Here is a 72,089-nt window from a genome sequence, read left to right on the forward strand (position 1 = left end):
AGTTCAAATGAGACCTGGAAATGGACTTGGATTTTGAAATCTTAGAATTGGGAATGGAATAGGATCTCAAAATGGATTTAAGATCCGATGTAGAATTGGGTTCTGGATCCTAAGATGGATTTGTATATGAAGTCTGAGATCCAATATGGAGTTGGATTCTGGATCCTAAGATGGATTTGAATCTGAAGTCTGAGATCCAATGTGGAGTTGGACTCTGGATCCTAAGATGGATTTGGATCTAAAGTCTGAGATCCAATGTAGAATTGGATTCTGGATCCTAAGAATGGATTTGGATCTGAAGTCTGAGATCCAATGTAGAATTAGGTTCTGGATCCTAGAATGAAAAATTGGATATGAAGTCTAAGATCCAAAGTGAAATTGGTTTTGGATCCTATAAGTAAATTGGATCTGAAGTCTGAGATCAAAAAGTGGAATTGGATATGAAGTCTGAGATCCAATATGAGTGTTGAATCTTGGATCCTAAAATGAATTTGGAGTTAAATTCAGAAGATGAATCAAGAATTTCTAAGTCTCACTTGAATTTGGGAAAAGGAATTTTAAAAATTGAATCTTGAATATACAAATGGATTTCAAAGTCAAATTAGACCTTGAATCAAGAATCTCCAAGTTAAATTGAACTTGGAGATTGGATTGGAGTTTTGAATGAATTTTGGAATGTCAAAGTTAAATTTGTTTTTTTGAAATCTGATTTGAATCTGAATATGAAATCTCAAAGTTAAATTGAACTTTGAGGTTTGAAAATAGAATTTTGAAAAATGAAAGGATGAATCAGATTTGATAAAGATTGAAGATAGATTGAGGAAGATATTTACATTTACTTGGAGTTTTTTTGAATTTTTGAAAGTATGATGCAGTTCTATCCTAAGTGATGAATGGATTTAAAGATTTTGAAATTGGATTTTGAAAAGCTATTCCATTCTTTAAATGAATTAAAACAAGATTGAAGATATAATATATCCTTGACTATGGTCATTGAATGTATTATATAATAATCTATATTTGAATTCAAGAGAAGAATAAAATATATTTGGTGCTTTTATAGAATTTAAAATGAAATTGACTGTCAATATACCTTGACTATGGCCATTGGTATATATTTTGAGTCAATTTTAAGTTAAATTCTAATAAAAGAAGAAAATATTTAAGGAAATATGATGAATTTTGAAAATGGATCCAGTGTGGATCCAATGTTATTTCGTAACAGATAAAAATCCCAAGTCTTGTTTACATCCTGACTATGGTCATTGATGTAAATCATCAACTTAGGATTAATTACCTTTTACGAAACGGTGCACGTGCCATTCCTGTTCTCATTCATGAATTTTTGAAAATGAAGGAAAAAATATGAAAACAGATAATTTATGATATTTAAATGTACATTTATTCTATCTAAAAGTTGGGAAATGTAAAGTTTTTCGTTGATATCTGCCTATTACAATTTTGAATTCTTTATAGAATTCTAAACTAATGACATCTCTGCCTGATTTCTGCCAAATTTTAAGTTGACATAAGTAAAATATAAAACCTAAAAGAATATGAAGAATATGTTATACTGTGATAAGCTAAATCATATGAACATGTCAAAATAGAGTAAAGCTACTGTAATAAGTGAGATGCTAATCATGATATTCAAATGTACGGGAGACATGCTGTTTGGTATTTACACTATGCATAGGCCATTGTAGATATAGCAGGTGGAATGTGTATTTTGTGAATATACAGGTGCTATTTGTAATGCACAGGGATGGTGACATATGTTGCACAGCAGATGATACCAAGGTAAACATAAAAAGATGTGAATGTGAGATGGGGTAGATATGTGAAACTATGGTAGTGCCAGCAAAATGAATGCAGTAAGGAAAGCTACAGGGTGAGTGTGAAATGTGAATGGTGTAGGGTAAGATGACAGAGGAGAATTTGATGATGTTTTATCACACTTATTGACTAGAGCCTGTTGATTACTGTTCAAAATCAGAGATTCCATTGAAGTCACCTCATCCTTGAGGACAAGCTGAAGCAAAGTAACATGCAATTATATTTCAGATTCAGCGATCCAGGGAAACACGTTTTTGGTTGAGGAATGAATTGCACTTGTCCGGATGGTAAAGGACAACCCAGCACTATTGTATCATATTTAGCAAGCACAACTGGTGAATTATCACTCAAAGTTAGAACTTCCCTTAAGGCTACCTCGTCCATTGCTACATTGATCCATCCCAGCAGGTAAGTGGATATTTGACAAATGAACCCCAAATGATTTTAGAAAACATCATTATAACCATATATTGTTTTCAGTTTTGAGCTAAAAAAAAAATAGGAAATATCAGCATAGTGAGAGGAGGACAAGATAATTTTGATAACATCACTACAGAATTACCTTTCACCAAGTCCTGTATTAACTGCCTCAGTGATACAACCTTTCTGAGATGAGTTTTTACACAGGTCTGCCACCGACCCAGAAAATTCCTCACTCGCACCAAATGTGATTCCCTCATTGGGTGAAGGATCGATTTAGATGGGCCAGACTGGTTTTGCTGACCTCATTTTCCTACCTTTATCAACCTCTGAATAACCCTGCAAATCTCAGAAAATAAACCCGGGTCAAATGGATTAAGACTGATGATTATTTAGAATGATGCTATGACCATTAATGATGTCATTAAAACATGCACTACAGGCTTCACGATTTTATCCATGATTCTGATGATATTATCGAGGTGATCTTGGCTGGGATTGCTCAGCTTTCAAAAACATGCACAAACTGTATTGATCTCTTATTGATCGGCTCATGCCCATGTGGCTGAGTTGGTTTCTTTTCCTTTTTTTTTTTTTTACTAGCTATTCTCATGCAATCATTCAACCAACCTTTTTATGATAACCAAATCCAGCCGACTCATCTGAGCATGTTTGTTGGAGCTCTATGACTTCTTGTTACAACTTCAATAATGACTTAAGAGAGGCATTGGAATTGTTTTAACTAAATCAGAGAAAAACATTATTTCTAATAATTGCAGGCTATGTACAGAATGAGCATTGTGAGAGTTGCTGAAATGTGTAGATAGCAGGTAATGGAGGGTACTGGATGCACAAATTTAATCAGGGGATGATTGAAACTAAAATCAATGAAGCCTTCATGTCAGATAAACCGGGTGAGACATAATTGTGCTGAAGCAGTTAAAATGTTGAAATAAAAGATCCGAAAGAAGCATATCACAAACATTAAAACTTACCACTAACAAAAGTGAGTCTAAAGGAGGAATCAACAATATCATTTCCTTTGTTTGGAGGTTCCAAATGGTAATATCCTTCAAAGAACATGAGCCGTGGAAGACAGTAACAGGTTATCACATTAACAAAACTCCTGTTATGACTCTTTTTAACTCTTCCTCTGTTGAACATATGCTTCACGACACCTGCTGATTGTATGGGGCCATTCTAACAATACATTATCCTTAGAAGTTATTTTATATAATCAAATGTATGTTGGACAATCAATAAGTTCATTAGAACATTGCAACAAACCAACGATAAGGAAAGAAAAAAAAAGAGAGAGAAGAAGAAAAAAAATGATGCAATAAGGAAGATTTTGCAGTAACTCCTGTATATATATCAAAACTCACAGACCCACATGCTGAGACACCCCAGCGAGTCATCCTTATTGCCTCTTAAATGTTATTCTGTACCAATGAGGTTGCCATTTTTTTTTTTACTTCCAGAAGCCCCATTTAATTGGATTGATCATGGCTATTAAAAGCGCAAAACCAATTGTAGAAAAGATTTCAATAGAACCGGAGGGACTCCATCACGAACTATGAACTTTGTCTCTGATCAGCAGTGGATATTAGGGACTCAGATCTGATGGCGTTATCATGCAGGAACTCACTGATCTTCCTTCTTTGTCAAAGATTTGTTGTAGAGGGATCAACGAGATGGCACCTCTCTCTCAAGTATTAGAGATACTTGAATGTCAGCCAGCGTTGATTTGTAAGCACAAATTTTCTGACTTTGTGACTGACTCAGACTCATTCCTATCAGCTGAATTTACCATCCCGGAAGATAAAAAATGATAATGCCATAATCAGCCACCAATGACTTTGTGAAGCATAACAACTCATACGCAGGGATTTATAAAACCGTATACAGGAGATTACATAGAGAATCATACCTGGTTTACATAACACAGGATAACACCATCGAAGCATCTATAGGAAATCTACTGAAGGTAAGCAAACGCTGTAGCATGAGTGCATGAAAATACAGGGAGTGACGCAAAACAGGAAATATTGATTCAAATTAGGGATAAAGAAGATTATAGCCATCGAATCCAAAAAAAAAAAAGAAGAAAAAGGAAAATGTCACAAAATAGATATGAAAATGACGACTATCCAAAGAACATTTTCCAGAAATTTAGCTATATGCTAACCTGAAATGGTAACGACTGCAAGTAATGAAGCTACAGTGATGAATTCATAGCAAAAGAAAGAGGATAATCATTGAGCTTTATTAAACAGGAATTTAAATATAAACAGACTATCAAAATAGGAAACTATAAATCGACATATGGTAAAGAAACAAGATACCGACAATATCAACAAAAATTTAAGATTAGAGAAAATAACGTTGAATCAATGAAACATAAGGGAAATTTTCTATTATTAAAAAAAAGAACAAGGCCAATGTCGGAGTTGGATTACTCCATTGATGTAGCAACAATAGGAGGGTCGATCATGCTATCTGCAGATCGACCCTTTCGTTCGTGCCTCAAGGTATATAAAGAAGATAATAACGAAAAAGAATGGAATTTAAAATGAGATAATATCGTAAAATAGAGGAAGAAGGAAAATAAAGGAAGAGTTTTAACAGAGAATCAAGGGAGGAACAATAATGAACTAGTTATTTACCTGTAACTTCACAGGGGTTCTGAAGGCTAAACCAGAGGAGAGAGGGATCGAGCAAAAGGGACTCCGGGTGGAGAGGCAGAGTACGGCAAAGTGGGTTGATGGTGGGCTGGAGTCGATCCCTTCAGCCGATTAGAGGAAAAACCAGGTTCGCTTGGCTCCGTGCAGGCTTCAGAAGATGATAACAGATTTTCCTTTTGCTTGCAGGGTCTTCTCTTTATTGCAGGATTTCCTTCCTTCAATCGAGGGTGGAAGCTGATGCCAACGGAGGATAGAGGGTGCCGGGGGTGACGATGCATGAAGGAGAAAGGGGTAATGGTGGGGTGAAGACGGGTGGCTCTAGAGCTTTCCCTTTGCGTCTTTTTAAAGAGGGAGGAGATGGCTCTAGAAGACGATAGAGGCCGTTGGGGATCGGATGGCTGAAGAGGAGGGCTTCGAAAGATGGAGGGCGATGGAGGTTGGTTGTGAAGGCTGAGCCTAAAGAAGGAGAAGGCGGTTGGACGATGAGGGGGGCCATTTTCGCCCTCTTCATCCCTTACGAAGGTTTGTAAAACCCTAAAAGAAAGAAAAAAAATTGCGAAGGAGCCCCTTTGATTTTCGAGTTTTTTACAAAGAGGGGGCTCTCGATGTTTTTAGCGAAATTATTTTCAAAAGGCTTGAAATCCTTTGTTTTTTTTTTCTCGTGGTTTTTCCAATCTTTTTTTTTGGTTTTTGTGTCATTTTCCAATTTTTAAGTAAAAATCCTAAGATTTATGAGAAAACAAAGATTAAAATCGATTTTTTTTTGTGTTTTTGCAAAAATATTTACAAAAGAGAAACTTTATGAGAATTAAAAGCTATTTTGAGAAAAAAAAATTCTTTAAAAATGGGTTTGGATCCGGATTTTAAGGATATATGGATTTAAAGTACAGGATTCGGATCCGAAATAAATTTTGAATACCTCAATATGGAATTTAATTCAGAAAATCTGAAGTTTAGCTTTGAAATTGCTTTGATTTTCTCAGAAAATGGGGTTAGGGGCAAAAGGATCATTTTTACAAAACTTTAAAAAAATTGGGGTGTTCACACCCTGCCCCCATCTCTGTCTCACTATTTCATTTCGGTCGACAGGGGTGATGCCCCTGCCATCGTTGGGGTTACTTCGGTAGGGGCTCTGCTCCTGCCCTTCTTTTTCCCTTGGTAGACAGAGGTTCGCCCACCCTGCCGTTGTGTTTAAGCAACAACAACAGGGGGATTTTTCCCCCTATCATTGTGTTTGCTCGGTCGACAGGGAGTGAAGCCCTCCTGCCGCTGGTATTTTTCGGCAAAGGGGCGGAGCCCCCTACCCTTGTTTAAGCAACAGCAGCAGGGGGATCTGCCCCCCCTGTCGTTGTGTTTGCTCAACTGACAGGGGACCTCGAACCCCTGTCACTGATACTTTTCGACAGGAGGCTCCGCCCTCCTGCCCTTGTTTAAGCAACAGCGGCAGGGGGATCCACCCTCCTGTTGTTGTGTTTGCTCGGCCGGTAGGAGGCCCCACCTGTGTCTTTGTCTTTGGCCGACAACGTGTTTTCTTATGCTTCTACTTGTGTCTTTGTCTTTGGTCGGCAAAAGTAATGTGCATTGCAGGTGCGTAACAGAGTAAAATGCGCGATGCTTAATGCTAAGCATCACATGCAACTTAAAATGCTATGCGAAAAGAAACAAGCAAAATGCAAATCAAGTAAAAACCTGTGGTGAGTAAGTGATGCAGGCACATCACAGATTATTTACTTTCTTTGATGCAACACTTTTCTGTTCACACACTCACTTAGTTGTGGATATCTAGGACTACTTTGCTGGAGTTCGGAGATCATGTTGAGCATGATTTGAATATATGAAAATAGAAGTGCTCTTATTTTTTAAGTTCAGATTCCATGCTAGTCATGGTAGTAGTTAGCGAGATATTGGAGTGTGTTTGTTGCAGGTACATGTTTGACATTGTTATAGTATTAATGAGCGATTGTATTGTCATGTTTGATGTGACTGTATTCATGCTTGCATGAAGTTATTTTCAATTTGATTATGCCTTTCATGTGAAATTGTATCATGAAAACATGCTTCAAATGAATGTATCATGTTGATGAATGTGATTTCATCATTCTAAATATCCTTGTGATGAGTGTAAATATGATGTGATGGTTTTGCATATGAAAATATTAAGTTATCAATACATGCATCATAGTTTTTATGATTGAATAATATCATATATATATATATATCAAATCATTACATCCAATGTGAATACATGATAAATTAAATATTTTCTTTATCATAGCATTCTTATGATTCTTTTTTAACTGGTTAGGATAGTATCTGTAACATCATATGACAAAATGGCTGCAAACCATGAATGGATGTACCATATGATAGTTGACAATGAGGTATCACTTGAATATATGGATGGTATTGACAGTTTTATTGAATTTACAATGTCAAGTGTCAGTACAGTGGATCTCACAGGTCGGATCGGGTGCCCATGCACGATATGTAAGAACAATCGATTTGTAGAACCTCATGACATCAGACATCACCTATACAGAAAGGGTTTTATGAGTGATTATCAGAATTGGATGCTTCATGGTGAAGAATTTTGGAATAATTTTGATGCATGGGCGGATATGGTGCACGATAATCCATATGTGGATTTGATATTTGATGTCGCAGGACCAGAATTGGGTTCTGGGTTCCAGTGATGTACCAACTGAGGTAGAGGAAGAAGCAGCAAACGATGCAACTAGTAGATTTTATGATTTACTTAGAGATACTGGTGAGCCACTTTGGAATGGTTACAAGAGTCACACTATATTGTCTGCAGTTCTTCAACTAATGAATTTAAAGTCCGTGTATAATTTGAGCCAATCATGTTTTGATCGTTTATGCTATATTGTGAAGAGTATGTTGCCCAAAGATGAGAAATTGCCATAACATTTCTATCATGCAAAGGTTATGGTCAATGCTTTAGGTATGGGGTATCAAAAGATAGATGCTTGTCTAAATCACTGTATGTTATATTTCAAAGATCAAGAAAACAACAGATCATGTTCGTCATGTGGGCATCCTCGGTTCAAGCCAAAGACAAGAGGCAATGGTAGCACGAGGTCAAAAGAAGTGTCATACAAGTCACTCTTCTACTTTTCTCTCACCCCTAGATTGCAACGATTGTATATGTCTTTGAGGACAACTAAACACATGAGATGACATGCAAATAAAGTTCGACATGATGAAGACAAGATCACACATCCTGTTGATACAGAAGCTTGAAAGCACTTTGATCGTACTCATTAGACCTTCGCAATGAAGGTGATAAATGTTAGGCTAGGTTTATGTATAGATGAATTTAATATATTTGGGGGTAGATCAACTCCATACTCGTGTTGGCCAGTATTTTTCACCCCATACAACCTTCCTTCAAGCTTGTGTATGAAGCGTTAAAATCTTTTTTTGTCTCTATTGATCCCTGATCCGACCTCATCGGGCCAAAATCTTGATGTATATTTAAGGTCATTGATTGATGAACTAAAAATACTGTGGGATGACGGTGTTCTCACGTACGATGCCCACAAAAAACAAAACTTCAATATAAAGATTATTGTTCTATGGACAATCAATGACTTCCCTGCATATGGTATGTTATCTGGTTGGAGCACACATGGGAGGTTGGCATGTCTGTACTGCATAGAGGATACAAAATCTTTTAGATTGGCGCATAGAAGGAAGCCATGGTGGTTTGATTATCACCATTGATTTCTACCCAGTGACCATCCGTTTTGACGACAAAAGAATGTGTTCTGGGCAAGCATAACTAAAATAGAAGGTTCACCTACATGGTTGTCTGGAATAGAGATTTTAAGATAATTGCGATACTTTTCATATGGACTGACAGATGCCCGTAGTTCGACGCCCTTTCTTGGATTTGGGAAGGATCACAATTGTACAAAGAAATCTATATTTTGGGAACTACCATATTGACCAACCTTATTGATATGGCATAATTTGGATGTGATGCATGTGGAGAAAAATATGTTTGATAATGTGTTCAATACAGTAATGAATGTCAAAAGAAAATGAAGGATAATTCGAAGGCCCATATGGATTTAAAAGTAATATGTAAAAGAACAAAATTAGAACTCAAAGAATACAATGAAAAAGTACTGAAACCAAATGCAAGGTACGTGCTTGGATTAAATCAAGTAAAACAGGTATGTCAATGGTTGAGACAATTGAGATTTCCAGATAGATACATCTCTAACATTGCTCGGGCTGTGAAGATAGACGAGGGACAATTATATGGGTTGAAGAGCCATGATTGTTATATCATTATGCAACGATAGATTCTTTTAGCATTCCATGATATGTTAGACAAACATATATGAGAGGTATTATATGAGATGCGTAGATTTTTTAGAACATTATGCACATCAAAAGTTGTAGTAACTGAGGTAAAGAATTTCAAGGATTCTGTCGTCACTACTATTTGTCAGCTAGAGAAGATATTTTCACCAGCATTTTTCGATGTTATGGAACATGTGATCATACATTTGCTATATGAACTTAGGGTTGGTAGTCCTATGCAATATTGGTGGATGTACCCATTTGAAAGACATATATTTTTTTTTTATATTTTTCTCTTCAATGCTATTGAAAATTTATTATATTACGAGATGTATATTGTTGACAGATGCATGTTTGACCTCAAAAAAAAGGTTCGGAATAAAGCAAGAGTGGAGGATTCTATTTGTGAGGTGTACACTTTAGAAGAGATTTCAAATTTCTCATCTATGTACTTTGAACCTCACATTTCAACACGTTACACTTGCCCACCTCGTAATGATGATGAAAAATAATTTACTGTAACTAACAAACTGTCGATATTTCAACCACTTGGGCATGCCTTTGGTAGTTGTCGGTCAAGACTCTTGAAAGATCGAGAGAAAGATGCAATACAAATCTATATCTTTTTTAATTGCTCAGCAATTGACCACTACATCGAGTAAGTATACTTAATATGTAACACTAAGTTCTATACGTATATACATAGTTCGGTAATATAAATATTTGTTAAGTGCAGACGATTTAATCTAGAGTTGCGAAGAGAACTTCCACATCTCAATGATTCAGAAGTACAGAAAGAACGTGAAAATAAGTTTATGGCATGATTGAAAGAGTTGGTAAGGATGATGACATACATTCTTTCCGTATAAACAACAATAAGTTACTTCATTGGTCGTGATCACAATCATTGTTTATGCTTGTAGGTCCGCCATGGTGATGTTAATGACCGAGAAATATGTGATTTACAAAATGGTTCGACCAAAGTTGTGCAATATTACAATGGGTACATCGTAAATGGTTATTGATTCTATACAAAAGACTACGGTGTAAACAAGTCAACAATGAATAGTGGCATGCGTGTCAAGGGTAGCAACTACGATGAAAAAGAACATAACTACTACGGTGTTATAGAAGAAATAATGGAGTTGACTTACTTAGGCATAAATAATATGGTAACTTTATTCAAGTGTCATTGGTTTGATCCCACATCAATAATAGTCAACAAAGCCTCAAGCATTGTAGAGAGGCATTGTAGAGGTGAATCATAAATCAAGGTTTGGAACATATGAACCATTCATATTAGCCTCATAAGCTCAACAGGTTTACTATACTTTATATACGAATACAAGGAAGTTAGATAAAAATGAATGATGGGCAGTTTGCAAGGTGAAGTCTAAACTATACCCCGAGTATGATCAGTTATAGGAAGACAAGATTTCTGAAGAGAGTGATTACTATCAATCAAATGATATATAACTTTTCTTATGGTCACGATATCGCACATGATATGCATGTCATATCTCCATTGCCCGATGACACACATATGAAAGAATGTGATCCAAATGATATGCCAAGTGGATGGACTCCCAATGAAGAAAAAGAAGAAGATGACAAAGATGAGGAGGAGGAAGAAGATGAATATGAAAGTCAAACAAGTAATGAGGAAGCATACTCGAGCTAGGGAAATACATCTTGTAATACATACCTTATGTTTGAATGTATTGCAATGTTTAATGCGAATGATTTGAATGTATTGCAATGATTTGAATCAATTGCAATGTTTGAATGTATTGCATGAAGTTATTTTTGATTTGATTATGTATCCATGAAGATATAGAGTTGTGTAACTGATCCAATTGTATTGCAAGTTAAGAATAAGTCACCCATGATTAGCAAGTGATGTCATATCTTATGTTTGAATGTATTGTAATGTTTGATGTGAATGATTTAAATGTGTTGCAATGATTTGAATGTATTGCATGAAGTTATTTTCGATTTGATTATGTATCCATGAAGATATAGAGTTGTGTAACTGATTTAATTGTATTGCAAGCTAAAGATAAGTTATCCATGATTAGCAAGTGATGTCATATCTTATGTTTGAATGTATTGCAATGTTTGATTTGAATGTATTATAATGTATTGCAATGATTTGAATGTATTGCAATGTTTGAATGCATTGCATGAAGTTATTTTCGATTTGATTATGTATCCATGAAGATATAGAGTTGTGTAACTGATCCAATTGTATTGCAAGTTAAGGATTAGTTATCCATGATTAGCAAGTGATGTCATATCTTATGTTTGAATGTATTACAATGTTTGATGTAAATGATTTGAATGTATTGCAATGATTTGAATGTATTGCAATGTTTGAATGTATTGCATGAAGTTATTTTTTATTTGATTATGTATTCATGAATATATAGAGTTGTGTAACTGATCCAAATAAAATTTTTATTTGTTAGAATATGGTTCGTGGAGGTCACAGTGGTCGAGCACCCAGTGGTAGCCAGTCTCAGCCTTCATCTTCACAGACTACTTCGATAGGTATATCATTTAACTAATTATATACTTGATTAATTTAAATGTGTATTGTATGAATTTTTAACTAATTTTTCTATAAATGATGTTTTGCCTGCACATGACTCACCTACACCAGCTATTCATACACATCACGAGACAACGCTGGATGCAGGGTCTTCTCAGTCTGACACATGACGACTCATTCAAATAGTGTATATCGATAATCGATCGTAAGTATTTCATTTTCACTTATCTAATACTTATCTTATAAATAGTGTATATCGATAGTTAATGTGTACCAATTCATGTGCAATGCGAGGTTCGAGCTACAAGAAGTAATACGAGAAATTAGGCGGTCACTAGTTCAACATCTTTCAGGACCGATCGCTCAATAAAAAGAGTACCCGAAGGAGATGTTGGACAGATTGTGGTCTTCATTCATTGTATACAATAATTTATTATAGCTAATGTGTTTCATATTTAATTTTTTGTTACAGTCATGTCTAATAACTTTTTAAAATTATTTGTAGGCTTCGAATCACTTTACGATTGCGATGGAGGAGCAGGACGCGAAACGAGTATGCAAAAGGTGACTGCTAGACGATTTACAAACATGTTGCACAATATGAAGATTGCATCAATAAAAGCATCTGGTGGGATAGATGATCCACTACAGTAGAAGGGCAATGACCCTCCTACTACCAGGTCAAATTTTTGGGATGCAATGTGTGACAAGTAGGCGGCGCATGAATTTCGAAACCGCTCAGCAAAGGCTACACAAAACTGAGCGAAGATGCTTGATGCCTATCTACACATAGGTGGATCTAGGACTTTTGGGATCCACTTGAAGAAAATGGTAACTCATCAATATATATAGTCAAATTTATAAGTATTGTTACATACTTTTTAAATGATTTTTTAAGTTTACAAGGATGCATTTGTTGAAACAGAAAAAGGAGTTAATATTTTAAGTTTACATAAACTTTACTTTTTACTAATATTATGATAAATAATAAGAGTTAATATTTTTATAAAATATATTATTACATTGTTTATAACTAAAATAAGTAATCAGAATCTGGAATAACACATCTCAACTTTTCATTGCAAAAAAATGTAAAGAAACATGTTTTCCAAATAAGGGGAACGAGTTTCATATATAAAGTAGGTTTCCCATATGAAGTGAAATGGGTTTCTCACTTGATGGGTAATGGGTTTCTCAAACTTTTCTAGAAGTTTTCCACAAGTTTCAGAAATGCAAGATTTTTAGTTTTGAAAATTGTTTGTCAGGAAACGAGTTTCCCACATGTAAGTGCAGTCTCTGGTAACCCTTGTTCAAACTTATAAAATAGGCTTGATGAACTTAACATGAAGAGTATGTTTCAACTCATCTCAGCTCATATAATCTCATTAAGTAGAACTAAGTGCATTTTAGACATGTCTTAATCATATAATGAACAAATGATTCAAGTGTTTTAACTTTCAAGCACTTGGTAAAGTTTAAATCTATTGCTTCCAACTCTAAACATCATGGTTTTGATAAAGGAGTCAGCTCAGGTGAGCTTAATAGGTATAGAATTCAAATCCTATTCTGGTTTTGAAAATAAAACATTTTTCAGTAAATAAACCAAACTCAAGATTGAGTCATTTAGCTCGGGTTATTGTGAGCTCGGGTATATTTTTCAGTAAATAAACTCAATATGTTTATGTAAACTCAAAATGTAAACTTTTAAGTTTACAAGAATATATTTTTTAAATGGAAACTCATTAGGAAGCAGAAAAATGAGGCATTGTGCCTTACAATGATGTGTTTGTTGAAACACATAAACGTAAGAGCACGGGAGAGTTCGTATAAGAGAAGACGAGAGCGACAACAATATGTATTTATTGTATTAATAAACATTATAATATATAACTTATAATGAACATTATAATTATTAATTATTAACCCATACTATAATCATTACTTTGTAGGATTCATACAAGCAACAAATGGTAGAGCTATATAATGATGACTCCACTCAGCATCCGCCTTTTGATCCTGCAGCATGGGTGACTACAACCGGTGAACCCAAAAAAGGTCGTGTGTTTAGGTTTGGGAGTAATATGAATACCACACCAGTCTTTTCCTCCTCCAGCCAGAGCTCTCAGAGTTCTCCCGCCAGCATCAACTCCAAGCATCCGATTGACCCAGCTAATTCTTGGGATGGTATCCGCCAGCTTGTTAAGGACACAATGTGTGACTATTTACATGAAGCAATTTTCGACGTTGTTCGTAATGAGTTGTGCATTTTTTTTTGGGACAGGGGAACTTCGTCTGCAGGTGCCTGTCAGGTATGAAAGTTTAATGTCATTTGTTTCATGTTGTTAGATTTCAAGCTAGTATATCATGATTTCATCACATATGAGCATGATTTTATCACTATAAAAGTTTTTGACTACCTTATGACACATATATGCATGATTGAATCACTATGAAAGTTTTTTAACAACATTAAAACACATATAAGCATGATTCCATCACTATGAAAGTTTTTTTACTACCTTAGAACACATATATGCATGATTGAATCACTATGAAAGTTTTTTTGACAATCTTTGAACACATATATGAATGATTGAATCACTATAAGAGTTTTTTGACAACATTAGAACAGATACAAGCATGATTTCATCATTATGAAAGTTTTTGACAACCTTAGAACACATATATGCATGCTTGAATCACAATGAGATTTTTTTGACAACCTTAGAACATATATATGCTTGATTGAAGCACTATGAGAGTTTTTTTATAACATTAGAACACATATAAGCATGATTTCATCACTATGAAAGTTTTTGACAACCTTAGAACACATATATGCATGCTTGAATCACTATGAGAGTTTTTGACAACCTTAGAACACATATATGCTTGATTGAAGCACTATGAGAGTTTTTTGACAACAATAGAACACATATAAGCATGATTTCATCAGTATGAAAGTTTTTGACTGCCTTATGACACATATATGCATGATTGAATCACTATGAAAGTTTTTTGACAATATTAGAACACATATATGCTTGATTGAAGCACTATGAGAGTTTTTTGACAACAATAGAACACAGATAAGCATGATTTCATCACTATGAAAGTTTTTGACTGCCTTATAACACATATATGCATGATTAAATCACTATGAAAGGTTTTTGACAACATTAGAACACATATAAGCATGATTCTATCACTATGAAAGTTTTTTGACTGCCTTATAACACATATATACATGATTGAATCACTATGAAAGTTTTTTGACAACCTTTGAACACATATATGCATGATTGAATCACTATGAGAAGTTTTTTAGAACATTAGAACACATATAAGCATGATTTCATCACTATGAAAGTTTTTGACAACCTTAGAATATAAATATGCATGCTTGAAGCACTATGAGAGTTTTTTGACAACATTAGAACACATATAAGCATGCTTTCATCACTATGAAAGTTTTTGACTGCCTTATAACACATATATGCATGATTGAATCACTATGAAAGTTTTTTGACAACATTAAAACACATATAAGCATGATTCTATCACTATGAAAGTTTTTTGACTGCCTTATGACACATATATGCATGATTGAATCCCTATGAAAGTTTTTTGACAACCTTAGAACACATATATATACATGATTGAATCACTATGAAAGTTTTTTGACAACCTTAGAACACATATATAAGCATGATTTCATCACTATGAAATTGTTTGACTGCCTTAGAACACATATATGCATGCTTGAATCACTATGAAAGTTTTTTAACAACCTTAGAACATATATATGCATAATTGAATCACTATGAGAGTTTTTTGACAACACTAGAACACATATAAGCATGATTGTGATCTTGGATGCAAAACTTGTAAAGAAAACATGAAAAGGCACAACAAACAACCACACATGTAATGCCAAGAATGTGCATTATTTCAAACTACCTTCAACATTTTCAATTCCATTTTTATTCTAAACCACATGGATACAAAGAATAAAAATGATTATGCTGCTTTGAATGATATTTCTGCAGCAATCTTCTAGGCCAAACAATTGAAACATCAAACTTGGTTCATGAAGAACACATGGCTTATGTGCAGTTTGGGGTGCAAAACGTTCAAGCACTCCCTCCTGATTTACCAGTAACCTTCACATGAACAAGTCCCATCCCAAAAATGTGGAAACAATGATCTCTTATAATGATCTCACGAATAAAGATCAAGGAGACAAACTTAGCAACAGAATGTCATCTGCATAAACACGAAGGTTTTTGACAACGTGAATCATCGTCCCATGGGGTGTATTGAGCATCCCGAAAGCAATGGCCAACCTTTTTTTTTGTTTTTGAGAGTAATGTGCACAACTTTTCACTATGGTAATGAAGCATGCCCTCCTTGTCCTCCTCCTCCATATCTGCATGGAACTCTTGAGATGCGTCTGGAACATATCCTACCAATTTCAATTGCTGAACCAATTCATTGAGCATCCCATGAAGCTCTCTGGATTGAGGATGTGATCCATCCCATGAGAAGAACTTGTGAACCACGTTGCCGATTTCAATAGAGCTACAATCGGTTTCTTCAGCAACACCCCTATCTTTCATTAACTTCCTAATTGCATTCACATCGTCCCATCTACTAGCAGCTGCACACATACTTGACAAGATCACAATCCTCACCATGAGAGCATTCAAACTCAAAGATACCTTTACACTACTAGAAATCTGTGGATTAGCGACAGTCGTAATCCGTCGTAAATCTGTCGCTGAAGAGTTTAGCGACGGGCTAGCGACGTATAACTTTCATCGCAATTTCTTAGTCGCTAATTAGCGATAAAAAATATATATCGCTACTTCTGTCGCTAATTTGCGATGAATTAGCGAATGCCATGATTTGTCACAAGGCCGTCGTTAATCCACAGAGATTTAGTTTTGCGACTGATACACATCCGTCGTAAAACATTGACCGATTCAGTTTTTCGATGGATAAATATTCGTTCCTAATCTATCGCTAAATTGGAGGCCAATACTAATTAGCGACGGATAATATCCATCGCTAATCCGTCACAAAAAATAAAAATAAAAAATAAAAAAAATTATTTGAAATATAAATATCGAGAAAAATTTTCTCGTTATACAATTTATATATCCTGTGTATAAAAAACAAAGTACACATAAAAAATACATATACAAAGCAGCTGAAACAAATTTAACACAAGATACAAGGTGATTTTTTTTTCAATCCACTATAATCTTCGCCAAGTTTTAATTATTTACAAGTGAACATTTACAAAGAGTTTCTTTTGAAACAACAAGAAGGTACAAAAAATTCAACACATGAATCTAATCATCGCCAAGATTCTGAGCATCATCTTCTTCATTGTCTCGATCTGCCCTTTCATCCATGCCTCCATCAACTCCTCTACGCTGATTATCTCGCATCCTACAAGAGAAAAGAAAGGTTAATATTGATAAACAAAATATAATGAAATAAATTATATGCAATATACCTAATGTAAGGCAATCAAAGTAACATGAATGGATTACACATAGACTAGCTAGCAATAAAGTGAAGGACATTAACAGAATTCAGATATGTGTTTTAAGGCTGACAGAAAAAAAATCATAGTGTAATCATGCAGATATGTGTTCTAAGGTTATAAAAAAAATATCATAGTGATTCAAGCATGCACATATGTGTTATAAGGCTTTCAAATAAATGTCTTCTGTATCACAAGTCCAAGATGCAGTCTGTTTGCTAGTAAAGATGGCAGAATCAGGTGCAATCACATTGCACACTTTGAGTGTGCTGCTGCACGTGGCTGCCCTCCATCTTTGGCTGACAGAGCCCCACAACTGACATGTTGCCGGCCAAAGACGGAGGGCAGCCAGATGCAACGGCACACTCAAAGTGTGCAGTATGAATTCACCTGATCCGCCCTCATGGGAAACCCCTACTGGTGAAAGCTTTGTCTGGGCCCAACTTATTTATCAGGGGTGGTCCTACATTGAGCACAAGCTCTTTTGAAATAGAAATCTGAATAGAGACGTGGCTAGGTGACCTGATTGAGTACTTTACAAAGTACTTGCGTCAATAAAACATAGAAAATCATTAATGCATATAGCAATTTTCTGTGTAAACACAAATACAGAAAATCGCTACATGCACAGCGATTTTGTGTTTTGTGTGGCTTGAGTAGTTTGTATAGTACATGGCCCCCGATCGTTTGATCTGCTCTGTGTGCTTATTTTTCATGACAAAAGCGCAATGTTATTCAAAGGGGTATTTTGACCAGGCTTCTGAATCCCTGTAATTTTCGTATATATCCAAACGCAATTACCTAAAACACAAACGCCCTGTCTGCACCCCCCTCTCTCTCTCTCTCAAGAAGGTGAAAACCATGGTCTCTTTAAAGCTCACTAATTCTTGAATAAAAAACTGCAAAGCCACGTTCATAATCATTCTCAAACCAACAGAAAAGCATTCAATTAATACTATTGATAATCTCAATGCAACTCAATAATTAATGGGAAAAACATAGAAAATCATTAATGCATATAGCAATTTTCTGTGTAAACACAAATACAGAAAATCGCTACATGCACAGCGATTTTGTGTTTTGTGTGGCTTGAGTACTTTGTATAGTACATGGCCCCCGATCGTTTGATCTGCTCTGTGTGCTTATTTTTCATGACAAAAGCACAATGTTATTCAAAGGGGTATTTTTACCAGGCTTCTGAATCCCTGTAATTTTCGTATATATCCAAACGCAATTACCTAAAACACAAACGCCCTGTCTGCACCCCCCTCTCTCTCTCTCAAGAAGGTGGAAACCATGGTCTCTTTAAAGCTCACTAATTCTTGAATAAAAAACTGCAAAGCCACGTTCATAATCATTCTCAAACCAACAGAAAAGCATTCAATTAATACTATTGATAATCTCAATGCAACTCAATAATTAATGGGAAAAGCTCCCACCCCCTCAGCCCACAGATATGATGAGAAAACGGCCGAACACCTCGTCACAAACCCCCGGGGTCGGATAGGAGAAGGGCCTCTCCTGACTCACGAGATTTCTCTCACGTACTCTTCTGATTGGCATTGGAGTTGGGCTTGAAAGTCAAAGTTGTTCCAGGCACTGTTTTGGTTCGACATCTGATCCACCTTGTCCATATATAACCAAGTCTTGATTAAAAGAGTCTTCCCTTTCACTTCAACTCCCATTGTTTGAAAATGACCTTATTGAACCATATGGAATACGGAGTAATTAAAAAACAACCCGTTCTAGGTTGGTTCGACCCAGTTCCAACTGAAGTCTTGGCCTTTTTGTGCAAGTGACAACTAAGGCTTTCAACACATAATTAAGCTGCACACAATCCATGAACATTCAAAAGCTAAAGAGCCAAGTCCAATATAATGCCTCGTACTAACTTATACTAGATTTATAAGTTCTGCAAAACTTGTATGATGGGTCTTGATGAGATTAAGAATTTCACCCACCCGCTATGAGCCCAGTCACAAGGAGATTCGGCCCACAACTCATGAACTGGAAAACAGGCATAAGGTTGATCTGGATGAATGAAGTCGAAGATCCATACTGGCAGAGAACTCATAAGGAATTTATGAAGCAGTTATTCCTTGGCCAAAATTCGGTGGTGACTACCAGAATTGGGTTTTGTGATATAGACCATATGGGGCGGTTATTCTTGAATTGTGAGAGAGGAAGTCATTAAGGGCATTTGGGGAATCGATTCGGCATTCAATACTGTATGTAACCCCCTCAACAATATGCATTCATGCACACGCGTGCATGCGACGGCGCACATCCACTTTCAATCCATCCGTTTCCCATCTCTCCCCCTCCCCCCGGTCCCTTATAAACCCTTCTCATATTCAGCAGAAGAAACATGAAAAACGTTGCTCTCTCTGTGTAAAGCATGTACATGGATGATATGGAAAGACAGATGGTAGAGAGAATGGTTTGGGAATGGTTGGACAATCAAGGATTTCAGTCAAATCCATCCTGCATGAGTAACTGCCAATCAGTGAATTATGGGTAAGAAAATGACCAACCCCAAGTATTGGTTATGGCTACATCATGTGCTGTTCTTTCTCCTTCACCGATCCACACTGGCTTATGCTGTTCTTGCTCCTCCCCACTTCTTTGTGCACTCAATATACTGGTTTATCCCCTTAACATAAACAGTGTCTTCAAAGGAGGAAGCTCCAAAGATAAATAAGCACCGTCGTCATCCACGTTTCGTGGTTTTCATACCAACTCAGGTTGCAAGAAATGGGAGTGTTCATCCTCATCTTTTATTCCATTTCCTCTCATCTTCATTCACTCTTCGATATCATCATCCGTCTTCTTCTAATCCACCTTACAGAGGAAGATAGCTGGAGAATTTCCTGTAGAGCCTGAAGGAATGAAGTCTTGATTGAAATTGATATTTTCTTTAGAATATATCTCAGCAGTACTGCACTTCTGAGTAGTATATCTGTTATGACACTCCCGTGAGCTTCTACCTATCGGCCATACAATTATAGCAAGTAACTTCTTTCAGAAGATTATACCAAGCAAACAACTGCATGTTTTTTCCTAGTTTTCTATTTGCAGCTGCTAATCGGTTACTGTTCATGTGCGTCATTAAAGGCAACCACCAACGATGTGCGAGCATCAACATCAAATGGACGAAGTGATAGAAAATCTTCCACCGCTGATAGAGGATTTCGATTCATGGGAGGAGAGTTCATACTGCAATCCTTCTCTGCCTGATGCACTCATCCTGGGCACACCTGACCATTATCAATTTCAAGGTGGGTTTGATTTCTTATATGCGTCATTTTGTCCTAAAGAGCATGAACAACAAAGTGAACTGGCGAGTGCAAATATAAAGTTTCGATTTTAAATAACTGAAATCGCAAGGCAAAAGTTAATAAAATAAGATTTTGGAGAGACAAATCGTTTACTTAAACAATGTGTAAACAAATGATCATAAACTGCACTGACAATGTTCCAGAAACATAAACTGAACTGAGCATCAATGATTGATAGACTCTCTCTCTCTCTCTCTCTCTATATATATATATATATATATATATATATATGAATAAAGTGAGCACAATTTTTTAGCTGCCTGTCCACAATCACATGAACAATACACATTCCTATAGAAATAGTTTTTCAACTTAAAGCCGAAAATCATATCTAGATGCTTAATTAAAAACATGTTTTCTATTGAGTAAACAATGATAAACACATATAATGGTTCATATCTAACATAAAACACCTAAACTATGATTTTTGGAGGGTCCTAAGGGTGACCTAATGAAAAGAGTGCATCATAATCCCCATTCTCCAATCGATTGTAATTAATCACACACACACACACACACACACATACCATGTTTCAATGGGTGCGGATCCGCACAGCAATGGCAAAAACCTTATGTGCCATCCCCTCTGCAGCGGGTCATCAAGTATGCTTTGAAACTGCTAGAAGATGTACATGCCATTCATTTATCTAACCATCTGCTGGTTCAAGATTCAAATCGATTTGTATATTTTTGCTGTTTTGAGTTCTATTAACCAAAAATACTGATTTAACTAAGAGCCTTTATATACTACATTGACAGACGAATTTGGTGATTGTGAGTTTCTCATCGGTGAACAAGTGAAAGGAAATGCTGTTCTTCCTGACCATGATGATAACTTTTGTTGCTTCGAGAATATGAAGTTCGACTGCGGTTGTGCCAATGGAAATGGTGATAGCATTTCACCTAATGGCTTTATTAGAGATGATGAAAAGGAGAATAACGGAAGTATGAAAAAGAAGAGGTCAGGGGCTGAGAGAGCAAAAGGTATTACCTTTGCTCAATTATCTAAATACTTTTACATGCCAATAACGCAAGCAGCTAAGAAGATGGACGTAGGATTGACAGTACTGAAAAAGAAGTGCAGAGAATATGGAATCCCTAGATGGCCTCACAGAAAGATGAAGAGTTTGAGGAATTTAATACACAGCGTTCAGGTATTTGTTTCCCTTCTTTCTTCATAACCTCCATATGCATCAGTTGCAATTTAGTCCCTTGGGATTTTTCTTTAATGGTAGGAAAGAGGTTGTCATATCTAAATTCATTTGTTTTAACAAGTTAAAATTTACTATCTACATATGGATGGCATGCCCGCAGGAGCTAGGAAAAGAAGATGGAGAAGTAGGAACGCAGAGATCGAAGCTGGCAGTTGAGGTACTGGAAGAACAAGTCAAACAGATGGTGAAGATGCCTGCAATGCAATTGCCAGATAACACCAAGAGGTTGAGGCAAGCATGCTTCAAGGCCAACTACAAGAAGAGACGAATCATGAGCCAACTTGTTGAAAACTCTACTGCATTTACCGTTCAGTACAATCGATCGTGTATGTGAAATAGCCTCTCGTGTACTCAAACCGAGGGTATGTGTACCAAAATATATAGCAAATTTCTGGTTTCTCTTTTACACCCTCTTAATTGTGTTCGGCACATACGATACGAATTGGCCAATTCAGGCCAATTAGCAACGATAATGACAACATTGCTTGTGACAGGTGTACGCACGCGCGCGGCACGCAGATACAGAATCCGTTTAGTGCAACATTTCTTATTTTTTTTTCTTTTTAAAGTCAAGCACCAGTTATTATTTCAGGTACGGACTGGGGTTTTGAACCTGCAACCTCCCACCACAGAGGGAGACGTGCACTGACAGCTCCTACCAACCACGCGGAGCCTCTGTTGGGGCAGCATTTCTTACTTTACTATAGGGCTTGCAACAATTTAGTTATGAGATTTTAAATAGGTAACTTACTACTTGGACAGGTGTGAGCTTGAAAAAGTGAAGAAATGAGAATATCTTCCACTAGCGCTCTCTTTTAGACCCTTTCTTTTGTAGTTAATATGATGAACCTGGCTGCTATTTCTGTCGTACTTCAAAAACTTTTTTTTGAAATAAATGAGGGATTATATTAGAACCAGAAATAGAGACGACGAGGAATCGTCATACAGCAGGAATTACATAACATGAAAAAAAAATTACAGAAGTTTAAAATGCCGTCCTTCTAAGAAATGGACTCAGAAATCGAGTTCCAATCCACAAACGGTCCTGATTGGGACAAACAACATGGGCTGAATGAAACATGTCCGATTGTATGGACATAATTACAAATTTCACGTCATTCTTCTTCTCCAAAACTAGCCTGCAATTTCTTTCCTTCAAAATCTGCCACCAAGAGGAAGAAATCCAACAATTCAAACTCCACACCATTTTTTAACAGAGATTGATAAAGTGGCGATCCAAAACCAGAACTCTAAGGGTTTGACTTTTGATAAGACGGTAAGGATAAATCCATCCATGTTGCCTTGAAAATCAACTGACATCAAGTGTACAACAGTTTTTGTGTCTTGCTCGCACAAGGGGCATCGATTAGGAAATTTCACTCTTCATTTTTGTATATATGATCAATAGTATTAACATGGCCAGCTAACAAGGTCCAATTTATAAATTGGGCACGAGGAGAAGGGCCCACTCACCAAACTGATCCCTCGGCAACCAATTCATGCTATGATCCAAACATGCTTCATAACACTTGGATCAGGCCCGTTTCCTGGAGTTAAAAAAACAAAGTTCAACAACATTATCATCATTTGAAGCAGAATATGTAACAACAACATCTTGCCAAGCGATTTGGATGAGGCGACACCTTGAAGACATTCAATTCAAACAATTGCAAACAAAAAAAATATTCTGTGATATATAAAGCTATTATTTCTATGACAAAAAATCCAGTGTTACATGGAAGGACGAAGCATATAGAACTGTGGGTTGAAGCCAAAGTGTAGGCACGCCTTTGGGTTCGAGGGTGCCTTGAGTGTTGAGGACATCACGAGGAGAAGCTCGATTGTCGCTCATGATTGAGAGCAACACAAGAAGGATTGCCTCGGCTGTCGCTCTGAGTTGAGGGCAACACGAGGAGTGCCTCGGCTGTCGCTCGTATGTGTCAGCATACTCTCCACAGACCATGATCGAGGGGATAGGTGGTGTACATTCGAGTATGACCGAAGTGACAAAACCTGAAGTGATCGAGCCAACGAATGGGCAATGATGACTTACAGTGGAGTCAAGTGAGGAACTAGAATGAACTTCATCTTGTTTTGGCGGTCTGTTCATGGGCTGCATGGTCGAGTGGTGAAGTCAGAGCGAAGGAGGCGCCCGAGTGGGTAAAGTGACAGTGTGCAAAGAGGGCACACATACAAAGCAAGCTGAGATGACAAGATGCTGTGCGGGCATAGGAGACCCGCTTGAGAATTGGGACTACACTGGGGTCCCGTGATTGCGAGAAAAGAAAAGGAATCAAATGGGATAAAGGAGCACAACATCCAGATGAGTTGCATTATCAAAGAAAACTCCTTGATTGTTAACAAAGAGATCATCGAGGACGACGATGACTTGAGTGGGGGAGGGTGTTGCACACGAAGTCTCAGAGAGCCTTGCAATGTGCCATTGGTATGGGACTTGGTGCAGAAGAGAAGTGTGCATGATCTTCGAGGACAACGATGGCTTGAGTGGGGGAGGGTGTTGCACACGAAGTCTCAGAAAGCCTTGCAACGTGCCATTGGTATGAGACTTGGTGCGGTGCCTGGTGCGAAAGAGGTGTGTGCATGCCATGGAGGGTGTCCTGTGCCTGGGTTCAGCACTGGACTGTGCATGGGGCATGGCATGTGCACAATCATGATGCAGCGCAGGTGCGACAGCGCATGCATGGATGTATGTGATGTGCGGTCGAAGTATCCTTGTGTGGATGATAAGGCACCCTAGCTATGTGCATAAAGATGACAAGTTGGTCATGCAGGCGCGAATGACCTGCTTGAGTATGAGACTACACTGGAGTCTCACGAGTAGAGAAGACTCGATGTTGATAAAACAAAAGACTATTGTCGAAGTAATCGAATGCACGTTAAGGAATGAGACTTAGTGTGTTAAAGGTTGCGACGATGGTGAATGAAAACCAAAACAAGTTGAGAAGGGTGAAGAAAAAGAGTAAACCAAAGATAAGTACAAAGAAAATTTGGCATATTAGTGAAGATTATGTTCTTACCTACATCGACATTGTCGAGGACGACAATTGTTTGGGTGAGAGAGAATGTCCCAGACTGGTCTTTCGAAATGAGAACAAGTGCAGTGTGGAGCTCTACAGAGTGAAAAATGCATCGAGTGTAGGAACACGCAGTATGCATTCGCTTGATCGGTGATGTACGGTGGTAGTATGGCACATGATAGACATCAATATCACCGTTAGTGCATCGTTGTGTGGTGGCACAGACATAGAGCATTGTTGAATTAAGCAGTGCCAACGGATCAGAGGATGTTGCCTTTGGGGATTTGGTTAAGAACCTCTCAGCTTGCAAGAGATTTCCCACGCGTAGCGGTTGAATACACGAGGGTGCGTGTGGGTTAGGGTTGATTCTCTCAAGGATTACTTTTGGTGATTTCAACCGAGTATGATGACTCGGGGCTAGGCAAGTGAATGTCTAGGTGCCGATGAATGAGTTTGGGTGGTGCTCTTTGCTATGGTGTTTAATCATCAACTGGTCTTTGGATTGGGGGTCAAAAGACCTTGTCCTTTTGATGGCAAGGTTTTGTGGTGCTGTATGCATGGAGTCATGATACGCTCTATGACATGCGAGGCTAAGGTATCCGTGCGTTGTTAGCTTGGGTGACTGGAATTAAGGAAAGGTGGCTCACAATGATACTTGGAGTCTTGGCATGCATCGTTAAAGAGTTTGGGGATGCACCATACTCCTTATGACCCGCATTGGATATTGGTTATGTCAGTAGTGCCATATAGGTACGTTTAGACCAATGACAATGTACACTTGCCTATGTGAGCGACAAGATACATTTGGTCATTTGGCTTGGAGGTACTAGCCAGTATGGAACAATTATGCACATAAGTGGCTATCGGATGCACGACAACCATGTCAGAAGGTTCTCTGGAAAGAAAAGTTTGCTAAGTTGAAGTCCCATTGGGTAAGAAGAATATGTTTGAAAAAACACGTGTTGTGAGGCTGACTAGGCCGCAAGGCCTAGTGCCACACAAGCTTTCCTTGGCTTGAGAGGCACGAAAGTTGGTCTTGAAATTTTAGCCCGTGGCAACTGTGTGATATCACTTCATTCATGAAGTTGCAGCGAATGAAGCAATTGCAATCAAGTATTGTGGCATCAATGATAAACTTGCAGATGATTTCACCAAATCTTTACCATATAAAAAGTTTATTAAATTTAGAAAGTCATTAGTTGTATCAAGGTTCTCACATCAAGGGGGAGAAAATGTGGGTTGATGTTCGTAGAGAGTTACTATGTAGTGGAGTTATGGTTAGTTAAGGGTAGAATATTGGATGAAAAAAAACAGGAAGTGTAGTAGTGGATTGGGTAGTTTCTACTTTTTAGAAATAGTGGTTTTGTGTTTACATAAAACATGGAGTAGTGGTCACATAGATGGTACGTGTGTCAAGTAATAGAGTTTATATACGTGTATGCAGTTTTTGAAACATTAATGTGATGTGTTGCCTTTTCTTTCTTTATTTTACCATACGTCTCTTTCCTTTCTCCATCTTAAATATTCCTGCTGGTTATTTTGTGAAGAACAAAAATTACAACATTCTGTATATGATCAAGAGTATTAACATGGCCAGCTAACAAGGTCCAAGTTAAAAATTAGGCACGAAGAGAAGGGCCCACACCCCAAACTGATCCCCTTTGCAACCAATCAATGCTAGGATCCAAACATGCTTCATAACAAGAGGCAACCGAGAACTCTCCAGAAGAGGTAAGGGACCACTTAATAATTGACCCATCTTCAGATGAATTTATTAACGATGAGAAAAGTTGAAAAGATTTGAAAATCGCCTTCCAGTCAAGGGAGCCACTTTTTAGGAGTAATGCACACTCCATTCAAAAGGGACTCACCTAGTTTATATTTTCTCTTTAAGAAAACTCAACATTGGAATTTCTCCTCTCGTTAATCGCCACCACCATCTACATAAGAGGGCTAAATTAAATATTGATAGTTTTCAGATGCCTAAACCACCACGTTGAACTGGGGAAGATACACTTCTCCAGTTTACAAGTATCTTAGAGGGCCCCAAACCCCTCCAAAGGAAGTTAAAGAAAATTTGATTCAATCTGGATTCATATCTTTAGGAATACCAAAAATTGCAAGGTGGTGATGCATTAACCTACATAACACATGCCGAATTAAGGTAACCTTGGCTGTCTTAGATAGGAAGATACCATCCCAACATTTGATTCTTGAGTGAATTCACTCCTTAAGACACCAATAAATCTTGTGTGGTCCGCTTCTCTAGGATCTTGAGTTCAGGTACTCCATAGGGAAAGTCGATTGCCTACATCCAAAAAGGATCTCGGCAAGCCTAACAGAGCTTGGATCAGAGTTGAAGACTATGAGCTTACATTTATTATCACTGATTTTAAATCTCGAAACAACTCTAAAAGCCCTTAATAACAACCAAAATCGAATCACTTGGGAGGGGAATGCAAGTCCAAAAATAAGTACATCATCTGCATATTGGAGTAAATGCGAGTCCCCCAAATCTTCAATTAATAGGTAGATGCTGAATAAAGTCAGAGACCAATGTCTTCTTGAACATGATATTAGGGGCATCACCCACAATATTAAAAGGAAAAGGTGAGAGTGGGCAACCTTGGCAAAGGCCACGTTTTATGTCAAAGTAAGAGCCTTAGTCCCCATTAACAGAGACCACAATTTGAGCTGAAGTAACTAGTTCCATAATCCAACTAATGAACTTGGCGAGAAAGGCCATGTCACTCAAACATTGATGCGAAAATTCTCATCTAACCGAATCAAAGGCTTTGAAAATATCAAGTTTAAAGATAAAGAAAGATTTATCTGATTTCACAAGTGAGTGTAGCATTTCATTAGACAAAAAAACCTCATCTTGAAGAAGTCAGCCCTTTAAGAAAGCGATTTGACATGAGAAAATAATAGATTACAACACACCTTTGAGCTGCTCTGCAAGTAGTTTCACCAAGATCTTATAAGTGCTATTAAGGCGGGAAATGGGCCTGAATCTTGTAATGTCTTCAACATGTACCTCCTTGGGAATCAAGATAAACTCAGAGTGATTTATCTCTCTAAAGTACCATGCTAAAAAAAATCTAAAATAAAGTGAAAGAGATCCACCTTGCAAATATCCCAAAAGGTCTTAAAAAAATGGGTGAGAAAGACATCAGGTCCTTGGGCCTTACCCGAGTGAAGAGACCAAACTATTGATTTGATTTCCTCAAAAGAGATGCCTTTCGCTAAGCTAAAGGAAATAATGGCATAGGGTGGGTTGACAACCTTCCAACAGGTAATCCCGGATCATCAAAAAAAGATTTAAAATAGTTGGTGAATTTCAGAGCCTTCCAAAACTAGAGAGTGAATTCTGATAAAAGGAATTCGATTAAGACGCCTTCTCTGAGAAGCTCTAAGGTAGAAAAATTTGCTTCCCACAACAAATCCTAGATCTTTGTTTCCATTTTATCTCATCCCTCAATCACCAAGTTTGAATATTCTTCTCAAGATCTGAAAGTCGATCCCTAAGAAGGCCAAAATTTGGATCATAAGAGTCTTAAGAGTCTACTTGAAGCTGAATGTCGGCATGATTTTTCTCTCAATTGTGAACCTCGTCAATTCTAGACCCACCATGTTCAAATACCCATCTTTTTAAAAAACCATGCATCTCCTTCAATTTTTTCATTAATCGAAATCTCACCCATCTTCCATCAACCTGGATGACACATCTCTCTGAAACCGCAAATTGATATTTTGAAACAGTGAGCCACCAATCTTCAAAACAAAACTTCTTCCTTGGCTTTAGCTCCCGACCAAATTCCATTAGGATTGGCCCATGATCTGACACAATTCATGGGAAAATGGTAACCATGAGATCATGGTAAGAATTCACAAAACCCATTGTGGCGATGACTCTATCTAGGTTCCTAAGGCATGTCATAGCCCGCTTATTTGATCATGAGAACAACTGACCCCTAGTTGGAATGTCATAAAGGCTGAATCTATTTAGAAAATTGTTAAATTCTTGCATTGATCTAGTTGACTTGACAGGTAGATTGTATTCATCAGACGAACACAAACAATTGAAATCCCCAAGGATACACCAATGCGAAGGATCTTGGGCGGCAACCTGATTCAATTCATTCCAGAAAAGATCAATTTGCTGTATCTTTTTTGGTATAGAGGCCTATTAGATAGTGTCATGCTTTAGACCTAGTAGATAGTAGATAGTGGCATGCTATGATAATACAAAAGCTTGCTCATCTAGATTCCGTGGCGGGTTCAGGTAGGCATACAGTCTAATACATTTTACATAATCAAGTTGATCTAGGTAAAGTACCATTTTTGTGGCGTAAATAGTCCAATATACACCAAGAATTTTAGTTGTGCATTAAGATATCTAAGCAGTCATGCATGTTGAGATCTCGTCCGATCTTTTGACCCTGTTTGAACCCAGAAAATTGACCAAACCTTTAAAATCCAGACCCAACCTAGAAATAAATTAATCCCGACCTTATAAAAACCTTGAAAAATCTCCAAAAATTATTTTTAGACTTCTAACAAAAAATGAGACAAAAATACCCAAGGTTAGATCTCAGAACCAACAACAACTTCATTGTCGACAATAATAAAAGCAAAACTTTTATTAGTCCACATAATGACAATGAAGAAATATTACAATTAAAAGAAGTTGTAGAAACCATAACTATAATGAAACATCGATGGGATCAACAAGATCGTGAGCTTAAGGTGAGATTAGATCATTCTTTGTGCAAACCTTTCATCATTCTTCGCAGAACCATGTGAAGAATGCACAGGAAGGGATCAAGTCCTCATAGATGAAAATTTGGCTTTATTTTCACTGATTTGGTTAATGAAGGAAAAGAGGATTCCCCTTAGCAACATTTCCCTTCCCCTTGAACCATTCAAGTACCAACAACAACATCGCCACTTACAACGACATTTTCAGCAACAACAACCACTTATGTTTGAGCAACTTAGTCAGCAATATCCGCATGACACTTCAATGGAGCAATTGTATGCACAACAATTTATACTATGTCTCCTACTTTTGGAATCACAACCTAAATTACATAATTGCAGGGCTACTACTTCAGCCTCAATTTAGAACAACAAACAACTCAAAATTGTTGGTGTGTTGTCAGAAAAAAAGGAGTACAAGATTGAGCTAAGGCCCAACAATAACAAAGACGAGATGTCCAAGATTTATGCAAAGGCCTAATACTTTATGAATTACCTAGGAGGAAATGGAGGATCAGTTCTTGGGGAGATTTCCCCAAGCTCCAACCTTGAGGACAAGGTTGTTTTGAAGTTGGCGGGATTGATAGAAACCCGACCCAAAATACTTTTGTTGTAATATTACTTGGTGTTTTTTATTTTTGGATCTGGGTTTACCCTCATAGGATTTGAATATGCTAATCCAATTGGGTGTATGTGGGTTTTGAGGACTAGGTGGAGGGTAATTGAGACACTAATACTAGGAAAGGCTATTGTGGAAATTATTCTAAGTGTTTGAGGGTATGTCAGTCTTCTATATGTAGGAGGGATGAGCTACGAGATTGAAATTGATGGGTGGATATGCCCGCACCAGTGACTCAATTTGCATTGTCTACCTTTTTGCTCATATGCGTGAATTAGACATCCATCTTGATCACTACTCCTTCTCTTCTGCACTCAAGGTGTTAAAGAAGATGCTTTAGAAGGAATCCAACATGTGGGATGTTTATAGAGGACTCCTTAAGATAAATTCTAGTCTCTAGAAGGTTACAAGATCAAGATGGAGTGCAAGGAAGGTCTCTACAAGTCTAATTGTAAACATGTTGACAAGGAGTTTGTTTATGATAGAATAAACATCAAATGAAGTCCTAACCAATGTAATATGTTGAACATGTTAGGAGACTCCATAAGGTGAGGTGTCTCCTCATGTGCATATAATAATCAAACAAACCTCTTCTCTCAGGTTATTCAAAAGAGAGATAGAGAGAGTTCTATCATGGATGCAAACATCATTATCCGAACCATATAAAAATCATGCTTTCCTATGATTGATGTTTTATGTGTGTGTGAGATTGGTCTGTAAATCCACCAAATCTTTACATGGTATAAGAGCCATGGTTGAGGTAACCAAGTTCAAAGCCAAGCATCTTTATCATGTTTGTTCCTAGGAACCCAAGTGTTTTTAGGAGCCTAGGTGATTCTTTGTCTTGTTTTTCTGGTGTTCTTCCTCACGACTACTAAGACATCTTCCTCTCAATCATTGTCACCCAATACTTGCATTCAATGGAATGCTTTTGCCAACTTGGTGTCCATAAAAATGAACCAGAATAACTATCTATTACGGAAGTCTAAAATTGAATATGTTATATTTAGTCTCGATCTTATCAAGTTTGTTGATGGGTCATATTATGATCCTCCTCAATATATTTTTGAGGGAACCAATACTACCCTCAACCATGAGTTTTTGTTTGGAAAAGACATGATCAATTGGCCCTAAGTTGGATTAAGGCTATTGTTACTCAGCATGTATTGGCTCAAATCATATAGATTCCTTCAGCCCGTGAAGCATTGATAGCTCTCGAAATATCCTATGCCTAACAATCAAGTATTCATATTCTGCAACTTAAAAGAGATCTATAGAATATAAAGAAAGAATATATGAGCATGAGTAATTACCTAAATAAGATAAATTTTTTGTTTGATTCATTGAATGTTGTGGAAGGATATATATCTGATAGTGATTTAGTTTAGTACACTCTGAATGGTCTGCCCAATCAATATAAAAGTTTTGTAACCACAATCACCACATTCTGAACTTTTCCTGAGTTTATGGATATATATAAGATGTTGAATAAAGAAAAATGACTTTAGTTGTTAAATCCTAAGCCTAATCGACAAGTTTTGACTAATGAAAATACCAATGCTGCCTTCTTTTCTCAAAGAGGCAAGGGGCATGGACAGTTCTTTCGTGGTCACGGTCATGGTCGTGATAGAAACCCTGATCATAGTTTCCCACAAAATAATGAAAATTAGGATAATAGATTTTTTCAAAATCAAAATGACTCACATGTTGTTTGTCCGTATTATGGTAGAAGAAATCACACAACCTGTCTGTGTGATGATATTCCAAGGGCCTTTGCTGCTATGGCCCTAAATTCAATCAACGATCCCAACTGGTATCAAGATATTGGGGTGTTTCATCACATGACTCAAGACGACTCAAATATGTCTCAGAAATCAAAATATCAAGAATCAGACAATATAATGGTGAGAAACAATCGAGTCATTCGATATGAAACACTGAAAATATGACTCTTGACTAAAGAGATCGTAGTTTTTCTCTTAAGAATGTTTTGCGTGTTTCAAAAATCAAATGTAACTTGATTTCAGTGGCTAAGTTGACTAGAGATAATAATTATTATGTTTAGTTTCACCTTGATGGTTTCTATGTCAAGGATCAGCAGAAAGGGAATATACTCCAAAAAAGACTGAGTAGAGGAGGCATTTATGTGTGGCTAACAAATAAGAAAGATTCATCAAATGGAGGAACAACACTCATGGCAGATACAAGATAGTCTTTTTAGCAGTCACATCTTCGGCTAGGTCATCCTAGACAAAAGACTTTAGATTTATTAGGAAATAATAGTTATTTAAATTTGTATGTTAAAAAATTGCTAAAGTTTTGTTCTTCTTGCATGATTAGCAAAATGCATAGACTTTCGTATGAATTATCTGAATCCATGGCCAAAAGTCCTTTAGAAATTATTCATGCTGATCTCTGGGGTCCTGCTCCTGCCGTATCTAGAGAAGGATATAATTATTATTTTCTTATTGTTGATGATTTTTAAGGTTTTTCTAGCTGTTTCCTTTGAAAAGAAAGTCAAATACCTTGGCATATTTTAAAAAATTTAAAGTTATTGTGGTAAAACAAGTGGAACATGTTATTAAAATATTTCATAGTGATGGATGAGGTGAATTTGTTAGTAATGCCTTCAATGAATATTTGGATCATCAAAGAATCTAGAGATGGCTTGCGTGTCCACACACTCCTCAACATAATGATATAGTGGAACTCAAAAACAAACATATTATAGAAAGTGGTCTAAGTATGCTTACTTATGCATCTTTAATTATAATGTTTTGGGTTGATGCTTTTAGATATGTTGTTTACATTATAAACAAACTTTCTAGTGTAAAGTTGAATAAAAAATGCCCCATGACTTGCTTCTTAAAAAATGTCAAGATTATGATCATTTGAAAGTTTTTGGTTGTACATGCTATCCTCTTTTAACACCTTATGCCTCCTCAAAATTGTCTCCTAAAACCAAAACATGTATTTTTATTGGTTATGTGGTATGAGTTTTGGAAAACGGGTTTAAAAATGATATTTTATATAAAAAATAATGTGAAAGCCATACACCAAAAATATAAAAACCGGCTCGCACGAGTGGTGGAGTCGGGGTTGATCTCAAGGAACGGGAGATACTTGTATTCAAACACACAACTATGCTACTCTTTATTGCCAAAATAAAGAAAAAAACTAATTAAATAAATGAATTACTAAAGAGTATTGCCCTACGCAGAGGGCTTAAACGAATAAAAGAATAAAAAAGCCTTATCACAAACCCAATGAATTGAATTAACTAAAATGAAAGCCTATTCTAAAAGAAAAAGGGAAAAAATAGTCTTCAGTGTCGATGTCTTCTTGTCCCCTTTTGAGACTTTGCTTTTCTGATTTGTATATCACTTTGCGGTCTCTTGAGGGGCCTTTCTGAAGGGCACTTCTGAGGGTTTGAGGGTCCCTTAAGGAGACCTTTTAGAGACCTCGGAGGGCTCTTCAGGGACACAAAATTAGCTCTACCACACGTCTAAACACTTTTCTGCAAAACACAAAAACAAAAACACGATGCAAAACCAAGAAATCTACAAGAAAATCAACTGGAAGTATGATGAAAAACCACAAAAACATAAAGCAGGGGCAGGAACTAACTATAAACTATTTGTAAAAACTAATTAAAATTTTAAAAGAAGTAAAATATGAGCTCAACGACTATCCATCAGAACTACAAACTAAATGAATTTAAGTTATTTTATTGAAATGGCTATTAAACTAAAACATGAACATAGAGAGTCTAAATAACTAATATTAGCAAATAATCTAATTAACTATTAAACAAAAAATTAACAAGGGAATCAAATGAATTACTAAATAGCTAAAGATTTAATGCAATATACGAAAACAACTAATTACTACTAAATCACGGCTAACTAAAACAATTAGCTAATAAAACATTACCCAAAACAACTAGCTAATAATACTATTGACCTCTAATATAGTTAACAATAAAGGAAACTTAACTAAGGACAATATATAAGTAATCAACTGATGATCCAAATAATAAATTCAGCTAACCTAATTATTAAGTCAATGGCAGCATACACTATACATACACCTAATTTACTAAAAGAAAATAACTGCTACTTACATTTAGTTGAATCACACACATAATTTAATATGCAACTATCGTCAATCACTTTGGATCGTGATTGACGGTAGTTGCAATTCAAAAAATGTTGCAGCTATGATAAAGGACTCAACCGTCTGATCCTAATTGTTGTGACTATTGAAATTAAACGACTGAACCTGAAGAAAGCGCTGAACAAAACAAAAATGTTGAACCCTACAAAAACAAAAACGTTGAACCAAAATGAATAACAAACGATGCAGCAAAATAAACGACCAACCCAAAAAAATATTGTTGGATCTAACACTATATGCACGGACTGAACCGACTGTTGAGAAGGAATCAAAATAAAAAAAACTCAAACACGATGTTACCTTCTTTTTTTCCATAGCATGAAACGCTGTGTATTTTTTTCTTTTCTATTTTTTATTTATTTTTGACAAATAAAAACAAAAAACCCGTGTAACATGTAGATCTAACTGCACGGTATACACCTCACACAACAAACGAAAACCACGTAGATCAGGGGATGACCACGATGTGCTGGATTTGACCACCAACGAAAACGAGAATACGCCAGCCAACACAACAGACCTACCTATCACACGCACACGTTAACCCTAAAGAACAAAAGAAAGAAACTGTTTAATGCAAAATTTAGGATATGATTTTTTTTGTTTTATTTATTCTTTTTCAGCAAAAAAAAATATGAAACTACTATGAAACACATAAAGAGAAGAGGGGAGAAGAAGAAGAGGAGTTACCGAGTGTTTCCACCAGATTGGTTGAGAGAAGAATGGTTGATCCTGGGCTGCAGCTGCACTCTCGGATGAAGATGATGAGATTGTCGGCGATGGAGTGGTTAACAACAGGAAGAAAAAGAAACGTAGGAAGAAGGAAGGGAGTCAGTTTTGAGAGAGAGAGAGAGAGAGAGAGAGAGAGAGAGAGAGAACTCAGGGGAAAAATGGGTTCTCCTAATTGCTAACTACTATTTATAATATAATATTTAGGTTAAACTAATTTTTCAAAACCAGTCCAAAATATTTCCAATAATTTTTCCAAGAGGCTTTGCTTAAAAACGATTTCCTAAAATGATTATTCCTACATTGATTACGCGAAACTAATTAGAACCTAATCTAATCAAACTATAACTGAAAGAAAATTTCTAAACTAATAAAACACTAAAAACGCCGGATGACTTGAAATTCATAATTTTTTGATATTTTCCTTTTTCGCGCGGTTTCTCAAAACTAACGATAAAATTGGGAATTTAATGTGATTTCCACTGGATCATGCATAAATTAATATGAATAAGATGCAAAATGTATGTATGATCATTATGGTTCAAGTTGTAAAGGATATTTATGTTTTGATCTCATAGCTTAGGAAGTCTATATATCTAGACACATGTTTCATAAAAAAAGATTTTATACATGAAGGAATGAAAGATTCTGTCACCATTTAACAAGTGTCCTCATGGCTAAAGAAATTTAGCACAAAAATCAATCATGTTGAACCTTTAAAACTCCTTAATTTGTCATCTAACTAGAAAAATTCTACTTAATCGATGAACGTATTGGAATTTGTTATTATCATCCCGTCAGCCAAGTCCCATCTTCGAGTCTGAAATTATTTCTTTAACTACTGAGTCAGGACCTGTTAGTGAGTCTATACAAACAAGTGTGTATGAACCAGAGTCTATTGTAGTCTTACCTCATTTTGAGCCCATTGAGTTATTTGAATCTGTAACCAAAACTCATCATATGATAATCTGGTTTCAAGTTGTCATATTAAAACCGAAAATTTTTATGGCTTTTAGATACAAATTTGGCATTGGTCTGTTGAGTGAACTTGTCTAAGAAGCAGAACCAAACACCTATGAAGAGGCTGCTGGTCGTGATAAGTGGCAGGAAGCCATGAAGTGTGAATATGATGCCTTGATAAAGAACGATACTTGAACTCTTGTTCCACCTAATAAAACTCATAATACTATTGGTTGCAAATGGACAATTCATATAAGAAGACATGCGGATGGGTATGTTTTCAGATATAAATCCAGGCTTATCACTAAATGTTAAAAGATGGTGTTAATTACTTTGAGACTTTCAGTTCGGTTATAAAACCTACACACATTAGAACAATCTTATTTATTGCCGTTAGTAAAGGTTGGATCATTCATAAACTAGATGTTAATAATGCATTTTTGCATGGCCATCTTAAGGAATAGGTGTACATGGATCAACCAGTTGGGTTTGAAAATAAGAAGTTTTCATAATATGAGTGTAAACTCAACAAAACCCTGTATGGGCTAAAATAAGCTCCATGAGCATGGTTTGATAGACTAAGACAATATTTACTTAGTTGGGTTTTGTGGGATCAAGTGCTGACACATCACTCTTTGTAAAAATATCACATGATAAGATTCTATATGTTCTGGTTTATGAAATTCAAGAGCTCATTAAAGATTTTGGACAAGAATTCTCTATAAAAGATCTTGGTGCTCTACATTATTTCCTAGAAATTAAGGTCGTACCTCAAGATAGTGGGATGATCTTGTCCCAAAGAAAATACATTTATGAACTCCTTGTCAAAACATGTACCAAACATGCAAAGTCATTGACTATTCCTATAATAATAGGTATTAAACTGTCCAAATTTTAAGTCCCCCAATTCAAATTTGAATAACTCACCACACTTATATTACTTGTAAACATGCCTATTAAAGATATGAAATAAAAATTGCAATTTAAAAAGTTTCTCAAGTTTTGGCCTCCCTAATTCTAGGTAGGATTTGGCTAATCAAGGTTTCCTTGATTAGATTTTCCCTTTCTTTATTTCCCTCAACTCAATCTCATGCCATATATCTCACTCTCTCATTCTTTCCTCTTTCCAAAACACACACCCCTCTCATTCGCTAACCTTTCCTCACGTTTTTCCTTTTATCTTTCTTTTCCTTTTTACACCTTACCTTACCTTTAAACTATCACTCTCCTTCATGTCTTTCCATCCATCACATCTTCTCTCTACCTCTCTCTTTCCATCTCCCTACCTCTCAACCACTCTAACCTATCCTATACACGACCCCCTCTCTCTCAAACTCTCACATATTCCATCTCCCCATAGGACAACACCCCCTCTCTCTTCATTCCTTCTCCTCCATGCGCTCCTGTTGTAGCCATTGCTCACATCATGAGAACTCTCCCTGGTCGTATCCCTTTAACTGATCAGATTTTAATCTGAGTGTAGCAGCCAAGATCGGGATATATCATATTGGCCACTTTTTAGGTTAAACTCAATCTAGGTGGGGGTATCAATTAGATCCATGAAAGTCTCACACCTCTGGTTGAAGTTGTTCATGATTATGGTGAGTGCATAAGACTCGTACATGGGATCTTTCATTCTATGATAAGTCTCCCTACACTGATTTATGAAATATTGGGCATCTTCATCCTTTTGTTTCAAGTCATAGAGTTAAGTAATGGTGGGAAGTGCATCAATTTAAAATCTAAACCTTTCTATAAACAGGTTCATCGAAGTGGAACTCCCTAATTTGCTGGATATCCAGAGTAGAGAACCAAGCCAAAGCATCTCCCTTTAAGCTTCTTGGGAACCACCTAATTAAGACATGGTAATTATCCTAACACTCTTTGCAGACATCTAAAAAGAGAGCAACACGAGTTTTATGATTTTCAGCTCCGCTAAACTTGACGAATTCTAATGGGACTGTGCTCACAAGCTCAGTGCTTCAGCTCAAAATAAAGTCTTGAATTTCATAGGGCCTTCTTTCACCCTTCACACTTTGGATCCGATGGCCTATGTTTCTTAGCTATTCTTTCAAACTATGAACCTGAACCTCATACTCATTAGAGGGAAGACTCTAAATCCTGGCTTCATGAGCTGGATCCTCCTGATGATGACTCTGCCTGACAAGAGAGTTCTAACTGCTGGACCTCTGTTAGGTCTTAACTTGGATCTCATTCTCAAACAATCTTCTGTTGCATTTCTTGAATCACCAGCCTCAGTGCAGCATTTTGACTCTCTAGATCTTGATATGTGGATCTATTTTTGGTTGCATGCTGGATATTTTTTTCCCTTTCAGATGTGTGGGATTCAAAATGGACCTCATCTTCCTCGTCCTCTAAATCTGTTTCTTGCCCCTTTGCCTGATTATCTGCATTATCTATTCTAGGTACAAAGATGTCCAACTTCTTGACTACTTGGATCATCCATAGTAGCCTTGAAGGGCCTAGTAACTGATATAGATGCACCTTGGTTGCTAGATCTTGGCTTATGATTTGGATCAAGACTATTGGAACTTGTATATGCTTCTGAAGGCTTGGATTTTTAGGAGGATTCATTTGGGAGTCCTTAGAATCTTTTGCCATTAGTCTGGGTTTTAAAGCAAATAAGAGTCCAAACAAGATGCCCAATACACAAGCTTAGATGTTTAAAATGCAGCTTCCCAAGTCTTCTCAAAACTGGTGAGACCACTTCAATAGGTTCAAATAGGTAAAGGTTTCTCCTTTAGGACCTTTCACGGATATACTCGAGCTAACACTTCTGGTATGCACAAACAAAGTATTCGACTTCTGGGGTCCACCAGCAATACATATGAGTTAGCACTGTTGGTACATATGGGGGAATCCAAAGATCCAAAGAGTAAGAATGGATGAGGTTTTAGAAAGATCCATGCATAAAAAGAGAGGGCTCTAGAAGCAAAAGTCCTAAGAAAATAGCTTGAAAGAGGGAGAACAAACATGATACAAAGAATGTCCCAAGCAGACTGATTTCCTACCTTGTAGGAGGTTCAAACTTTCTTAGGTATCTATGTGACAAGAAAATCCCCAACAAGGATTTTTACGTTCTTGCAAAGAAAGATGACAGAAAAAGTATACTAAATAGGACACACAAAACACAACTAACCTAGGGTCTCTACCCTAAGTCAAATGCCAAAATTAGCTAAAAGAATAGGCTTTCTAAGCTCAAAGAATCCACCAAACTATTTCTCCTTTAGGACCTAGAATAGGCTTTCTAGGCTGTCTCCTTTAGGACCTTGCAAAGAATCATGCTTTCCTATGATTGATGTTTTATGTGTGTGTGAGATTGGTCTGTAAATCCACCAAATCTTTACATGGTATAAGAGCCATGGTTGAGGTAACCAAGTTCAAAGCCAAGCATCTTTATCATGTTTGTTCCTAGGAACCCAAGTGTTTTTAGGAGCCTAGGTGATTCTTTGTCTTGTTTTTCTGGTGTTCTTCCTCACGACTACTAAGACATCTTCCTCTCAATCATTGTCACCCAATACTTGCATTCAATGGAATGCTTTTGCCAACTTGGTGTCCATAAAAATGAACCAGAATAACTATCTATTACGGAAGTCTAAAATTGAATATGTTATATTTAGTCTCGATCTTATCAAGTTTGTTGATGGGTCATATTATGATCCTCCTCAATATATTTTTGAGGGAACCAATACTACCCTCAACCATGAGTTTTTGTTTGGAAAAGACATGATCAATTGGCCCTAAGTTGGATTAAGGCTATTGTTACTCAGCATGTATTGGCTCAAATCATATAGATTCCTTCAGCCCGTGAAGCATTGATAGCTCTCGAAATATCCTATGCCTAACAATCAAGTATTCATATTCTGCAACTTAAAAGAGATCTATAGAATATAAAGAAAGAATATATGAGCATGAGTAATTACCTAAATAAGATAAATTTTTTGTTTGATTCATTGAATGTTGTGGAAGGATATATATCTGATAGTGATTTAGTTTAGTACACTCTGAATGGTCTGCCCAATCAATATAAAAGTTTTGTAACCACAATCACCACATTCTGAACTTTTCCTGAGTTTATGGATATATATAAGATGTTGAATAAAGAAAAATGACTTTAGTTGTTAAATCCTAAGCCTAATCGACAAGTTTTGACTAATGAAAATACCAATGCTGCCTTCTTTTCTCAAAGAGGCAAGGGGCATGGACAGTTCTTTCGTGGTCACGGTCATGGTCGTGATAGAAACCCTGATCATAGTTTCCCACAAAATAATGAAAATTAGGATAATAGATTTTTTCAAAATCAAAATGACTCACATGTTGTTTGTCCGTATTATGGTAGAAGAAATCACACAACCTGTCTGTGTGATGATATTCCAAGGGCCTTTGCTGCTATGGCCCTAAATTCAATCAACGATCCCAACTGGTATCAAGATATTGGGGTGTTTCATCACATGACTCAAGACGACTCAAATATGTCTCAGAAATCAAAATATCAAGAATCAGACAATATAATGGTGAGAAACAATCGAGTCATTCGATATGAAACACTGAAAATATGACTCTTGACTAAAGAGATCGTAGTTTTTCTCTTAAGAATGTTTTGCGTGTTTCAAAAATCAAATGTAACTTGATTTCAGTGGCTAAGTTGACTAGAGATAATAATTATTATGTTTAGTTTCACCTTGATGGTTTCTATGTCAAGGATCAGCAGAAAGGGAATATACTCCAAAAAAGACTGAGTAGAGGAGGCATTTATGTGTGGCTAACAAATAAGAAAGATTCATCAAATGGAGGAACAACACTCATGGCAGATACAAGATAGTCTTTTTAGCAGTCACATCTTCGGCTAGGTCATCCTAGACAAAAGACTTTAGATTTATTAGGAAATAATAGTTATTTAAATTTGTATGTTAAAAAATTGCTAAAGTTTTGTTCTTCTTGCATGATTAGCAAAATGCATAGACTTTCGTATGAATTATCTGAATCCATGGCCAAAAGTCCTTTAGAAATTATTCATGCTGATCTCTGGGGTCCTGCTCCTGCCGTATCTAGAGAAGGATATAATTATTATTTTCTTATTGTTGATGATTTTTAAGGTTTTTCTAGCTGTTTCCTTTGAAAAGAAAGTCAAATACCTTGGCATATTTTAAAAAATTTAAAGTTATTGTGGTAAAACAAGTGGAACATGTTATTAAAATATTTCATAGTGATGGATGAGGTGAATTTGTTAGTAATGCCTTCAATGAATATTTGGATCATCAAAGAATCTAGAGATGGCTTGCGTGTCCACACACTCCTCAACATAATGATATAGTGGAACTCAAAAACAAACATATTATAGAAAGTGGTCTAAGTATGCTTACTTATGCATCTTTAATTATAATGTTTTGGGTTGATGCTTTTAGATATGTTGTTTACATTATAAACAAACTTTCTAGTGTAAAGTTGAATAAAAAATGCCCCATGACTTGCTTCTTAAAAAATGTCAAGATTATGATCATTTGAAAGTTTTTGGTTGTACATGCTATCCTCTTTTAACACCTTATGCCTCCTCAAAATTGTCTCCTAAAACCAAAACATGTATTTTTATTGGTTATGTGGTATGAGTTTTGGAAAACGGGTTTAAAAATGATATTTTATATAAAAAATAATGTGAAAGCCATACACCAAAAATATAAAAACCGGCTCGCACGAGTGGTGGAGTCGGGGTTGATCTCAAGGAACGGGAGATACTTGTATTCAAACACACAACTATGCTACTCTTTATTGCCAAAATAAAGAAAAAAACTAATTAAATAAATGAATTACTAAAGAGTATTGCCCTACGCAGAGGGCTTAAACGAATAAAAGAATAAAAAAGCCTTATCACAAACCCAATGAATTGAATTAACTAAAATGAAAGCCTATTCTAAAAGAAAAAGGGAAAAAATAGTCTTCAGTGTCGATGTCTTCTTGTCCCCTTTTGAGACTTTGCTTTTCTGATTTGTATATCACTTTGCGGTCTCTTGAGGGGCCTTTCTGAAGGGCACTTCTGAGGGTTTGAGGGTCCCTTAAGGAGACCTTTTAGAGACCTCGGAGGGCTCTTCAGGGACACAAAATTAGCTCTACCACACGTCTAAACACTTTTCTGCAAAACACAAAAACAAAAACACGATGCAAAACCAAGAAATCTACAAGAAAATCAACTGGAAGTATGATGAAAAACCACAAAAACATAAAGCAGGGGCAGGAACTAACTATAAACTATTTGTAAAAACTAATTAAAATTTTAAAAGAAGTAAAATATGAGCTCAACGACTATCCATCAGAACTACAAACTAAATGAATTTAAGTTATTTTATTGAAATGGCTATTAAACTAAAACATGAACATAGAGAGTCTAAATAACTAATATTAGCAAATAATCTAATTAACTATTAAACAAAAAATTAACAAGGGAATCAAATGAATTACTAAATAGCTAAAGATTTAATGCAATATACGAAAACAACTAATTACTACTAAATCACGGCTAACTAAAACAATTAGCTAATAAAACATTACCCAAAACAACTAGCTAATAATACTATTGACCTCTAATATAGTTAACAATAAAGGAAACTTAACTAAGGACAATATATAAGTAATCAACTGATGATCCAAATAATAAATTCAGCTAACCTAATTATTAAGTCAATGGCAGCATACACTATACATACACCTAATTTACTAAAAGAAAATAACTGCTACTTACATTTAGTTGAATCACACACATAATTTAATATGCAACTATCGTCAATCACTTTGGATCGTGATTGACGGTAGTTGCAATTCAAAAAATGTTGCAGCTATGATAAAGGACTCAACCGTCTGATCCTAATTGTTGTGACTATTGAAATTAAACGACTGAACCTGAAGAAAGCGCTGAACAAAACAAAAATGTTGAACCCTACAAAAACAAAAACGTTGAACCAAAATGAATAACAAACGATGCAGCAAAATAAACGACCAACCCAAAAAAATATTGTTGGATCTAACACTATATGCACGGACTGAACCGACTGTTGAGAAGGAATCAAAATAAAAAAAACTCAAACACGATGTTACCTTCTTTTTTTCCATAGCATGAAACGCTGTGTATTTTTTTCTTTTCTATTTTTTATTTATTTTTGACAAATAAAAACAAAAAACCCGTGTAACATGTAGATCTAACTGCACGGTATACACCTCACACAACAAACGAAAACCACGTAGATCAGGGGATGACCACGATGTGCTGGATTTGACCACCAACGAAAACGAGAATACGCCAGCCAACACAACAGACCTACCTATCACACGCACACGTTAACCCTAAAGAACAAAAGAAAGAAACTGTTTAATGCAAAATTTAGGATATGATTTTTTTTGTTTTATTTATTCTTTTTCAGCAAAAAAAAATATGAAACTACTATGAAACACATAAAGAGAAGAGGGGAGAAGAAGAAGAGGAGTTACCGAGTGTTTCCACCAGATTGGTTGAGAGAAGAATGGTTGATCCTGGGCTGCAGCTGCACTCTCGGATGAAGATGATGAGATTGTCGGCGATGGAGTGGTTAACAACAGGAAGAAAAAGAAACGTAGGAAGAAGGAAGGGAGTCAGTTTTGAGAGAGAGAGAGAGAGAGAGAGAGAGAGAGAGAGAGAGAGAACTCAGGGGAAAAATGGGTTCTCCTAATTGCTAACTACTATTTATAATATAATATTTAGGTTAAACTAATTTTTCAAAACCAGTCCAAAATATTTCCAATAATTTTTCCAAGAGGCTTTGCTTAAAAACGATTTCCTAAAATGATTATTCCTACATTGATTACGCGAAACTAATTAGAACCTAATCTAATCAAACTATAACTGAAAGAAAATTTCTAAACTAATAAAACACTAAAAACGCCGGATGACTTGAAATTCATAATTTTTTGATATTTTCCTTTTTCGCGCGGTTTCTCAAAACTAACGATAAAATTGGGAATTTAATGTGATTTCCACTGGATCATGCATAAATTAATATGAATAAGATGCAAAATGTATGTATGATCATTATGGTTCAAGTTGTAAAGGATATTTATGTTTTGATCTCATAGCTTAGGAAGTCTATATATCTAGACACATGTTTCATAAAAAAAGATTTTATACATGAAGGAATGAAAGATTCTGTCACCATTTAACAAGTGTCCTCATGGCTAAAGAAATTTAGCACAAAAATCAATCATGTTGAACCTTTAAAACTCCTTAATTTGTCATCTAACTAGAAAAATTCTACTTAATCGATGAACGTATTGGAATTTGTTATTATCATCCCGTCAGCCAAGTCCCATCTTCGAGTCTGAAATTATTTCTTTAACTACTGAGTCAGGACCTGTTAGTGAGTCTATACAAACAAGTGTGTATGAACCAGAGTCTATTGTAGTCTTACCTCATTTTGAGCCCATTGAGTTATTTGAATCTGTAACCAAAACTCATCATATGATAATCTGGTTTCAAGTTGTCATATTAAAACCGAAAATTTTTATGGCTTTTAGATACAAATTTGGCATTGGTCTGTTGAGTGAACTTGTCTAAGAAGCAGAACCAAACACCTATGAAGAGGCTGCTGGTCGTGATAAGTGGCAGGAAGCCATGAAGTGTGAATATGATGCCTTGATAAAGAACGATACTTGAACTCTTGTTCCACCTAATAAAACTCATAATACTATTGGTTGCAAATGGACAATTCATATAAGAAGACATGCGGATGGGTATGTTTTCAGATATAAATCCAGGCTTATCACTAAATGTTAAAAGATGGTGTTAATTACTTTGAGACTTTCAGTTCGGTTATAAAACCTACACACATTAGAACAATCTTATTTATTGCCGTTAGTAAAGGTTGGATCATTCATAAACTAGATGTTAATAATGCATTTTTGCATGGCCATCTTAAGGAATAGGTGTACATGGATCAACCAGTTGGGTTTGAAAATAAGAAGTTTTCATAATATGAGTGTAAACTCAACAAAACCCTGTATGGGCTAAAATAAGCTCCATGAGCATGGTTTGATAGACTAAGACAATATTTACTTAGTTGGGTTTTGTGGGATCAAGTGCTGACACATCACTCTTTGTAAAAATATCACATGATAAGATTCTATATGTTCTGGTTTATGAAATTCAAGAGCTCATTAAAGATTTTGGACAAGAATTCTCTATAAAAGATCTTGGTGCTCTACATTATTTCCTAGAAATTAAGGTCGTACCTCAAGATAGTGGGATGATCTTGTCCCAAAGAAAATACATTTATGAACTCCTTGTCAAAACATGTACCAAACATGCAAAGTCATTGACTATTCCTATAATAATAGGTATTAAACTGTCCAAATTTTAAGTCCCCCAATTCAAATTTGAATAACTCACCACACTTATATTACTTGTAAACATGCCTATTAAAGATATGAAATAAAAATTGCAATTTAAAAAGTTTCTCAAGTTTTGGCCTCCCTAATTCTAGGTAGGATTTGGCTAATCAAGGTTTCCTTGATTAGATTTTCCCTTTCTTTATTTCCCTCAACTCAATCTCATGCCATATATCTCACTCTCTCATTCTTTCCTCTTTCCAAAACACACACCCCTCTCATTCGCTAACCTTTCCTCACGTTTTTCCTTTTATCTTTCTTTTCCTTTTTACACCTTACCTTACCTTTAAACTATCACTCTCCTTCATGTCTTTCCATCCATCACATCTTCTCTCTACCTCTCTCTTTCCATCTCCCTACCTCTCAACCACTCTAACCTATCCTATACACGACCCCCTCTCTCTCAAACTCTCACATATTCCATCTCCCCATAGGACAACACCCCCTCTCTCTTCATTCCTTCTCCTCCATGCGCTCCTGTTGTAGCCATTGCTCACATCATGAGAACTCTCCCTGGTCGTATCCCTTTAACTGATCAGATTTTAATCTGAGTGTAGCAGCCAAGATCGGGATATATCATATTGGCCACTTTTTAGGTTAAACTCAATCTAGGTGGGGGTATCAATTAGATCCATGAAAGTCTCACACCTCTGGTTGAAGTTGTTCATGATTATGGTGAGTGCATAAGACTCGTACATGGGATCTTTCATTCTATGATAAGTCTCCCTACACTGATTTATGAAATATTGGGCATCTTCATCCTTTTGTTTCAAGTCATAGAGTTAAGTAATGGTGGGAAGTGCATCAATTTAAAATCTAAACCTTTCTATAAACAGGTTCATCGAAGTGGAACTCCCTAATTTGCTGGATATCCAGAGTAGAGAACCAAGCCAAAGCATCTCCCTTTAAGCTTCTTGGGAACCACCTAATTAAGACATGGTAATTATCCTAACACTCTTTGCAGACATCTAAAAAGAGAGCAACACGAGTTTTATGATTTTCAGCTCCGCTAAACTTGACGAATTCTAATGGGACTGTGCTCACAAGCTCAGTGCTTCAGCTCAAAATAAAGTCTTGAATTTCATAGGGCCTTCTTTCACCCTTCACACTTTGGATCCGATGGCCTATGTTTCTTAGCTATTCTTTCAAACTATGAACCTGAACCTCATACTCATTAGAGGGAAGACTCTAAATCCTGGCTTCATGAGCTGGATCCTCCTGATGATGACTCTGCCTGACAAGAGAGTTCTAACTGCTGGACCTCTGTTAGGTCTTAACTTGGATCTCATTCTCAAACAATCTTCTGTTGCATTTCTTGAATCACCAGCCTCAGTGCAGCATTTTGACTCTCTAGATCTTGATATGTGGATCTATTTTTGGTTGCATGCTGGATATTTTTTTCCCTTTCAGATGTGTGGGATTCAAAATGGACCTCATCTTCCTCGTCCTCTAAATCTGTTTCTTGCCCCTTTGCCTGATTATCTGCATTATCTATTCTAGGTACAAAGATGTCCAACTTCTTGACTACTTGGATCATCCATAGTAGCCTTGAAGGGCCTAGTAACTGATATAGATGCACCTTGGTTGCTAGATCTTGGCTTATGATTTGGATCAAGACTATTGGAACTTGTATATGCTTCTGAAGGCTTGGATTTTTAGGAGGATTCATTTGGGAGTCCTTAGAATCTTTTGCCATTAGTCTGGGTTTTAAAGCAAATAAGAGTCCAAACAAGATGCCCAATACACAAGCTTAGATGTTTAAAATGCAGCTTCCCAAGTCTTCTCAAAACTGGTGAGACCACTTCAATAGGTTCAAATAGGTAAAGGTTTCTCCTTTAGGACCTTTCACGGATATACTCGAGCTAACACTTCTGGTATGCACAAACAAAGTATTCGACTTCTGGGGTCCACCAGCAATACATATGAGTTAGCACTGTTGGTACATATGGGGGAATCCAAAGATCCAAAGAGTAAGAATGGATGAGGTTTTAGAAAGATCCATGCATAAAAAGAGAGGGCTCTAGAAGCAAAAGTCCTAAGAAAATAGCTTGAAAGAGGGAGAACAAACATGATACAAAGAATGTCCCAAGCAGACTGATTTCCTACCTTGTAGGAGGTTCAAACTTTCTTAGGTATCTATGTGACAAGAAAATCCCCAACAAGGATTTTTACGTTCTTGCAAAGAAAGATGACAGAAAAAGTATACTAAATAGGACACACAAAACACAACTAACCTAGGGTCTCTACCCTAAGTCAAATGCCAAAATTAGCTAAAAGAATAGGCTTTCTAAGCTCAAACACACGAAAACTGAAACTAGGCATGGCTAGCTTTCCAACACCTCTGATTTCAGAACGACAAAGATATGGCCCATGAAACCTCACAAAGCAAGGAAAAGAGGTGACCCGAACCTGTATTTTCTGTTTTGGTTGGCAGTTTCAAGGCTGAAGAAAGGATTTTCAGAAAAAACCTCAAAAAGATACAAAAAATTCAGAGAATCCAGGAGTTCAGAGAAACAAATTTCTTGTTGATCGGATGCTAGGTCACCGAGATCTGATCCGAATCCCAAAGACTGTCCAGACAAAAAAACCAAAAATTTATGAAGCAGTTGTTTCAGTTTGGGCACTGATTTGAGGCAAATAAAGAGGTTTTTAGAAAAACTTTCCAAGTGAAGAAATGATCCAGAGAGAATATGATTTCAAACAGAATAAATTTCACCAAAAAATGATATCAGACCGCTGAGATACGATGCCCACAATCAGGAAAAGACTAGGTCTTTTCTAGGTTCTAGGGGTTGTTTCTCTGATTAAGGCATATATCTTGATGCCAAAGGCACAAAATAAGAAAAAATAGTAAAATGAAAATATCTATATCTAGATCTTTTCTTTCATACAAAACAAACTGTTTGGAGATCTGATCTCGGAACACAGAGATATGGAATCTGGACAAAAAATTGTCTAAAATGGATCTGGATACAATCCAAAATCTAAGGCTGGATTCCAGTGCAGTTTGAGGGGTTTAGAAAATTTTCCCCAGAATGGCACGAAAAATAAAAGTTGTAGAAGCCTGTCTCAGATTTTAGACAAAAAAAAATCACCAAAAAAGGATATTCTGATGCTCAGAGATCCCGTCTACAACAAGGACTAGTCACCAAAATTTTCAGAACAACAAGGCTAAATTCTCAGTTTTCATGCAAAATAAAGGGGGTTTGAAAAGGAATCTAACTATATACTAAAAAATCACATATATCTTCACGAATTAGCTTTCAAACGCCTCAATAATCTTGCAAAAATGACATACGGTTGTTGAGATACACACAAAAGAACATGGAAGGGTAAGAAAGAGACTTACCCCGATATGCTAAATAAATCTGAATCCTTGGCAGGGTCGATGGTGATGCAAGTCCCACCGAGTGTGCCAAAACGATGGATATGTGGGGAATTCCAGCAAAAAGGTTTCCAAAATCTAAACAAAGTTTTGAAAATAGATTTTTGAAAAACGTTGGTGGTGTAGGACACCACCAAGGATAAAAAAAATAAGAAAACACACAAAACATGTAATACTTTAAACAAATACAAATAAAATAATATAATATAAAATAATAAATAAAAATATTTATAAATAATGCTCTCCTATGACGACTGACGAGCATCACACAATTCTTGCAAAGGTTATGCATGGCTGATGCATTGTGGGTTTGGGTACGATAGGGTGGACCTAGGCTAACATAGGATCTGGACCTAGGATTAATTCACTAAGGGGCAAAACCTACTTACTGACTTTCAAAATGGCTGGAATAGGGGTAGTAACCCCAATTTATAGAGTTCTAATTGGATTTTGGATCTAGTCAAATAAGTTTTTGGGTCAAGGTATCCAGATTCAACTACTATATATGCAATAGGTTGTTTCTGATTGGCTAAAAAATGAGCTGGTGGATCATGATTGATTGGGCTAATTTCTTAGGGATTACGGCATCATTTTAGGCATGCTTGAACGCTAAGGAATTGATTTTGATGCAAATCCAAGGTTAAGGCAGGATTAAATTCTCTTTCTTGGATGGCATTCAAGCTAAATAAGGTAGAATCTGAATAGGTTTCATCATTTTTATCATATCTCCCAAATATAATTGATATTAACTTACAGTTTTTTTGTTTTGACAGATGAATTCACCCAGGGCAATGTTCTTTGCATGGTCCCTGCTGGCAGGAAACATTTAACACACAAGTCCATCTCCAAAGAATTGGTATTCCGTTAGTTAATATGTGTCTCCTGTTGTCATAGCCAAGAATCCAAAATACACCTTCTATGGTATTGCCATTTTTTTCAGACATTAGTAACGGCAGTCTGGACTGACATATCATTTCAAATTGCACCAGAGGTTTGTTTTCGGCAGCTAATCCTTGTCCCTAAAGAGTTGCAATGCTCGAACAAATGGCTTGCAATATGGAGGTGGTGGATTTTATCCGCCTGGTGGAGGGTGTGGGAAGAGCGAAACAAGAGAACATTTTGTAACAAAGCTTCCCATCATATCAAGGTTCTACGGGCCATTAGGAGTGATGTCATTGATGCAGTTCAGGCAGTCTGGCTTGAATCAGGTTGTTCATGCGTGTGCCCACTGTCATCATCCATTGTTTAGGGGGCCTCATCCTCTCATTACGCCGAGCAGCTGCCTTTGATATTTCTAAAATAAAGTTTCTTTCATTTTCTCTCTCTCTAAAAAAAAGAAAAGAAACCCTGAGGTTTTATTGCATGTGGAAAAGGAAAATAATTAATGATTCTACGGGGATTGGAGGATATTCCTAAGCAAATTCTCTCGTGTATTTATTTATTAAATGCTACCCAAGGCAAAGGATGCAGTGGGCAAGTACCGGAATAATAAGAAATTGATGAGACCATTGCCATATTCCCATCTCTCTCTCTCTCTCATCCCGAGTCCCTTCGTATACCGAGATGCATCTTCGTCCACATAGAACCTCCCCGAGAGGCTCTATATAAAGCGTAAACTTTAGAACGGACGCAAGCGTCTCTTCTTCATTCCTGTGGGTTTTGCTGATCCTGTTGATGTTGATGATGGAGTGTGGCTCAGGCTTGAGGGCAACGATGGTAGTCTGTTTGTTATCACTGTCATGTGTCATGTCCCTGGCCCAAGATTTTGATTTCTTCAAATTCGTTCAACAGGTGAGTTCTTGGACATCATCATCACGTTATGTATGTTGCTGTCGTTATCATTACCGTTACAATAGTAATATAGATTTGGTGACCTTCTCTTCCATATATATATATATATATATATAGTGGCCAGGCTCGTATTGCGATACTAAGCAGGGCTGTTGCTATCCCAAGACGGGGAAGCCTGATGCGGATTTCAGCATCCATGGACTGTGGCCCAACTACAACGATGGCAACTGGCCTGAGAACTGCGACAAGCATAACCCATTTCTTCCTTCCAAGGTTTGTGCTCTCCGTTCCACGTTTTTACAGTCAACTAGACTTCTCTGTGTGCCATGTTTTTTTTTCTTTATTTTATTGCCAGGAGAAGTTCAGATATCACAAATCACAAGCACCCATTTTGTTGTTTTACTTTTTTTTTAGAAAAATTCCATTTGGGAGTCCACCTTTTGCCTATTATTTAAAAAATGGACTACATTTTTCTGAAATTCCCGATATGAACCTAACTTTTCGTCAAAACAGTCGAACAGGGATCTCAAGTCAACATCTATCATCTTGGAAAACTTGACTCCTTTTTGGGTTCTTGTATTGTCCCTAGAAATTTAATACTACTTGTTCCTCGTAAAAAAATCAAACAATTTGAACTCCTAATGTTGAAGGTCATTGTTGTAATTTGACTTGTGATTTAACTTCAGTTAGAGGACTAATAAAATGTAAGCCCTTGTTTAGCATACGTAGTTTCCAGTAAAACAGAAGCCCATATTTAGAACTTAAAAAATATGAGACTTATATTTAGAATTAGAAGTAAAAGGTCAGCCCCTAAATGAAATTTTTTCTCTTCTTCTAACCAAAATAAAAATTCAAGAACTAAGGACTGTAATCTAAATTTCTATTATGTATTTCTGATTTGTTCAATAGGCCTAGCATGGTAAGTAGCTGCTAAACTCTCTTGAACTCTTCTAAAAAATTATAGTTGCGTCAAAAATAAAAATTCCTTAATCGTAACATGTAGATGTGCTCATCATTTATTATTTGCTAAAAAGCATTATCTGAATGAAATTAATTTAATGAGAAATCTTTATTTTTATTTCATAAAGTTCTGATGCAACAGGAGACGTTAATTTTTCTCTCACTCTAAAAACATGTCTAAACATGAAAAATGTCTTTCTTAATACATGCTTTATACAAAGCATTAAAGAATACATCTATAAGATCAGATAAAGCAAGTGCCTAAAATACTGTCCATCGAAGCTGTGTAGGACGTTTTTGGAGATCAAGACTGTTGAAGAGCTGTTCATTATGTGTGTAGCATGTGCATGTGTGTGTTGAGAGAGAGAGAGAGAGAGAGAGAGAGAGAGAGAGAGAGAGAGAGAGAGAGATCACATAAATCGTATAAAGTGTTTATTAGTAGAAGAAGTTTAAAAAGATTGGAGACGGTGGGCGTGCAGGTATCTGACTTGCGAGATGAGATGCAGAAGAAGTGGCCATCTTTGTCATGCGCAAGCAGCGATGACACGAGCTTCTGGTCGCATGAATGGGTAAAAGCACGGGACCTGCTCGCAATCGGTCCTTGACCAACATCAGTATTTTCAAGCAGCTCTCAATCTCAAAACCCATCTCAATCTCCTTAACATCCTACAGAATGCAGGTATCTCAATCTGTACGTTTTTGACTTAGGTTTTTTCTTTTTAGATCATGAAACAAGAAAAGGAAAACATGAATGCATTTCATAACGTACCATAGTTAGTATACGCATAATAACATTCCAATTTTTTGATGATATTACTTCTATCAGGACATTTTGATGATAGTAACACTTATATAAGTTGTTTTCAAAACCTAATAAAATCATGAAAATATTGCAAAAATTTGAAAAAATAACATTAATTCTATCAAGACGTTATGATGATATTAACACCTCTTATCAGTTCAATTGATTACATTTTTGTGTCTTTAAATTTTACGTGATATCTTCCCATATTTTTGCGAAAAATGAAAACGTTTGAATTTTTCAAGATATTTCCCCTCACTGGGAAGATGCCTTTGATGAGATCTGTGATGTTATTGATTCATGGAATAATATCTATGGCTAGTTGTGATAATATATTTTAAATTTAAACGTAAACATTATCTCTCTTTTTTTATGAAATATGTGCTCGGTTGCTTCCACTATCGCCTTTTATCACTTCCTCGTATGATTTCTGAGTGCTCATGCTTCATGTGTTAAGGCAATATTTAAGCAGTGGATTCTTGCATGCTTTGTTCTTTAGGTACATGGACACACATTTTACTTGGTATCAATCTCACCACCATTCATTCTCATAAGTTTAGTTATATATCCATTTCCAGGCATTCGGCCAAATGGTGGAATTTATCGTCTACAAAGCATCAGAGATGCCATAAAAGAAGCTACAGGATTTGCACCTGCAGGAATAGAATGCAATGTCGATGAAACTGGGCATTCACAGCTGTATCAGATCTCCATTTGTGTAGATACCTCAGCAACCAACTTCATTGAGTGCCCAGTTCTCCCAAAGGGAGGGGGGTGTCCTTCAAAAGTTGAGTTTCCTGCTTTCTTATGAACCATCCATTAAGCAATATATAAGTTAAAACATTTTGAATCCATTGAGTGCCCAATGCTGCATTTTAGCATTTTGACTTTAACATACTAATTAACATTTCAACGTTCCTGCATAAGTTAGCATTTTAACATTTTGATTTCCCAGTGCTCCCAAAGGGAAGGTGTCCTTCTAAAGTTGAGTTTCCTGCATTCTGATTTATCGATCTACTACCCCATTGTTATTTAATAACTTAATTAGCATTTTTGACTTTATTGAATTGAGTGCCCAATACCATAGTTGGCCTAACCGGTGACAGGCAAAAACCGTTTGAGGTTTAACTCGTGACTCGGTATGACTAGGCGAGTCGTCTCGTATGACTTTTTTTTATATGTATTTCAACAAAAAAGAATCTCAAAAATGGCGAAAAATCACAATTAGAATGAAAATCAGGCTTGGTGAATGGTGACACTCTTACTTTCAGCATTCTTTAAAAATATCAATAAACTTTAAAAAACAAGACTTCTTGAACATTTCATAATTTAACTATATTTGGATTTTATCAGCAAAATCAATTTGATTTATTGACAATTTTACTGTAGCATATTTATTTATCATCTTATTTGATCCCAATCCAAGATAAGAGCGGAAATTCTATCAAGGACTCGTACCTTATAGATTATACATTCAATAATACGTGGACCCAGTCGGGTGAGTGAGTCCAATGCCTTTCAGCTTGCTTTGGACCATATTGATTTAAATATATTATTAAATAAATAAAAAATTAGCCAATAGAAATAGCCATTAAAGAAAAAGGCAACCTTGCTAGGAGTACTAGATGAGAAAGGCCAATATGAAGAAGGCAAAATGTTAGTTAGGCATTAACTAAAGGCATGCATGCATGCATAGTCTGTGAGCTTCAAAAACGCATGGGCGGTGGAATTCAAACCGTCTCATCTGGATTGGGTTTCCTACTCCTTTTGCATGGCCTTCAACTTTTCGGAAATAATGAGTTGCATGCATGGTGTAGAATCCCAAAACTAATGGGCTGGAATCCCAACTAACGTCTCATTTGGATTGGGTTTCTCACTTTCCTTTTCAATAAAGCAAAATAATAAATACAATACAATGAACAGGACTTAACTCGGCCTAGTGAACCAGTTCATATCGAGTCTCATCCGAGTGAATCCGTTCAAACCGATTCTCAGCTGGGTTCAAAACGGGTAGAACACAGACTTAGACTCGGTTGGGTTCTCACTCGAACCGAGTCACCATGTTATACGCACATTTGTGATTTTTGAATTGTTTACTCATGAAGCAGAATAGATGTTCAATTGTAATCACGTTGAGAGCAAGTTTGGTTCACAAGAGATTTGCACATTTTGCTTCCGATCGTCAAAGTTTCCCTTCTTAAAGGTCTGATGTCGTAAATAGAATTTTGGCTCAAAAAGTGCGAAGCAGGTTATATATGTCTCTCCCCCACCCCCACCCCACAAAGACGAGGTGCATGTTCGGGGGTCCAAATGAGCGCCACGTATATAAGCACTTGGGGCTCATATCCCCATGTGTGTTAGCATCACTTAGCATTGGAGTCCAGTGCGGTTGCAAAGACTTAAGTACCTTTTCTCGCCTTTCCTGCCATGAAACGATAGTTCGAGAAAAGGACATAAATGTCCTCCATTCAGAAAGGGATAATGTTCTTAACTCTTCAAAGTCCAAACGTTTTGTTTTTGCCCTAAGCAGTAAACTCTTATGTTGCCGCCTTTGATGACTCGCCGTCTGCTGTAACAAGAGCTCCTTTTGATGACACACCATTTGTCGTCATCTGCTACAGTCGAAGCACCATTTTCCATTGTTTGCTGCCATCAGAGCAACCTTTGCCATCGTCTGCTGTCGCTGGAATACCCTTTGCTGTCGTCTGCATAGTGAGAGCACCATTGCCACCATCAGCTGCATCTACCTTCTGGGTGTTTCTCCTCCACTGGCGCATTACCAAAATTCCTGTTGTTTTGGTGAGTTTCGTGTAAGGTTTCGTTATGTAAACAAATCGATTTGTAAATTTAAATGTTAAATCTTACAACTGGTTGTACTATTCATGCTAAAGGAAGAAGAATGTGGAAGAACTAAAGATGATGAAGAAGAAGGATGACGAAGAGAAGGAAAAATAAAAGAAGGGGGAGGTGAATGAAAAGCAAAGGAGGAAAAGGCAAATGAAGGAGGAGGAAAGGGAAAGGCAAAGAAAAAATAAAGAGGAGGAAGAGAAGAAAATACAAATGAAGAAGGAGGAGGGGGAGAAGGAAAAACAATTAAAGAAGAAGGAGAAAGAGGAGGAGGAGGATGAGGAGGAGGAGAGGGAAATATAAAGAAAGAATAAGGAAGAAGAAAAAAAGGAAAGACAATTGAAGAAGAATGAGAAGAAGGAAGAGAAGAAAAGACAAATGATGAAGATGGAAGAGGAAAGACAAAGGAATAAGCGTTAGGATGAGGAAGAGAATGAAAGTCAAAGGAAGGAGATGGAGGACGAGAAAGAGAATGAAACCAAAGGAAGGAGATGGAGGATGGGAAAGAGAATGAAAGGCAAAGGAAGGACAAGGAGAACGATGAAGAAAATGAAAGGCAAAGAAGGGAGAAAGAAGATGAGGAAGATAAGAAAATGCAAAGAAAGGAGAATGAGGACGAGAAAGATAATGAAAAAGAAAGGAAGAAGCAAGAGGAGGAAGAGAAGGAAAGAGAAAGAAAAAAGTAGGGGGAGGAAGAGAAGAAAAGAAAAAGGAAGAAGTAGAAAAACAGAGGAAGGAGGCGAATGAGCAAATGAAGAAAGAAGTAGAAAAGCATATGAGGGAGGTTGCAGAGCGAAGGAGCAACAAGAAAGGCAGATGAGGAGAGAATGATGGAGCAACAAGAAAAGCAGAAGAGGGAGGACAATGAGCGAATAATGGATCAACAAAAAAGGCAGAGGGAGGAGGGAGGGGATGCAGAGGAGAAAAGTATGACCAAGGTACGTAAATCGCTTTTGTTTGTCACGATCTACTGCAATAGGTATTATTATGTATATCAATTACTATGTATAATGATTACTGTGGTAGTGATTACTATGTATAGCGATTACTGTGACCTATGTATAGCGATTACCGCAATAGCGATTAGTATGTATAGCGATTAGTATGTATAGCGATTACATAACAATTTACTGTGATAGAGATTATTATGTATAGTGATTACTATGTATAACAATTATTGTGATAGCAATTACTATGTATAGTGATTACTATGATAGCGATTATTATATATAGCGATTGCTCTTACCTATGTATAGTGATTACCATAATAGCGATTAATACGTATAGTAATTACGTAATGATTTACTGTGATAGGTATTATTATGTATAGTGATTACTATGATAACGATTAATATGTATAACGATTATTGTGATAACGATTACTATATATAGCGATTACTGTGACCTATGTATAACGATTACCGTAATAGTGATTAATACATATAACGATTACGTAACGATTTATTATGATAGGTATGATTATATATAGTGATTACCGTGATAACGATTACTATGCTTAGCAATTACTATAGTAGCGAATATTGTGATAACGATTACTATGTATAGTGATTACTGTGTTCTATGTATAACAATTAGCGTAATAGCGATTAGTATGTATAGCGATTACTTTGATATCGATTATTGTGTATACGATTACAGTGATAGCTAGTATATAATGATTATTATATATAGCAATTACTGTGTACAACAACGTGTAGAAGTACAAATGGGAGTAATTGTGATTTGATATGAACAATATGCTATTTTGTGTTATAGGTAGGTTAGAAGAGAAGTAGAGCACCGGTTGAAAAGCTCAAATGGCGGTGTCAATGGCCTGAAGTTCTGTCGTGGTATGGACAACTGAGTGAATATTAAAATGACTGATTACGAAATATGCACTTTGACAACCTTTTGGACCAACATTATTTTGAAACGTGTTGGAACACCATGATCCATTTGGTCGATAAGTGGAATCATAAGACACACATATTTCAGTTTGATCATTTTGAGATCACCATGACCCTAGAAGATGTGGCACAGATTATGGGTCTTAAGTGCCATGAAAGTATTGTCCTAGCATGAGATTCAAATTATAACGCAAGGGACAAGTACATGACCCTTCTAGGAATGTCGATGGAGGATTAAGGTCAATGTATTTATGGTGGAAGCAATTCCATATAGATGAAACTTTCTTCTTTTCATAATAAATGGAAAGTCCAGTCCGCTACATGTGCATCTGAAAGAGTTGACCAAGAGTTGCACGACTTCCTTCTTTATTTTTTTGGACTTACTTTATTTTTGAATTTGTCTGGTTTGAGGTTAAGTTATTTGTGGCTACAGTTCTTGGAAGACTTAGATGAAGTCAACAACTATACATGGGGTGCTGCTATGCTCACATACTTGTACAATCAACTTTATCGTGCGAGTAAGGGTACAAAAACCATCAGAGGATTTTGGCCATTTGTCCAGGTAATTATTTATTACATATTTACTAGTTGTAGACTAATATCATTGAAGGTTATAGTGTTACTAATATATTATTTTTGTAGGCCTGGATGTGAGAGCATATTGTTGCCTTGCGTCCTCAGTGTGACCCTGTGATTTGTAGTTTTCTTAAGATCGGTCGGTGGGCTACAATAAATGTTAAGGACGATAATGTTAAGTTCATTTTAGATAATCTGCAATTCAATGAGGTAAATAATTTAAAATTGTTTACAATCATTTTAACATTTATCATTCATTAATATAAATAATTGAAATGTTTAATATTCTTAAGTAATTATCGTTGCAGGATTTTGTCTTTGTTAGTACAAATCATTACCGCATTAACATTTGACATTCATTAGTATAAATCATTCTAATGTTTAACATTCTTAAGTAATGATCCTTGCAGGATTTTGTATTTCTTACAAATCGTGATCACTTTAACATTTGACTTTCATTAGTGTAAATCGTTATAATATTTAGCATTTTTAAGTAATCATCGTTGCAGGATTTTGTCTTCGTTAGTATAAATCATTTTCGCATTAACATTTAGCATTCATTAGTATAAATCATTGTAATGTTTCACATTCTTAAGTAATGATCATTGCATGATTTTGTATTCCTTAGTACAAATCATGATCGCTTTAGCATTTAATTGTCATTAGTGTAAATCATTGTAATGTTTAGCAAATCTTCAATGTACAGGTTATGTGAAGATCGTATGAAGATGGGGAGGTCAAGGACCAAGAGGTTGTTGCTGAGGCTGCGAGACTGTCTGACTGCGATATTTGGCTATTTAGCAAATCTGAAGCCAACTTGCAACATGATAGTCAGGTTCTCCTATAAGCTGGCTTGGGACAGTCCACCCCAAAGCAACCTGTGGAAGTGACAAGGAAGATAAATAGTGGTGGGGGCCAGGAACGTGAATTGACACAAACACTTCAGGAAACAATTGGATAACTAGAATAAATGAAGTGTTTGAGCCATAGCATATGATTATAAAGAACAACAATATGACCCCAACTATTTTAAAAAATATTGGGAACCCATGCGTCGAAATCTAAAGATTGAGAAGAAGTAACATGAAAGTAAGGTCTCTCCTCTCCCCCAGCATGTCGTCTCCCAGCATAGAAATAACGCCCATAGTGTCCCTCTAACTAACTACGATTCTCACAGTTGCATTACACGATGAGAAGCCAACACAACTCACAAAGAAGAAGGTAGTCTTCGCCATAACGTTAGAGATGTTAGAGAGGGAGAATAATGAGTTACAAAAGCAAGTGTAGAATTTGGGAAGACAAATGTGGTCATAATATGGTATACTGGTAGAGATGATTACCAGTGGTTTTAATAAAATCGAGGAAACCAAGAGGCCACAGAGGAAAGAAAGTCCACCAAGGAAAAGAAAGAAACAATTTGTATGTCATAGTCCATCTAAGTCGTTAAGTGTCATTGAATAAACATTATGTGATTTTTGTATCCCGATAATTATTTATTGTAATTCTATAATTCTTTTTTGTAACGTGACATTCTATAATTGTATATTTTTTTTTTAATAAGTGTAACACACAAGTGTCACTGAACAAATCGTTGTAATGTTTGACCTTCATAAAAAAAAATTGATTGATACGTTTAGTGTTGTGTACTGTGAAAATTATGATTTGCTTTTACGAGTTGTCTTCCTATCGCGATTTACACAATGATTGATAAAAGGCTGAAACAATTTGTACGTATGAAGGTTATATGCTATCGTGATTTGCTTGATACTGATTGGCTTGCAACCAATTATAATTCTTTATTGTAACGTAACATTCTATAATTATATAATTATTTCTATAAGAGATCACAATTTATTTTTTATAGAGAAAGTATTCTATCACGATTTGTACAACCACAGACATAAAGAAGAAGCAATTTCTCCTATTGCGATTTGTGTTCACGAGCTTTGTCTATGTGAACAATATATCTCATAACTAGCTTGGATAAATACATATTACCTGGTTTTGAAAGCAGAAGTTGACATATTACTCGATGACTTTATAACAGATCTCCAGACAGATGTAAACACCCCAAATTTTGATCTTCATTTACAAACACCTGCCTCCTGCCACTGGGGCCCACTCTCTGAAGTCTTTAGAGGACCAGTTGGTTGTCATCTAAACCAGGGCTATTCGGGGCCCAAGTTTCACATTAAAATCCAAATATCTCATCTTACAATCAAAATTAAAATCTCTATTTCGGGGTCTGGGATTTCAAATCCCTCATCCAGGGTTTGCCTTTTGCATCTAATTTCATATCATTTTGTATCATTTCATGTCATTTTATCGCATTGCATGTCATTTTCGAGATTCAACACTCCTATTTTTTAAAATATTCAATCTAGATTTAAGCTTTAAAACTCTTCTTTCGAAATCTATTTCAAATACCTGGGTTTTAGACCGATATTTGCCTTTTGTTAACCCCTAAGATCTTGTATTCCTTTATTTCAAAACATTTTATTTAAAAAGTGATCTGGATTCATTTTAAAATCAATTTTTAACTAATCTCAATTCTCAGATGAGACCCCATCTAGGTGGTGTCGCTTCTGGATCCCTTCTTTCATCCAAATTTCTTAAATTTCAGAGTTTTAGTTGACTTAGGGCTCTATCTTTACTTTTTAAACCTTTTTCAAAATTCCATTTTGGTTTTAAGTCAGAGATAGTCTTATCCCTCGTCAATTTCTTTCATTTTGACAAAAATCTCAGAGTTTCAGTCAGACTAGGACTCTATCACAGAGTTTCAGTCGGACTAGGACTCTATCTCACATTTCTATTTTTATCTATTTTTAAGAAAATCTTTCATTTTGGCCCAAAATTTTAGAGTTTTAGTCAGATCAGGACTCTATCCCAGAGTTTTAGTCGGATTAGAACTCTATCTCGATTTCATCATTTATTTATGTTTTTTACTTATTTTTAAAAACCTTTTCATATGACTTTCAAAAGAGCCAAAATCTTAGGGTTTCAGTCAAACTAGGACTCTATCACAGAGTTTCAGCCGGACTAGGACTTTGTCTTTCATCTCTATTTTCACTTGTTTTCAACAAAACCTATCAAAATCTCTCATTTTGGTCAAAATTCCAGAGTTTTAGTTGGACTAGGACTCTATTTCAGAGTTTCAGTCTAATCAGGACTCTATCTTTCATTGTTATTTTCACGTCTTCAGGAAAATCTTTCAAAATAAGCTAAAATTTTAAAGTTTTAGTCAGATTAGGACCCTGTTCTAGAGTTTCAGTCAGATTAGGACTCTAACCCTGACTTCATTTTTGAGAGAATCTTTCAAAAATTTCTTTATTTATCTTTCAGACAATCAAATTTCAGGACTTTATTATAGAGTTTCAAAATTTTAGGACTCTACTCCAGAGTTTAAATTAGTCCAGAACTCTACTCTGATTTCATCTTTTTACTCTTATCTCACTTGTTTTTCAAAAATAGTTTCAGTTCTAAGAGTTTAAATATTCTGGGACTCTATCCTAGAGTCCCAATTGATTAGAAATCTGACCCTGGTCTCGTATCTTGTTCATTCTTACTAATCTCTGAGAAAATCTTTTAAAATCTCTTTGTTTGGCCTTCAAAAACCAAAAATTAGGAGTTTCAAATTTTTGGGACTCTGTCCTAGTCAGGTTAGGACTCTGTTCTGATCTCTATTTCTACTTCCACTACCACTTGTTTTAAAATCTTTTCACTTGTCTTACAAAATTCAGTTCCTTTGCAAAGTTTCAGTTGATTTAGGACTCTATTTCAGAGTTTCGGTTGACTTAGGACTCTAATTCCGACTGCATTTTTAGCTCATTTTTATCAGTTTTGAAAAAATCTTTCAAAAATCTTTTTGTTTTGTCTTTCAAAAGCCCAAATTTCAGAGTCTTAGTTGGTTTAGAACTTTGGTCTAGAATTTCAATTAGTTTAGGACTCTGTTTTCAAAACTTTTAATTCTCATCTGGTGATTTCAACTCTGTTTCAAAACCCTTTTTAATCTTTATTTCAACTTTTTCAAAACTCTGATGGGGGGTCCACACAGTTGGCACCACATCTAAAAGAGTTTCAATCCATTTAGGACTCTAGTTGATTTAGAACGTCAGTTTTATTTTCAGACTTTCTTTTAAAAAGTTCTTTCTTAAAACCCTTTATTTCAAAAACCTGATTTTCAAATCAGTTTTCAACTTTCCTCAAGTGGGGCCCACTTTGTAGGGTTGCAAAACCCTAATTTTTAATTTCATTTCATTTTATATCTTTCATATTTTGAAAATACAAAAAAATATTAGTTAGATTAGACATCCTTTTGAAGTTTTTTAAAAAATTTATTTTTAACTACTTTATCCTCAAAGTTCTAAAATCATTTTTCTGAAAAAAAACAAGTGGGGCCCACAATAGGTGGCACCAAATTTGAGAGCATTCAAGTTATATTTAGGGTTTAGGGAGTGTCCTACCTAGATTAGGAGTTTTTAAAAGCCAAAATTGATTTTAAAGTTCAACTTTTATTTTGATAGTTTAAAACATCATTTTTAAAACTTGTAATTTGAGCTTTTAAAACCAAATGTGGGTCCATAGGGGGTGGCACCACATTTAAGATTTGTTTTAAACAACTAGGACTCAATTAGGTCAAATTAGAAGAGTTGAAAACTCAAACCAAAATCCCCCCCCCCCCCCACCTTAATTAACTCAATTAAGAAAGTTTTAAACTAATTAGAACTCCTCTATAATTAATGTAAGATCGCGTATTTTTGGTACTTAGACATTTCTTGAGATTTTTGAAAATTTGTCCAAGTCTGGGGGAAAAATGGTTTGATGCTCGATTTTTAGACCGATACCTTTGAGTCCGGGATTGACCTAGGTCTCATTGACAAGGACGAGGCGAGCCAATCAAAATGTGGTAGGAAGTTTTATTTTTCACCTTTAAATTCAAGCAAAATTTGGGTTAATTTCGAACGGAATTCAGAATTTCATATGCATGATACATGTTGTTGGATGCGTCTCTGAATTCTGAGCACAATCGTACTTTATTTTCTCGATTCGAGCTACGGTTGGCCTAAAAATCATGTTTTTCTTAAAAAGGAGCGGTTTGTCAAAATGGATCCAGGATTGGATCGGACTGGATCCAAGGCCTACAATCCAAATATTCATGGGTTTGGATCCTATGTAGGTCCTACTTAAATCTGGGTTTGATCCAAGTCTTGATCCATTTTCCTTTTGGGTGTGGGTTTGGATCTTGGATCCAAATCGATGCCCCATGTCTTTCCTAGCTTTAAATCCAACTTAAAGTTTTATTTTGGGGTTAATTATAGTTGAAAAAACCTCTAAGGTTAATTTGGTTATTTTTGGAGGATTACAAATAATTTTAATTAATTAAAATTTTATAATTAATTAATTAAAATTAATTCTGAAATTTTGTTTGTTGGGCTAAGTGAGACTATCTAAAAGAGTCCCTAAGCTTACCTAAGAGAGTTTTAGGAAAGTTAAAATTCATAAAAGAAAGGAAAATTCAACATTAGGAAGAGTTTAAAAAAAAATTGGAAACCCACTATAGAGAGGGAGTTTCTAGATTTTGGGGACTCTCTCAACATAGAGAGAGAGAGAGCGGGAGAAAGGGGGGGCATCACTCCCTCTCTCTCATGCTTTATTTAGTGAAAAAAGGAAGAAAAAGAAAGAGAAAGAGGGAAAGAGAGAGAGAGAAAGAGAGAGAAAGGGAGAGGAGGAGGAAAAAGCTCCAGTCCCAAGCCTATTCTACCATTGTTTCCACATTTTATATCAAGGTATGGGTTTCTCCTTTGATTTCAAATAAGAAAGGGAGCATAGATTCGTGTTCTATGCAATATTTGAGCAAAGCCAAGGAGAAAGAGTAAAATCTGAATACTTGTTCTAAGATCCATGGTTAAAACGAATGGATTTCTTTCCATCTCTTTCGAAATCTGTGTTGGAAATACCTATATGTGAGTTTCTTGACCTCTGTCTTAAAAACATAGTTTTTTTTTCTGGGTTTTTCTTGGAAACTTTGTTGTATACTGATATTTTCATTAGTTGCATGATTAGTGTTTGATATACAACGATAGTTGTTAGACACTAGGGTAATTGTTTAGAACTTATCATCATAATCAGATACTTGTTTAGAATTACTGAAAAATGTCTGAACCAGTTGTCTCCTTTGCTGCTAGTATGCCCTTGGAGAAGTAGAAAGCAAAGTTATAGCATATCATTTATAGTATTTTCCTGATGTCTTATGGCTTCATTTGTGTTTCCTTTCATATATAATTGTCTATGTATAATGTACGTTGTTGTTTTAATGAAGTGTCAATCTTTTCCTTTTTGGATTGTCAAACTAGAGGATAGCCTTTGGGTGAGATTCAAATCTGAGAATCCTCCACATCAAGCTATGTATTTAACCTGTTGCTATCATGGCTATCTATGTTAGTGGGCACAAAAATCAGACAAGTATGAACTACGTCAATGAGTAGAATCTCACCTATTCATGCATTTTTTGTTAAATTAGACCAAACTAACCATGGTTCATTCATCATATTTTTTTTTCATCCAGCAATTTGCGTGTGGATAATTAATCTGTAGCATGTTAAATGTTAAATAATTCCCGAGGTAGTTGGAATAAGGCTTGATGATGATGATGATGATGATGATCCACGTTAAATAATCCATGATAAACCTATATATATATATATATATATTCCAATCTACTTATGCTAATCATTGGTACCAAATTTATGATATGTACATCCACACTAAAGACTTTTTTGTATGCGGTTGAAATTTCATAATTTATTTAAATAAAACATGTATGCCTGCCATCATAAAATTGTAAAATTTGAATAATAATTCTAGCTATTTTATGATAAATATACATCATAAATTGCTATGTTACCAAAAAAAGATATGAGTGTTTGTGCAAGACATGGGTCCTTGACTATGCATGCCCACACCACATGCAAACCAGTTTGAGTATGGATCATATTGGTTTTGCAATGTCTCCAAAGTATCGTGGGTCTGGCCGCGTGCTAGACCCAACTAACTCAGTCGGTTGGGTCATGGTAAAAAAAAAAAGAGTTTTAAAATGTTTTAGTTTGGTAAGGGGGTATTCTCTTTATGTGTTGAGAACACCTTTAAAATATGGCTGTATGTTCAATGTGTAGGTAAATAAAGATTTAAGTTAGCATGTGCATGGTTCAACCCTTCTTGATATTTTAGAATTTCCTTACTTGAAATAAGAGCATGATATGTTTCATTTGCCTACACTTGACACTCTAAGTTGAAAACAAAGTAATTGTTGTATAGCTGCATCTTATGTATATGCATACACAAATTTAATGTAATGGAACATGCATCATCACTTGAATGTTCACATGTTGATTTAAGATGTGTAAATGCATGGGAGTACGTATGTAACATGAACATGCAAGTTAAAGCATGCATTGACATGAATGAATGAAATCATGCCTGAGACATAAACATGTGAATACATGAAATTAAAAATGAAATGTATGAACTCATGCATATGTATACTATTATGTCATGAATACCTTTAAATTATAAAAAACGAATGTGCATTGGAAATCATGTGGAAGGAGTGCATATTAGCATGCGATTGATGATTTTTGCTTATGAATGCATTGATGGTCAATTGGATCATCAACGGCTGGGAAAGCCTCGAGAATAGGTTGCTCTCTATTTTAGTTATTTTGATACATTGAAAAAAAAAATCAAATATGATATTATTGTTTTATTTCACTGTTCCATGTTGCCACGGGCTGTGGTCCCATGAAGAGCTTGGCATGCTGATTTGCAAGCTTATGTTATTAATTTTGCATGTTGATTTGCAAATGTAAAAAGGATGAATTAATAACAAGATAAAAGAAAGTAAAAAACAATGTAATTGATGTTTCCTTGATGTCCTTTTTTTAGTGTGAGAATCTTAGATGTTGCGGTTTGGGAAAACCGTGAGGATACAAAAACTCTATGTGCGTTGTTGTTGTCCTTGAACTCGATATTAAGGTTCTTCTCCTGACCACGGTTTTTGAAAAAGTCTGCTACTTTGCCTGGGGGCGGTGTGTTCGATATAGTTGTTGTTTTGGTATACCAAGAAAGTGACGCCAGTGGATGCTGATTTTCATGGTGTCCCTAACATTGAATGTTGTTTTTCAATGTTCCGATGAATGGTGCTGATTCCTCATATCGGTCGAGGGTTAAGTTTGGAACCCAATAATAAAATACAAATTTGTGTGCTAAGTTACCCTGAGAACCCTACTTAACCTCTGGAATTTTTACCCGTTTGGTGTATCCGCGGGCAATGGTAATTAAAAAGAAGAACTTAAATTATATGCATTTAATAGAGCATGCATATGGAAAAATAAAAACTTAAATGAAAGATGATAAAGGGGTTCATGCATTGCATATAAATCATGCATATTCCTGCTATGCATTAGATCATGCATGTTTACTCATTTCCTTAGTTGTTATATGTTGATGAATGCATGTTGTTGTTTCCTAACGCATGTTAAATGCCCTTATTGCTTAAATTGTGATCCATATTGTGTAGTTAATGTTTCCTCATGCTTAATGTTTATTTCCTTTTTGCATGAATGGTTAATTGTCTTATGAATTGGTTATAACTGTATTCCTTTAAAATATTACATGAATCTTATTTGTGTTATTTATTCTTATTTGATTCACTAGAGGGATCTCTACGCAGGATTCTTCAGATTCTGACACCTTACTTTTATGGTTTTTCGCAGCCGCAGGTGATCAGTAAAATTGACTAATTTTTGAGAGTATACGAAGGTCACACTTGCTTCAGACTGCTTCACTTATGGACAAAGTGACACTACTTTTTGTTTCTTTTAGTTCTTTTTATTTTCTGCAGTTGTTACTTCACTCTTGACTTGAGTATGAGACTATTATTGATTCATTAATAAAGAGTTTGGTTTGTTTGGTTATAGATAATACATGTAAGTTTGTTTGTGGTGTGTGGTTATCCAGTTGAAATTGGAACTGTATGGACCCCAGGTCTTTGAGAAGATTTTTGCAACTCTTAAAAAAAATTTGCATTTTCAAGTGGTATGAGTTGGGATCGTTACAGGTTTGGTATCAGAGCCACCACAAAGACTTATATTTTTATCATCTTTTTAGTGTTAAAATTTTAACTTTTGGTATGTGAGCCCTGTCCGAAAGCGTCAGCAAGTCGTGTCACATACTCCAGAGCAATCTTCTTCCCTGGTAAGGCTATTTACTACGTTAACTTAAGTGTGTGGATTTTTATGCTAGATTGCATTGTTGATTAAATTTATTTCTCTTTTAAGTATGAATTAAGAATGGTTTATATGATTGTGTTATTTGCAAGCGTACAAGATCAATCCTAAGAGGGTAGGATTGATTAGGGCATAAAGTTTTAATAAATTTTAATATCTTAGATATACGAACGTCCGGGTGCTTCGTCTTCCTCTGATGCTCCTGCGAACTGGCAGAGTAGAGGAATTTCATGATGGATGCCATCCACACCCTAACTGAGACCATGATGGCATAGGCGATGCAGACAACTCAGGCTCTGCAGGCGGCACAGGCCATGCAGGCGGAAGAGGCAACTGCCCATGACCCTCCTATCGATGTTGTTCCGAACGCAGACGACATTTCCTTCGATAAGTTATTGAAGTTAGTCCTGCCAACTTTTGCAGGCAAGGCCAACCCAGAGGCAGTTGAGAGCTGAGTCGAGTAGATTATGAGAGCGTTTGATGTCCTACCTGTCTCCGAGGACAGGAAGGCACCTTTTGGCACATACTGTTTAAAGGGCAATCCCGAAAAGTGGTGGGACACCCTGCGAAGGGTGAAGTTCACCGATATGGACGTGATTCTGTAGGAGGTGTTATGGGAGGAGTTCCTAGATACGTATTTTCTCTCACATTGAGGAGCAGATGCAACAGAAGTCCCTCGACCTGACCTAGGAGAACATGAGCCTGGTGGACTACACCACTAGATTCTGGAGCCTCGAGAGGTACTGCTCAAATCTATTCAAGAATGAGAAGGCGAGGGCGATGAAGTATGTGCGTGGGCTGAAGGACAGGCTCTAGGTATGGATATTGGGAGGCCGACCCACTACACTAGCAAATGCAATTGAGACTGCGATGGTCCTGAATGAGGAATGCGAGAGATTCATGGGCGACTTGCAGAAGAAGGGTAACAATAGGGGCAGTTCGGCTGGTGGTGCGAGGAAGAACCCACCCACAGGTGGGAAGGAGCAGGGAGGCAAGAGGTAGCGGACCCAACTGGGACGTCAGCAGAGACAACCTCAACATGGGCAACAATAGGGAAAGGCCCAACCAAGATGTCACAGGTGTAACGAAAGCCATTCTCAGGGCTTTTGTTCGATGTTCAAGGGGGTTTGCTACCGGTGCCAGCAGCCTGGGCACATCGCTCCTTACTGTCCGAACCAGCCATCAACTAAGGGAGGACAACACCAACAATAACAAGGCCAACGAAGGACCAATGGTAGAGTCTATGCCGTTATGACTTCTACGTAGGAGGATGAGACTGAACTGATCGAAGGTATCTTCTTGGTTAACGACCTTTAGGCTCGTGTTATACTTAATTTCCGTACTACCCACACTTTTTCAAACATTCTAATTTCGAGGACAAAATTCTTTTAAAGGGGGTAGGGATATAAGATCACGTATTTTTGGTACTTAGACATTTCTTGAGTTTTTTGAAAATTTATCTAAGTCTGGGGGAAAAATCGTTTGAGGCTCAAATTTTAGACTGATACCTTTAAGTCCGGGATTGACCTAGGTCTCATCGACAAGGTCGAGGCGAGCCAATCAAAGCGTGGTAGAAAGTTTTATTTTGACCTTTAAATTCAAGCGAAATTTGGCTTAATTTTGAATGAAATTCATAATTTCATATGCACGATACATGTTGTTGGATGCGTCTTAGAATTCTGAGCACAACGATACTTTATTTTCTTCGATTTGGGCTGCGATTGACCCAAAAATCATGTTTTTCTTAAAAAGGAGCGGTTTGTCAAAATGGATCAGGGATTAGATCGGACTGGATCTGTTATCATCGCAAAGTTTTTAACTTTTTGCGAGTCAAACTGACCTTTGAAAAGTTTTTGAAAATAACTCGCCTCCGTTTTAAAATGCGGGAAAATTCCGTAGAATGGGACTCGCCTGTCGGTACGAGGTTCGACCGTTCCTGCCACCTTTAACAAGGGTAATCGAACCAAGGATCAATCTACTGCTCTACTCTATTCAACTTGTCTAAATCATATTCTAATTTCTAAATGCACAAAGAATCAGGCATATGCTATGAATTTCTGAAAATGCATATTTGAAAACATGATGTTTGCTTCAAAGATTGGAAAATATTTGGAAAATAAACTCTTTGAAAATCATGAATCATCATTGAGATACTGTATTTGAGAAAGTGAAAATCGATTTCTGAAGTATTCAAGAGATTTTTGTGAAAATCGATTTTGAGAAATGTGAAATAACTTTGAAAAACTCGATTTCTTTGAATTCAAACTTTGAAATTGAAAATATAACTTAGAAAATTGAATTTGGAACTTGGGAAATACTTGAAATATCATTTGAAAACTTAGAGTTTTGAGAAAATCGATTTTGAATAAGACTTAGGAAATTTTGAAGAATTTGATTCCTTTGACTTGGAATTTGAATTGGAATTGGAAAATTCATGAAATGAATGAATATGATTTTGAGGAATTGGGAAAAACTTTTTGTATTTTGAGAAATGCAGTGCATTTTGAAATTAGCCTAAGAGTGTAGGCTGAATGTGGCTAATGTGAAGATCATAAATCTGGGTATTACCCGTATTCTGACTATGACCATAAATACAAATTCCACCAAGTTTATAAACTTCATAAAAGCTAGTGTATGTGCCATTCGTGTAGACCATAGTGAGTTTGAATATGCATGAATCATCATCCATCACACATTAACATTATTTAAAAAAATAAACTATATGCAATGCTGCCTAAGCTAAGCAGGAAAGGAAATGTAAATTCTTATTCCAAAGTTTAATTTAGTTTACATCACTATTGAAATTTAAATACATGAAAAATAAAGTCTTCAATGTACCTGCAAAACTATAAAACTTGGTTAATGAAAATAAGTTGGCTTTTCTAGGTTTATCCAGTAATATCTAGAAATTATTAGATTTTGCTAGATATAAGCCTTTTCCATGATTCCCTTAAATCAAAATTGATAAAGTATGAAATAAAATTGAATAAATAAGGAAGATAAGATATAAAATTTTGAAATTGGGGTCAAAATGACCAAAATACCCCTAATAACAAGACTATGGCCTTGAAATTAGGGTTTTCAGAAAGATATTTGGTAAATGCAAGTTTTGAAATACAAATAAAAATAAATCAAACTAAATATGCTATGACATGATTAAAAATATGAGAATTAGGGTTAGGAATTTCGAAATTGAGGTCAAATGGCCAAATTGCCCCTGATAGCAAGACTATGGCCTTGAAATCAGGGTTTTTAGAAAATATTTTTGGTAAAACTTAGGTTTTATGCACTAAATGAAATCAAATGAGCATCAAATTAAACCTAAAGCATCCTAATATGATTATGAATATGATTAAACCCTAAAAATATATGCTTATACACAAAAATCCAAGAATATCACAAATTTTGTGATTTTTGCAGTGTTTTGGAATTCTTCGGGTGCCCTGTCTTGCAATTTGAGCCATTCAAACATCAAACAGATTCTAAAAATCCTCAAAGTTGGTACCTGCACTTTATATAACCCTAATATCAAATTAGAATTATAAAAATATTTTTTTGGCATTAAATTAATCCGAAAATAGCATCAAACCCTAAAAATATGCTATTTTTGACCTAGTTAACCAACCAGTCTCAGTCCAGGACCTGAACCAGGGGTCAAACCACCATGCAAATCTATGAAATTTTACAGAGAACAAATAGACAGTAAAACATAACTTTTCTTTTTTACAGATCTGAAAAAGCCTTTAAAACCAGGGAGATACCCATCCGACAATCCGGACTTGAATATATTGATTTTAACTTTGGTCCTGACTGATACTTTCAATTGAAAATTTTGGGATAAATAGCATAACTCATTCAAAATATTTGATATTTTAACAGTAAATAGTTGACAGAAAAATAATAATACTCACGTTTTACAGATCATGAATCAAATCTGTGGTTTGGGATTTATAAACAACACAAGTCTGATTAGGGTTTTGATAAACCCTAACGAATTTTAAATTGAAAATCGGAGTTTCTGACAGAGGAAAAATACTAAACAGTAATAAAAAATTCTGAAAATTTCACCGTAGCTATATCTAATCAATGTGAATCCATGACACTTTACAGATCTAAAATCGGATATAAGATGAGAAAAATATCATAACAGCAAGTTACCTTCTTGATTTTAACAATGATTTTAAAGTTTTAAAAACCCGTTTTGATGTCTGATTTTTCTGACAGGGTTCCCGAAGTCCAAAAACTCTGATTTTTTTACAGTAAATCAATAACATATGCATGCATCACATATAAAAAAATCAGAAATTAACAACACATATTTCAATCCGAAACAGCATGCTCTTTTCTGTTCTAAACTAAAAAACACACAGAAATCTAAGAAACTTGAGAAAACATGCATTAATTAATGAAAAACAATAAAATAAACACTAAAACAGTAAATAGAGATTATTTTATGCTATATGACGTAACATAAGCATGAATAAACATAAAAATAAAATAAAATCATGGAATCAATGGCTGGAATTCAATTTTACCTTTAAAGACATGGATTTAACCCATAAAAAGGGTAAATCACATATTTTATTGGTTAATAATAAAAAGAATAGTGCTAAAATCAATTCTAATGGATTAGAATCCCTGAAAAACACTAAAAACAGTGTTAGATCATCTTCTTGGACCGTTCTTGATGGTTCTTGAGGTTGAATCATGGTTGAATCCATGAAATAGATGGTACCAATGGTTAAACTAGCATTAAATCATGAAAAATATTAAATAAAAATAAAGAAATTAATAAAATTTCTCACCTTGGAGTTGCAGCAATGGAGGAAGGGCTGGAGAGGATAGAGGAGCTCCAAGACTTGCTCTAAAGGTGGCTGGAAAAATCGACCCCCTATGGGT

At 36.0% G+C, this 72,089-nt stretch overlaps 2 protein-coding genes and 1 pseudogene across 2 annotated transcripts; 2 read left to right on the forward strand and 1 right to left on the reverse strand.

The window, feature by feature from the left end:
- Positions 1-15,956: 15,956 nt before the first annotated feature.
- LOC149816834 (pentatricopeptide repeat-containing protein At2g02980, chloroplastic pseudogene) lies at positions 15,957-16,520 on the reverse strand (annotated as a pseudogene).
- A 3,984-nt stretch (positions 16,521-20,504) lies between these two features.
- On the forward strand, positions 20,505-22,263 carry LOC149816835 (protein RKD1-like). The gene is made up of 3 exons (XM_089986975.1): positions 20,505-20,655; positions 21,475-21,869; positions 22,030-22,263. Exons 1-3 carry the CDS (start codon positions 20,505-20,507, stop codon positions 22,261-22,263), a joined length of 780 nt encoding a protein of 259 aa, XP_089843101.1.
- Positions 22,264-50,736: 28,473 nt separating this feature from the next.
- LOC149816836 (intracellular ribonuclease LX-like) lies at positions 50,737-53,387 on the forward strand. The gene is given in 5 exon segments (XM_089986976.1): positions 50,737-50,814; positions 50,932-51,087; positions 52,254-52,346; positions 52,348-52,453; positions 53,155-53,387. Coding segments are annotated over 5 exon segments (666 nt in total).
- The last annotated feature ends 18,702 nt before the right edge of the window (positions 53,388-72,089 follow it).

The sequence above is a fragment of the Nuphar pumila genome, chromosome 14 (genome assembly GCF_984573655.1).
Source record: "Nuphar pumila chromosome 14, dmNupPumi1.hap1.1, whole genome shotgun sequence".
Taxonomy (NCBI): Eukaryota; Viridiplantae; Streptophyta; class Magnoliopsida; order Nymphaeales; family Nymphaeaceae; genus Nuphar; species Nuphar pumila.

What these genes read in the sequence shown, in the direction of transcription:
- LOC149816835 (XM_089986975.1), top strand. Translation starts at nt 20,505, where the DNA reads ATGTGCGAGCATCAACATCAAATGGACGAAGTGATAGAAAATCTTCCA. An exon ending in TGACCATTATCAATTTCAAG is followed by an intron (nt 20,656 to 21,474) that starts GTGGGTTTGATT and finishes CTACATTGACAG; the next exon opens with ACGAATTTGGTGATTGTGAG. An exon ending in ATTTAATACACAGCGTTCAG is followed by an intron (nt 21,870 to 22,029) that starts GTATTTGTTTCC and finishes GCATGCCCGCAG; the next exon opens with GAGCTAGGAAAAGAAGATGG.